Consider the following 72089-nt stretch of genomic DNA (forward strand, 5'->3'; position numbering starts at 1 on the left):
ACTCTCGCTTGTGATTGTGTCACCGAAGCAAGACTGTCCGACCATGAGTGACGGTGCACCGATAGAGACGGTGGCCGGCTAGTCTGGTAGGTACAATTGTTAGGTGACATAGGTGCGGTCTATGATCAGTAACAATTGGTATCAGAGTTAAGAGCTCTATTATAAGATTAACTATATTTTGAGTTAAGATCTTATGGCTAACATTGCAGCTTCATTTGGTGAAGGTCAATCTAGCAGTCGGCTTCCACTCTTTTGTGGAGATAATTACTCATTCTAGAAAGTTAGAATCAGAATATTTCTTCAGACTCAAGGTAGAGAAATCTGGAAATGTATTGTAAATAGACCTTATATTTCAACAAAAGTGGTTGATGGAGTAAAGGTCAAAAAGGAAGAAGAAGAGTTTGATCGTGAAGAAGATAGACTTTATACTTTAAATTTAACTGCTATGAATTTATTATATAATGCTCTTAATGGAAATGAGTTTAATAGAATAATGAATTGCGCTACGGCAAAGGAAATTTGGGATAAATTGGAAGTAACTTATGGAGAAACTTCGCAAGTCAAGGAATCAAAAATTTATATTCTTACTCATGAATATGAAATGTTTAAGATGAATGATGATGAATCTATTTCTAGTATGCACACTCGTTTTACTAACATCATAAACAGCTTGACAGCTCTTGGCAAAGTTTATTCCAAGGTGGAGATAGTAAGAAAAATTTTCAACTTTTTACCAAAACGTTAGGAATCAAAAGTTACAGCGATTCTTGAAGCTAGAGACCTCAAGAAGCTCGAAGTCAATGAACTCATCGGGTCACTTATCACCCATGAGTACACATTAAAAAGAGGAGAAGAAGAAGGAAAGCCAAAGAAGAGCTTAGCACTTAAAGCTGTTCCTCATGAAAGTGAAAGTGATGAAGATGAGGAAAATGACGATAAAGATGAAGAAGTTGCGATGATAACAAGAAGAATTCAGAGGTTCTTGAAGAAAAATAAAACTCCTCCGAGTAAATCCTTCAAAAAGTTTTCCAAGAAAGATTCAGATAAAAATGACACTTTAATTTGTTATAAATGTAATAAACCTGGTCATATCAAGCCAGATTGTCCTCTGCTAAAGAAAGATCAAAACAAGGGCAAGAAAGCAATGAAAGCTACATGGGATGATGATTCAAGTAGCTCAGATAGTGAAGCAAGCAATGAAGAATCAGCAAATCTTTGTCTTATGGCTAAAGATGACATTGAGTTATGCATGAAGTCGTCCACAAGCAAAAACAAGTGGTTTTTAGATAGTGGATGGTCAAGACACATGACGGGAGACAAGACTAAGTTCTTTGATCTTAGATCTAAAGAAGAAGGACACGTGACATTTGGAGAACAACTCGAAAGGGAAGATCGTGAAAATAGATAAAATTGGTAATGAATCTTCTCTCATAATTGAAGATGTTCTACTTGTTGAAGGTTTAAAACATAATCTTTTGAGTATAAGTCAATTATGTGATAAAAGATTTACAGTTACTTTCAAAATGGATAAATGCATTATTTTGAATGATCATGATTGTAATATTTGTTTTATTACTTTTAGAAACAATAATGTTTATACAATCGATTTTGAAGAAATTACCTCACAAGATGCTATTTGCTTTTCAGCTCAAAATGAAACTAGTTGGCTATGGCATAGAAGATTAGGTCATGCCAATATGGAACTTATTTCCAAACTTTCAAAAAATGATTTTGTGAGAGGTTTACCAAAAACAAATTTTCTTAAAGACAAAATTTGTGATGCATGTCAATTTGGTAAACAAACAAAAACTTCTTTTAAAACTAAGAAACATATTTCCACTACTAGACCATTGCAACTAATACACATGGATCTTTTTGGACCAAATAGAGTTGCAAGTCTAGGAGGAAAATATTATGCATTTGTTATTGTTGATGATTTCTCTAGATATACTTGGGTCATCTTTCTTGCTCATAAAGATGAAGCACATAATGCCTTTACCAAGTTATGCAAGAGAATTCAAAATGAAAAGGGTTATACTATTTCAAGTATCCGAAGTGATAGGGGAAAAGAGTTTGTTAATAAAAATATTGAAACATTTTATGATGAAAACGGTTTTGTGCATAATTTTTCTGCTCCTCGAACTCCTCGGTAGTAGAGAGAAAAAATAGATCTCTTCAAGAGATAGCAAGAACAATGCTCAATGAGAACAACTTGCCTAGTTATTTTTGGACCGAAGCGGTAAGTACTGCATGTTATGTTATAAATAGAGTTATGCTAAGGTCTAAGTTAGATAAAACCCCCTATGAGCTTTGGAATGAGAAAAAGCCCAACATTGGTTACTTTCATGTATTTGAATGCAAATGTTTTATTTTGAATGACAGAGATAATTTAGGCAAGTTTGATGCAAAATCTGATGAATGTATCTTTCTCGGGTATTCTACTAATAGTAAAACTGATAGAGTATTCAATAAAAAGACTTTGACTGTACAAGAATCTATGCATGTAGTATTTGATGAATCTAATTCTCCACTCTCCAAGAAATCTATTGATGAAGAAACAGGAGGTATAAATAACACGGAAAGTCTCAATCTCAACAAAGAGAAAACAATAGAGGAAATTCAACATGGAGCCATCAGGAAAGATCATCAAAATTTAATACAAGATGCAACCAAACAGTGGAAATTTGTGAAAGATCATTCAATGAAACAAATTTTGGGAGAACCTTCACAAGGTGTAAGTACTCGATCATCTCTTAGAAATATTTGCAATCATACTGCTTTTCTATCTCAAATTGAACCCAAAAATATTGATGACGCACTTTTTGATGAATCTTGGATTCTAGCTATGCAAGAAGAGTTGAATCAATTTGAAAGAAATGATGTTTGGACACTTGTTCCTAGACCCAAAAATCATACTATTATTGGAACAAAATGGGTTTTTAGAAACAAGAAAGATGAGTCCGGAGTCATTACTAGAAATAAGGCTCGACTTGTAGCCCAAGGTTTTAATCAAGAAGAAGGAATCGATTATGATGAGACATATACACCTGTCGCAAGATTAGAAGCTATTTGAATGCTACTTGCATATGCTTGTTATAAAGATTTCAAACTTTTTCAAATGGATGTTAAAAGTGCTTTCTTAAATGGTTTTATAAATGAAGAGGTATATGTTGAGCAACCTCCAGGTTTTGAAAATCATATTTCCCCAAATCATGTTTTCAAACTCATAAAAGCACTATATGGACTTAAACAAGCTCCTAGAGCTTGGTACGAGAGACTCAGTGGTTTCTTGATTGAAAAAGATTTTTCAAGAGCAAAAATCGACACAACTCTTTTCATTAAATATAAAAATGATGATATTCTTTTGATTCAGATTTATGTTGATGATATAATATTCGGTGCTACTAATGAAAATATGTGTCAAGTTTTTGCTAAGACTATGCAGGAAGAATTTGAGATGAGCATGATGGGAGAACTTACATTCTTTCTCAGATTGCAAATTAAGCAAGCAAAAAGTGAGACATTCATCAATCAATCAAAATATATTAAGGAATTATTGAAAAAGTTTGGGATGGAAAATGCTAAGGAAATTGGAACACCAATGAGCCCATCAACTAAACTTGATAAAGATGAATCTGGTAAGCCAGTTGACTCGAAAATATATCGAGGTATGATTGGTAGATTATTATATTAACAGCCAGTAGACCAGATATTATGTTTAGTGTGTGCTTATGTGCACGCTTTCAATCATCTCCAAAAGAATCACATTTAATTGCAGTTAAGCGCATTATTAGATATCTTAGTAGTACAATTAACCTAGGGTTATGGTACCCTAAGCACACATCTTTCGATTTAATCAGTTACACAGATGCAGATTATGCTGGCTGTAAAATAGATCGAAAAAGCACTAGTGGAGCATGTCATTTCTTAAGTCATGCACTAGTTTTCTGGTTTAGTAAAAAATAAAATTCTGTTGCACTATCTACTGTTAAGGCAGAATATGTTGCTGCGGGTAGTTGTTGTGCTCAAGTTCTCTACATGAAGTAACAAATTGAAGATTTTAAACTCATGTATAATCACATTCCAATCAAATGTGATAATACAAGTGCTATAAATCTTTCAAAGAACCCAATACAACATTCTAGAACTAAGCATATTGAAATAAGATATCATTTTCTTCGAGATCATGTGCAAAAATGCGATATAATATTAGAGTTCACAAACACACACGATCAGTTAGCAGATATTTTCACAAAGCCTTTACCAGAAGATAGATTATGTATGATCAGAAAAGAAATAGGTATGATGCATGCTATGAATATCTCTTAAAAGATAGACCAGAGTCAATAAAAATAGAGATAGATTTTTTAAATACTTTTACATAAACTTGAGATTCTTAGCCTCACGTTTGAAACGCTCATTCTTTTCATACAATATCATGTCATTCTTATCCATGGGAACCGGCAAGCGGAATGAAGAATCTAATAAAGATTTCAACTGTTTATTCTTCTGCCGAATGATTCCTTCCCTTGTGTGAGACTCTTGAACAATTCGTTGAAGTACAACAATTTGTTCTTTGAGCTTTTCAACTTCGTGATTTTTGACTTGTAGCCGCTGAGAAAAAGCAACAATAGAGGAAGAGTAGCGAGTCTCAAGACTCACCAAGTCATAAATAGCATCAGAATCTGACTTATTAGTCAGATTATTATTTTCTTGCTACAACATGGCACCAATGGCAGCTGCAGAAAGGACAGGAGGTTGAGATGCAGAATGCCTCATGGATGGATCTAGAAAAATGTTAGAAGAATGAGCTATTGAGAAAAGAATAGAAGGCTTAAAACGAGAATGTTGAAGGAATGCAGATGAGTTATAGAGGTGAGATGAAAATTTGATGTGGATTGGATGAACTTCAGGATTGATTTTATAGAGATAGCATAAAGAATAAGACAAACTATTGTCTCTTCAAATCTTATTTAGTCAAAAGAAATACAAGATATGCTGGACACACATTGTCAAAAGTTTTCTTACTAAGCCAGTGAGATTAACAGTAGATTGTCCCTATTTTTCTAGTAAACGATGAACCTCTGCTGTTATCTACCGATGTTGACCTTGTATCTGAACCCTTTCTCGTTCCAGCTCCTCTATTCGTGGTTGCAGATCATGAGCATACCAATCTGTAAATTTTTTCAACTCTTGGTTTTCTTGCTTTAGCCTTTTATTCTCACTATCCTTATTAGCAAGCTTATGTCGTAATTCAAATATTTGCATGTTAAGATGATCAATCTCACTCACCCTCGCCATTAACCTCCGAGACATGATCGTAACAGAGGCAGCATATTGACTACTGAGCATTCTTGATTCTGCAATAATCTCATAATCAGTCTTACTAGAAAAACGGTTCTCTGTTCCTATCATGGTATTGACGGCCTCAGGAGAGAAGATTGATGATTGATGCGTCAAGAGTTCCTGATTCAAGTCTGGAACATTAGTGGAAGAGAATTGCTCAGTCATTCTATCGTTGTGGAAAAACAGAACTCAGGTCAAGAAGCGATTATTTTTTTGGCATCCGATAGATGAAAATGATCATTTTTTATAGCAACTCAGAGCCTTTAATCACGTTTGTCAACAACATCAGGCAATTTTTTAAATCTCCAGCCGCACTAAATTCATAGAGTTAGGCCTCGAGACTTTGCAACATTTGTCGGGTCACGGACGGCTCCTTTTTTAACTATCTACAGTGACTATTAAGCGCATCATTTTCTTCAGTCCATTTATTTGCTGCCGATCCTTTTTAATGATACCAAAAGGGGGAGAAGTTTTAGACTAGAACATTAACATTGTTTAAATTGCTAAACTTGTTATATATGCTTGGAATTATATTTATACTTTTGCTTGAAAAACTAACGCATATTTTCAGGGGGAGCTTAAGTATTAATACAGGTTTCAAGTTCTATCAAGTATTTGTCATCATCAAAAAGGGGGAGCTTGTTGAACCCAAGGTTTCAAGTTTCATGTGATTATAAATCTACACATGTATTTTGATGATAACAAATGAATTCAAAGAATAAAGGAGTTTCAAGCTCAAGTTGTCCACACAATGGAATCAAGCATATCAAAGAACCAAGCATGAGCAAAAAGGAAACAAGTTCACATTAAAGTCATAGAGTAATGTTGCAAATCTCTTAAAATTTGAAATTAGGATTAATGCTCAAAATTAATATTTTATCATAAAGTATTAAAATACATTTTCCACATGTGCATGAATATTTTTGAAAATTAAATTTGAAAATTTTGAAAGATGATTGATTGTCATCTTTTACATGTGCATGCCTTGATTAAAGGATTGAACTTTGAAAATATTAAAGATGATTGATTGTCATCTTTCACATGTGCATGTTTTATTTGAATATTTTCAAAAGTAATTGATGCTTTTTTTAGACTTATACAAAAGGTAGATGATTTTGTTTGAAAATTTTGAAAAGTAAAGTGTGCTCATTTTGTCATATACAAAAAGTAAAAGATTAGGTTTGAATTTTTTGAAAAGGAAAGTGTGCTCATTTTGTCATATGCCAAAAGTAAAATATTAGGTTTGATTTTTTTGAAAAAGTGAATGATGTTGTCTTTGACAATTGAAAAAGAAGAACCTTTTATTTGAATTTTTTGAAAAAGTGAATGATGTTGTCTTTGACATGTGAATCTTTTTAAATTTAAATATGAAGTCTCATATGCCTATAAATAGATCATTTAAGAGTTTCACATTCACAACACCAAGAGCATACAACATTCATTCAAAGCTTTCATTCTCTCTTCTCTAAACATTGAGCCTTAATCCTTATTCATTTTGAGAGATATAGTTTGCGTTGTATTGTTCTTATTTCACTCATTGAGGAGTGTTTTCTGATAACCTACCCACTATCAGCTTTTGTATCAGAAAAAGGGTGTGTATAACCCTTGTGCGTGTAGAAAGTATTCTACACGGGAAATAGTTGAATCACCACGTGTAAAGTGATTGCAAGTGTAGAGGATGTTCTACACGGATCCTTTGTAGCGGTGTTGTTCAAAGGTGTAATAGGTTTCTATCTCCACCTGAAGGAGGTTGAATAGTGAATTTGGGAATCCTCAAGGGGTAGCTTGAGGCGAGGACGTAGGCAGTGGGGCCGAACCTCGTTAACATACTGAGTTTGCTTATCTCTTACCCTTACTCTTTATATTTATTGTTATTTCATATTTTGTTTATATTTTATATTATATATTTGATTTATAATTGTTATTTTTTTAATACAACTCAATTCACCCCCCTCTTGTGTTAGTCATCTGGGCAACACATACTACTTGAGATAACCGAGCAAGGTCAGTCCAATCAAAACATTGTTAAGGAAAACTTAGCAACGCAAAAAGATAACCATTGCTCGAGATCACCAGACAAAATCCAATCAAAACGCTGCTCGTGATAATTGATCAAAGCAAGAAAATAACTCTAGAGATAAGAAATTCACACCTGAGGCTAACATAAACACTAAAACCCAAAACAAGCACAGAGTGCTTGCCCCAGGGCAAGTAACCCCAACTCACACCAAGCGATAGAAGAGTGCTTGTAACCCCGGGTGAGATCCGTGAAGAGGAACAAAGGGCGAGCACCTTGAAGATAACAATGCTAGCCCCAAGGTGAGCATTTGTCAAATACATATGTCGACCCAACCATAACAATCAAATGATAGAGATTTCAAGGGCGTTTTCATCTCTAGGGTCTGTTTTTCAATATTACCTTGAGTTTCGTAGTTCGAAGAATAAGCTGCGGCTAAACTTGGTTGTGTTTGTGTTGCAGAGGTGGGTGTTTCATCCATGAGGACCAAGAAACTCACACTTATACCTGAAAAAAAAAAAAAAAAAAAAAAAAGGGTTTTGTTTCAAATAGGAAGAACAATATGGGATCTTATGGAGAGGAAGCCTTTTTTTATTTTGATTTTGATTTTTTTTTGTCATACATTTTTTTATATCTTTATAGATTTGTTTTTAAAAAAATTCACAATATCATTAAAAAATATTTACTTAATTATTAAATAAATAAATAAAATCTCAATAAAAATGCTCGGAACCGAAAATGAAAATGGGGACGCCTATCATTTCTCCTATTCTAATGAGGGAACAACACGAGCTATTATACTATATATTCTAATGCATTACTTTTTTTTGGGAGTTGTCTGTATTTATGCACATATAGGTATCTTATTCCATAGGGCACGTGTCTTGCATGTTCTACTCTCTAGCATTTAATAAAGTTATAGAAATTTGAGTTCTGATATTAAATGAATTTTTAAATGCACCCCGATCCTTTAGATGGGATCCCTTACGATGGCGTTTTCCTAACCTACCTCACGAATTGAATGAGGACATTAAAGTTTCAAGCACTTTTATTATATTCCGTTCGCAGCAACATGTGATCCAGATTTAACTATTTTCATGTTTCTGATCAGTCCTTGGATGCTTTTTTAATTTTATCTTACCCACCCCCTACATTTTCCTCATCTAGACTCGCATTGTTGGATTCAATGCCCAGGACCGTAGATCTATAAGTAGTCGGCACCACTTAAAGTTACGAGTTACGAGTTTCCTCAGTTTCTCTTGATTTAAAAAATAAAAAAAATCTTCACAACCTCCCAACACTCTAACATTCTATTTTTTTTTTAATTTTTATTATTTTATCTTTTATCAAATATTTAATATATAAATAATGAATAAAATAATTAAATTAATTTAAAAAGAATAAATTAAAAAAAAATATTAAAAAAATATTAAAAAATTAAAAAAAAGTGGAGTGTTGAAGTGTTGTGTAGCAATACTATTAGATGATCTCATTTCATCTACCATACCAAATCAGGCTTAGAAATGCTATATATAATTTTAAAGAATTGATTTTTTCTTGTGACTCTTACCATATATATGATATTTCTCTCTCGAATTAAGCTACATTTGGATAGTAAGGTGATTGATCTATAAATAGTAGTAAAAAAGTGATAAAAAATTAATAATAAAATATTAAATAATAATAAAAATTAAAAATAAAATATTAAATAATAGTAAAATGAAACCAGCTAACTGGATCAACATGAACAACTGAAGTGGGACTGTGGGAGTGGTAGGTAGGTTTCAGTCCAGTGCATTAAACTAAAAGCTGTGCTACTATGGCGTTAGAGTAGCGCTGATCTTTGTTATACTTGGGCAAAATTCATCTTTTAAATTTTTTCTTAATTTTTTTATTCATATGTTTTATCATTTTAAAACATTTTTTTTATAAATATAAAAAAAAATCAATACATTAATAATTACTTCAGTCATCATTAAGTAAAAAAAAAAAATTAAAATACATGAGGAAAATGAGTGGGCTTAATGGCATCTCTCTTAATTGACCTAGGAGGAATGAACATAAGATCCTCTTACTACACGTAATCACTTGTTTAAACTTACTAAACACAAACACACACGGACTCTCTGGTAAATGGTGGAGAGTCTGATCAGTGATTCAGTGGGCGTTGAGATGATGGCGAACCCATCCCTAACTCAAGAAGAAAAGCCCACCTCACCACCATTTTCTGGAAAGACGTGACCAGTAACAATCCCACGATAACGAAAGTGATACCAAATTTCAAACCATCAACTACCACCAATGATTAAAACCAAAAAACAATGAGAACTGTTGCTGAAAGAGAGATTTAACAGGGATAAGCTGATCGAGAGAGACCCATCCTAGACTTTTAAGTGACGCCCATATATTTGCTCCAGCTGCACTGCAGATGTTCTAGAAACTCTACCTCCAATGAGTGCACCATCCTTCTTTTTCCTTCTTGATTGATTGAATATAGATGGAAATGGTGATAAAGATGGTGCCCCTTTTTATTTTATTTTATTCGTTTATTTTCTAAATATTTGATATGCGATGGAGTGCTTTGATCTTCAGAGAGGTTTTTGATTCATTGAGATCTCCAGCTCCTGGCCAGTTCGAAACCATTTTTGCAATACTGGTAGTCCTCAATTGTCTTGTTGATTTCAGCTTGTGTGTTCATCACAAAAGGCCCGTACTGAGCCACTGGTTCATCAAGAGGCTGCCCTCCTATCAGCACAAACCTCAATCTCTTCGAAGACCGATTCCAGGCGCTTAGACCGTCTCCGGGACCCAGAACCAAGACATGGTGAGCTGCCACAGCTGCTGAGTTTGAGGAGCCAAACACCCCTTCCCCTTCAATTACGTACACAAAGGAATTCCATGATGCTGGGATACTCTGATGCACTTGAGCTCTGGGTTTTAGAGTGAAATCCAGAAAAATTGTTGGAGTTCGGGTGTGAACTGGAGATCGAACTCCCATGGATTCTCCTGCTATAACTCGGACCTCAACCCCATCTTCCTCTGCCCTTACTATCTCGTCACTTAAAAGTTCTTGATAACTTGGCTCAATCCTGAAATCAGTATTTTAATTCAGTCAAACAATATGTATACAAGAGATAGTCCATTTAAAGACTTTTTAAAGAATAAAAGAAGAATTCAGATTGCTTCGAATAAGAGAACTTAGAAATCAGCATGGAGTGATGAATTGAGTCATGGGTATTAGAATTTTGAGTAAATAATGTCATTGTTGGCGGAAAAGAGAGTTCTTACATTTTGTCTCTGGAAGATAAATTGATCCAAAGCTGTAAACCATTTGAAACTCCTTCACCTGCAGGCATTTCCGAGTGGACAATTCCTCTACCTGCTGTCATCCACTGCACAAAAATCATGTGAAACAAGTAAAAGCAGTGCCACAAGATAAAGCTAGACCATAACTTCTTTTCTAATCTTTCAAAAGATAACTACAGATTGCAACTGCGATGCTTTACCTGCACATCACCAGTTCCAATTGTACCCTTATGCCCTGCAAAATCTTGATGAGTCATGGCTCCCTAGAATCCAAAGAACCAAACATTATTATTATTTTTTCCTCGGAAAAATAGTTACATAAGATTTCAGGGGGTGGTTCGAGTATGGGTTATGGAGAAACTACAGAGGAGAATCCGTAAACCCAAACATTGTGAATGATAGAACTGAGAGAAGGTATACCTGCAACATGTATGTAACTGTCTCGAAACCTTTAAAAAAGAGAATTCGTATGAGATTTTTAGTCAAATTAGCCCACACATATGATAGAGATTACAACACCAGAAACAGTCATGATTCATGAATACGAGTGCTTCCATAAACAACAACGAAATTAATTGGGATGAATGCAGCACCTCGGTGTGGATGATCAGGAAATCCCGCAGGAGGAGTCACTGCAAGATCAAACAGCCCACATTGTTAATAATTAATGCATCAAACAGAGGGAAAGTCACACTTGAAAAACATCGGATTGGAAACAAATGTACCTGAAAAATGATCCAACATCAGAAAGGGATCCAAAAACTTCAATTCATTCCTGAGAACCAAATGCCCCACAAAAGAATCAATACGAGATTCTAGACAAAACCTCAAGAGCAGAATAACCACTAACCAGCAACCATTCTTGAATATTTACTCGAAAGAATGAATAACAAGAGGCCAAAACTCAAGAACCCAATGAATTAAAACTGACTAATACTACTTGGTACTTTTTTTTTTAAAAATGAAAAGGCTAAGAAATGCAAGAATACCGTCCAATACATCTCCTGACAACAGCACCATCACCCTCTTGTTGATGTCTGGCCAAGAACATCTTGACCACCGATCTGGGTCTGTCAAAAGGAGGAGTTTGACTTGATTCAGACATGATAATTTTTCGGATGGTTGGCTCTGGTAGTTGTTGGCTTTGTATTGTACAGCAAGTAGCCTGTGGATTATAGCTCTCCTTCAGCGTCACTGCGCGAGTGTTTGGAGTGTATGTATGCCTTTCAAAAACTAGTTCTTGGTTCCTGTATTTATATCGGATTCGGAAGAGGAGCGATAAAGCTAGCGAGAGAGGGAGGAGGCGGGCTCGGGCTCGGGCTCCGACACGAGGATGTTGGAGGCGTGAGGAAACCTTGGGTGGGGACCACTTTCCGTCCTTGGGGCTGATGGCGCTGATGATCTCAAGCTCGTGTCATGATGACGAATACCTTGTTCTCGTCCCCAAATCTCTCTGGTCAACATTAATACCTACCGGTGCCATGTCCACAAGGGTTGGTCAGATGATGAAAGGTAAATTTTTTTTTTTTTTTTTTTTTTTTTTGATAGGGGGGATTGGGGAGGGGGATCGAACCCAAGACCTATTTTATGGAGGCTGAGTCTCATGCCATCTGAGCCACATGCTCTTGGCGATGAAAGGTAAATTAATCAGACGATGAAAGGTAAATTTTTAATTTGAGGTGAAGGTTAAAATTTGAATTTTTAATAATTTTTAAAATATTATTAAAAATATTAATAATTTTTAAAATATTAATTTTTAATATTATTATTATTTTAAGATTTAAAAAATTAAATTAAAATTTTAAAAAATTAAATTACTTATTATATTTTATATAAAAATTTTAAAAAATTATAATGATGAAATACGATAAGATGCTTTAAAACCTATTTAAGTGATACTAACATTTATACAACTAGACATTAAAAACATTAATCTTCATAAAATTATTTGATTTTTATTTAATTTTAATGAATTTGAATTTAAAAAACAATAACATTTTAATTGATAGTCATATAAAAGTTGTGTTCTAATTGTCTCTTTTTACTCAATATATTAAGATATAATAATTATATGGTGTCAAAATATTATTGGGATATCGTATTCTCATTTCGTTTTGAAATGATGTATTATTAAAATTTAATATTTATTTATAAGAAATTTTAATAACACCACATTATTTTATATTCTGAAAGTGCTTAACAAATGCTTGTACTACATTTGAATCATGAGATTTTCTTGATTTTATACTCAAGAAGAGGTGCACGCAAAGTTAATATAATTCTATACTTCATTTTCTAATAATGGGAGGGGTGGAGACGGAGACGGAAACCGAGTCGGAGTCGGAGTCAGAGTCCCACTGTGTGCCTATGTGTCTAAAAGTCGCTATCATCTTATTATTATCATCATCCTCATCATAATCTTTTACACTCTAATTTAATTTGGTCTATATCTCTTTCATTCCCTAAATTATAATTATATATTTATAGTTACATTGCTAGTCCTTTTTTTTAATCATCACAATTAGGACCTTAATTAAATTTTTAATTTTTATTGTAATTGGAGCTTTAACTGATTTTTTTGTTTCTTTTGTTGGGAGGGGCCTTCTTCTAACTACGACCATTTGGTGGCCTTAGTTAACTGCCTCTCATTGTTCACCACCAAACCCTTCCGGTTGACGAGTAGATCAAGTCTTATAATAATTAGGGTACTCAACACTATTTTTAATAAAAATAAATAAATCGTATAAAATAAAGGAAATCAGATAAATAAGTTTTGTTTATGAATGAGGCAAGGTCTATCTTTTTGTCACCTGATGATGTTGGAATTCAATGAGGGTCATTACATGATGGCCCCTAAAAAGCCATATTGTGGTGGCTTGACGTGAAAGTACCACGAGATGGCTTTTACGGTCATGTATTGTTGACACAAATGATGCGAGGGGAGACCCCTCCTCACCTACTTTTCTGGAGTGGCCTGTTTTGGCAGGGTCGGTTGTGACCATCCTAACCTTTTTTTTTTTTTTTAATTTAAAAAATAATAAATAAATAAAAACTTGGGTTTGCGTTAAGAACCCAATTGAGAAGTAGATAGAGAACACAGAATCCATGGTGAAGAACACAGAAATAGAAAATGTATGAATAAAAAAAAGATAGTAAAATGAAATAAATGATAAAAAATAGACTTAGATAAAATGGCTACGCCTTGAAAAGTTCGAGGCTCCCAATTCCTCTAGATAGTTCCAGCTTCAAGTAAAATGTTCAGATCCCCTAATGAATTTCTCCTTTTCCCTCTTTTCCCTGAAGTCCTCGTAGGGATAACAAACTAGAAAAATATCCAAACGACACATGTAAAGTAAAATAATAGACTCTATGGAAATAGACTACTACAAGGACTCAAATGATAATTATGGCAAGTAAATGAGTACCCAAAACGTTGTTGCTTCAGTTGAACCCCAATGACGCCATACCAACCAGGTTCATGACATATTGGTAAGTATATGTTTCGCATCCTGTCCGCTCTGTCTCCTTGCCCACACTTGGAAGTCAAGAAAGCTTATTCAGCCTCTTTGGATGGGGGATACCTCCAATGCTATATATGATTGGTGGGAGCAGCTAACATACAAGTTATTGAGATAAAAGTTATAATGACCAATAAAGATGTGCCTTTACCCTTGAACTCTTTCCTGTTAGTCTTTTGTATCCCTCACACCGCTGAACCATATTCGGAGGTAGGGGTCATACTACTATATTTAATGCGATAACCTTCTAGACCCCGAAGCCATTCTAATTTGTCCTGGGCTCAGTCTCTCAAACTTTCACATTCATGCATTTAATGCGGCGTTCCCTGCCACGAGTCTAGTGAACACCTCCTTTGATATAGGGGTGTATGTGTTGGGGTCCTCGATTTAGACCCAAAACACCAAGTCTTCCACATCAATGATGGTCTTGTAATGACCGAACTTTGGTTCCTTTCTTACTTGGCTCACGTGCAAAGGTGGTCAATATGACCACTTAGGGATGGTGGGATTAAGTGTTTAGTCTAAAATGGATGTATGGAATGATAGAAGATAAAGGGTTGTGTGGTTCAAGAGTGAGGGGTGCACAGCACAAGTGTGTGCTAGTGTAGGCGCCACTTGGAAGATGGTTTAGGGTTTGGAAGTTATGTTTAGGGTTTGGAAGATGTAAGATGGGTGGTTAGGATGGAAGGTGAGTGATGTGGAGTGGGCAAGCTAGGGTTGGCCGAATTTTTGGTGATGGAGGGATTTTAGGAAGTTTCCTAAAGTCTTGGAAGTCAAACTTCTTTGAATCTTGGAGATGACCTTCCTAAAATCTTGAAAATATGATGGAGATATGAATGACTGATTATGGGAGTGATTTTAGGGATCAATTAGGATTCCTAAATGATAGAAATCTTAATTGGAAGATGTAGGGGGCGGCTAGGGTAAAATGGATGAAGCAATCAACTATGGAAAGTTGACAACACTATGATGGGCGATTTTGAGGGGTTGGACGGATTGAATGAGCCAAATTCAATAAGAATCACCTCAAAAACAAGGATGAACACAATGAAAAACATGTATGAACAATAAAGAACAAAATGAAGAACACTCAAGAACAACAAAGAATACTCAAGAACAATAGGAAAATACTAATGTACTTGAATGAACCAAAAACATAAACAAGGATAAATCACTACTTGATTCACGGATTGCACAAGTAATGAATAAACCTCATATATTGATAAACACAACTTGGATTCATGAATTGCACCAAATTGCAAGAACAAGATAGATGAATCACACTTATTCAAAGAATTGCAAAGTGTGATTCTCTCTTTGGGATTCACGAATTGCACCCAAAAAGTCTAAGTGCAAAGGCACCAGTTTATGATCTCTCAAACAATAGTCTTCCCTCTAGGAGTTTGCCAAAAGATCCTAAAGTAAATGAATGAGGTCCTATTTATAAGAAAAACAAATTGAAAACCCCCAATAGGTCCCTAGAAAATAAATAAATAAAGCAAATTAAATAAATAAAATAAATAACAAGATAATGGTCATGGGCCAAGGCTAACCGTGACATGCATGGCCCATGGTGGGCTAGGTGGTGCACGGTGGTCAGATTGGTCCATGATCAGGTGGTGCGGTCATGGCTTGCTGGGTGGTGAGCCATGGTGGTACGCGGCATGGCTGGCTGATGGTGAGCCAGGGTGGTGCGGCATGGCTAGCTGATGGCGAGCCATGGTGGTGCACGGCATGGTGGGCATGGCTTGCTGAAGGTGAGTCATGGTGGTGCACAGCGTGATGGGCATGGCTTGCTGAAGGTTAGTCATGATGGTGCACGGTATGGCCCAGGTTGGTGGCCTGGGTGCTAAGTCTGCAAAGCATGGGCTAGAGCCATGCGTTGGATAGCATGCCTGATGGGCATGCCACTAACCTGCTCCGCAAGACATGGGCTGGAGCCATGCGCCTGATGGCACGCCGGGAGGCATGCCACTAACCTGCTCTACAAGGCACGGGCTGGAGCCGTGCGCTGGATGGCGTGCCTGTGGGGGCACGCCACTGGCCTCGCTAGGTGGTGTGGGGGCACGCATGCATGCGCGCAGATGCACGCTCAAAGGCACCCGCAAGCCTACACGCATGGTCTGCGCACGGTCAGTAGCCTTCATGCTTGCCCGCTGCGTGTCATGGTTTGAGCCAAGGCATGCAAGCAGACTACCCATGTGATTGTCCTGACCCTTGATGGGTCGTGCCGAGGTATGGTCCCGGGCAAATCTCCTGGTGGCTGTGACAGTATGTCTGCACAGCTCTTATAAGGATTTGAGTGAATCCTCCTCGAGGGGGCAGGTCTGACCTTTGGATTAACCTGGAGGCTCTCCCACGCTACTGAGCTTGGCTAAGGTCTCTGCAGAGTTTGTTCTGATGGGCAAGTTCAATAGTCAAGCCCTCATTTCTTGGGGTGTATTTTGGGTTCAATAGTTATAGGTCAAATCTAATTGCAAGTATAACTATGTACTAATATATGCATCAATCTAATATAATTGGTCAAAAAGTAAATTTTATTGAAAATAATATTAATTTAAATTTTAAATATAAATAAATCACTATTAATATACAGATTAATACGCAACCTTACTTATACGTAGCAAAACTCGTAATTATAACTTAAATCTTAAGATATGTGCAATTTTGAAATTTAAGGAAGCTTCTTGGGTGATCAGTGATGTTGATTGTATTTTCTTTTAGCGTAGAAATAGGATTACAAGCTATTCACAATTTATAGACAAATTTAAATATAATAATACTTTTTATTAAATTTAAATTCATCAAATTAAAAGTAAAAATAAAAATAAAAATAAAAATAAAATAATATTATTTTATTAAATAATTATAACAAGTTATTATAAATAATAATTCTATCATTTTTCTTTCTTTCATTTCCTTCTTTAACTAATTACTTATAAGTTATACGAGGGAAATAGATCAGTAGTACTACCTAAACCCTAGTGAGAGAAGCTCCTCCTTCTCTCTAGAAACAAGGCAGCTCTCTTCCGTCCGAGGGAGGTGGGAGCCTAGGCTTCCCCTCCCTCCATCTCTGTTATCTTTTCCGTATAGCTTAGTTTCCTTTCTATTATCTTTCCTCTGTTTTCTACCGTATAGCTTAGTTTTTCTGTTTTAAATCAAGCGTCGTATGGGTGGTGGTTTCGATGGTCGACAGCTCCACCTCCCGGTCAAGGAGCCCGAAGTCATTCTCCAACATATCTCGCGATTGGCGCAGTGGTGGTTGCACGGTGGAGGAGGAGGGCATCGTCTGCGTCTTTGGCCGTGGCTTGGTGTGGTCTGAAATGTGTTTTCTGAGTCTTTGACCACCTATTCAAACTACGTAGCTGGGCGTGGTGGAAAACAGAGTATCCAGTGTGGACGGAGTCCGGGTGCTTATCGCCAGAGGTGTTTTGGTTTCTTGTAGGCTTGGATGTAATCCTGTGGGGATAAGGTACTCTGTTTCATCCATGGAAAACAGAGCGGTTTTCGGGATTTAGGCTGAGGTGCATGGGAGGAAAAGGTGAGCCTCTGGGGTGAAGTCCGAACTTAACCCAGCATGGAGACTCTGTGGGTGGCGGCCGGAGAGGGGGAGACGCAGTTGTTTGAGGTTTTGGCTTTCGGTTTTTGGTTTGTTTCTGGAATAAATTCCGTGCTGGGCTCCGTTTTTTGTTTCTGATTCTGTTTTCACCTAGCCGAGGTGGTGTACGGGCTGGTGGGCTGGTTATGGTTACGGGGATGAAGCCGGCAGTGGTGAGAAGCCCTTGTGACCTTGAGGGGCTGGCGATGGTGACGGGATGCAGAAAGTGGTTGTTTTGGCTTGCAAGGTGGTTGTTGTGAGAATCTCTTGTGCAGGACTTGCAAGGTGCAGGCTACCGGGGCGTGGCGCAGGCTACCCGTGCGTAGTGCAGGCTGAGAGTTGCGCAGAAAGTGGTGCAAGCAAAAGGCAGTGAGCGTACGGCGCTGAGAGAGTGTTTTTATTTTGTTTTTTTATTAATCTGTTATGGGAGTTTTAATTTGGTTTTAATAAAATTTTGAAATAGGTAAGTACCTCTCCTCTTTGAGGAGGAGGGTTGTGAGTCTTCTCCTCTTATTGAGGGTGAAGGTTGGGTAGTGCCTCTCCTCCTTTGGAGGGTGAGGATGTTTAGTGTTGTTTTCTTGTAGACGAATCGAGATGAACACTTCTGTTTTGACAGAGTCTCTCATCTCAGTATGGCGTCGTCATTGGAGAGCTTAGAAGGTTTAGACACAGTCCGGAGTAATGAAAATTGTGTACGGGGGAGCGTACAACTGATGGATAGTTGGCTTGTAATCGGAACTTGGTATCCGTCATTATTGGTCACATCTGTATTTTTCTTCATTCAGTGATGAATTGAGGTCTATTTCAAAAAAAAAAAAAAAAAATTACTTATAAGTTAAGTAATGTTACGTATAGTTATAAAGTATGTAAATACTATGTAATTATTTTAAAAAATATGATCTATTATTAAAAAATAAATTTTTTTAATATAAGTCTTAGTTTTATTTATTTATTTTTAAATAATTATATAATATTTATATATTCATAACTATAATTATTATCGTTTTATTAAAAAAAAAAAAAACCTGTAACTATTATCTATTTTCTGAATCCGACCTAAATGACACCATCACACGTAGGCATTGCGTTTACCTAATCAACAATGAAGGACGTCATCTTCCCGCTCAATATCGTATTCTTTGCGTCCTTTCTTTTCTTATGTGAGGTAGGGGATGACTTGGACCTACCTGATTATGCATATCGTGAAAAATCTTATGGACATTGACTAATTTTTATAAAAGAGCAATGGTTTGGATAAATTTTAAATATGTAAATTTTATGCAGTCTATTTTAATAAAATTGATTTTTTTACCAAAAAAAAAAAAAAAAAAAAACTATATACATATCATTACTTTTTATAAAAGCTCTTAAGGGATAACAGTAACATAATTTGTCTTATTATCAACTCGTCTTACGTATTTTAATGGCACAAGTAGTCACCTTCAAATATAGAAAAAATAGAATTAAATATAATTCCAGAAAGAAAATATGAAAATTTATCCATTTTTTATTTATTTAAAAAATGTATGTATGTATGTATGTAAGTATATAAATAAAGATAATGATATTTATAATTTTAGAATGGGCATGTATTATTTTTATAAAAAATAAATAAATATAAAATTTGTATAAAATAAAAAATATATTAAATTTTTAATAATATATTTGCATGCAACAGTTACATAACTGTGAAACCATCTATATATCCAGCGCGCTGCCGGTGTAATAATGAGCACACCACGTATGATGACGTGGTTGATGGCCAAGCACTTGTTAGGTTTGAATATTAAAAAATATTGAGATATGTTATAATTAATAATAAAAAATAAGTAAAAAATAATAATAAAATATTAAATTATAATAAAAATTAATGAATATTAATAAAAAAATATGTAAAAAATAACAATAAAATATATTAAAAAATATTAATATATTCTCAATAGCCGAACACATCCTATCTATCTCCCACTATTGTGAAAAGGATTGATTACCAATTAATGTACTTTGTTGAGATGTTCATGATGTATGTTATCATGATAGCCAAAGTGAAAGCAGCGGGAATTAAGCCAATTAGTCACCTCGATCATTATGTCCATTTATAACATCAATTAAATGTTTTTGCAAATACTGTTGTCAACTTCTAGAAGTTTGGGTGGTGATTCCACCTTTGATGATAGTGGGGCTGGAAAAGGAATGCGCCCACATGAAGTTGTTATCCTTTTAATCATGCTATTATTATTATTATTAAAGTGAAACGTACGGATCATCGTACGTAGTTCTTAACCGAGTGGAATAATATTACTAGTGGAGTACTACGTAAAGATATATAGGGAGTTGCATCGATGGTATGATATTGGACAACACTCGATCGAGGCATCACGAAAATTTTTTGTAACACAGAATTCAGTAGGACATAGTAGAATAAAGAGTTTTAAGGCAGGGAAAGCGGACGATGCAACATGTCACGTGGGAGATATGGGCCATGGCATGGGCAGCTCATGATAAAGATTCGCCAATAATACGAGAGGTTCACGTGTTAAGATCGGCAACTTTTGGCTCCATTGGCGCCAGAGTAGTCAGGAATGCATCATTGTCACTATAATAGGAAAGGAAAACCACGGTCCTCCAAAAGAACTAGGAAAACAAAGGTATATTATAAAGAGAAATACAAAGTATTATATATTATATGTAACAGTTTATATATAGATTTACTTTTATATATATATATATATATATATTTGTATTTATAGCACTTCTTATATATTAAAGGGATTTATTTTAGTCTTAAAAGATTTTTTTTTTCCAAATCAAATTATATCATAATATTAAACATGTGGTTTAAATATTTTTAAATAAAATTATTTAATTTGTTATTTAAATAGATTAAACGGGAAAAGCTTACTCAACATCATTTTAGTAATTTTAGTAATTCAAGATGTAGATCAGGTGTAATTGGTTCGATTCGGTCTGGTTTGATTTTGGATATATAATTGAACCAAATCGATCTAAGTTAATTTTGGAATTCTGAGAATTGGAACCGATTGGTTCATTCAGGGAATCAAAACTTTATATTATTTAGTTTAATTTGGTTGTATAGGTGTGATTCAGTTTTAGACTTTTTTGTAAGATTGATTAGTTTTTCTGACCTAAATGAATAATTTTTTAGCCCAAATATAAGATTTAGTCTAAACCATTATTTTTAACTCAAAACATCATGCATATGTAACTTAATATGTACTTATCAATATGTCAATAACTTAATATTAATATTCATCTTTAATAGTAAGTGTATGTCAAAGAGTCATAAATAATAAGATTAAAATTTCATGTTATATTAATTTTTAAATACGAATTTGAAAATTGAAATAATCTGAAATTTAGGTTTTGTTTGAATAATGCAATAATCTTAAATACTCTGTAAAATATAATAAAATGTGAGTAAAACATAATAAAATAATAAATAATATAAACCAGCCCTTACTCGATTTCAGTTCCGAAACCAACCGCACCGGTACGTTCAGTTTAGCAATTTTTTTCTTTTCAGCCCTGACAAGATGTGTCATATAATTTTTATTCATATGCCGAGTCAAACCCAAACTCATCACCATGTCAGATTTTATGTTCTCGAGTAAATATTTTATTTATTGATAAACTCCAATCTTGTTCACTGCAAGCTATTTAATCCTTTAAAAATCAATCAATTTTATCATATTTTATGATTTTATCTATAAATCTTGAGAAACGAACTTAGATTTTTAAAAATATCTTTTCTTATTATAGAAATATTGAGATGAAATTATCTCATGTGTTGAGATAGAGAGAAGGTATATTATTCATATATATAAATATTGTACAAGCTGTCTTACAGGAAAAGCTATACAAGAAAACTATTCTCAAAAAAAGCAATTAAGAAAATACTATAATAAAAGAGAAAAATATACTTGACAACCTTGATAATCTGATTCTAGCCTTCAACTAATCTTGATTTGATTCTAGGCTTGATGGTCTGATTTGTGATGTAATGTTATTCCTTATATTCCCCCTCAAACTTGGCTGTGGTAGAGAGTATAGTCCAAATTTGTGTCGCAGCTGCTTAAATTGTGGCTTAAGAAGAGGCTTGATGAAAATGTTAGCAAGCTGATTGGTGGTGGGAACAAATTTTGTTTCAAGTGACCCGAGAGCTACCCTTTCTCTGACATAATGATAATCAAGGTCTATATATTTGATCAAGCATGTATAACAAGATTAATTGTCATGTGTTGCCCAGATGACTAACACAAGAGGGGGTGAATTGAATTGTATTAAAAAAATAACAATTATAAATCAAATATACAATATAAAATATAAACAAAATATAAAACAACAATAAATATAAAGAGTAAGGGTAAGAGAGAAACAAACTCAGTATGTTAACGAGGTTCGGCTCTACTGCCTACGTCCTCGCCTCAAGCTACTCCTTGAGAATCCCTAAATTCACTATTCAACCTCATTTAGGTAGAGATAGAAACCTATTACACATTTGAACAACACCGGTACAAAGGATCCATATAGAACACCATCTACACTTTCAATTACTTTACACATGGTGATTCAACTATTCTCTGTGTAGAACACTATTCTCTGTGTTCTACACGCACAAGAGTTATACACATCATTTTACTGATACAAGAGTTATCAGAAAACACTCCTCAATGAGTGAAATAAGAACAATACAGTGCAAACTATATCTCTCAAAATGAACATAAGTTAAGACTCAATACTTAGAAAAGAGATAATAAAAGTTTTGAATGAATGTTGTATGCTCTTGATGTTGTGAATGTGAAGCTCTCAAATGATCTATTTATAGGCATATGAGACTTTATATTCAAATTTAAAAAGATTCACATGTCAAAGACAACATCATTCATTTTTCAAAAATTTCAAATCTAATCTTTTTACTTTTTACATATGACAAAAAGAGCATACTTTACTTTCCAAAATTTTCAAACAAAATCATCTACCTTTTGCTTGAGTCAAAAAAAACATCAATCACTTTTGAAAATATTCAAATAAAGCATACACATGAGAAAGATGACAATCAATCATCTTTAATATTTTCAAAATTCAAACATTTCATCATGTCATGCACATGTGAAAGATGACAATCAATCATCTTTCAAAATTTTTAAATTTAATTTTCAAAATATTCATGCACATGTAGAAAATGTATTTTAATGTTTTATGATAAAATATTAATTTTGAGCCTTAATTCTAATTTTAAATTTTTAAGAGATTTACAACATTACTCTATAACTTTAATGTGAACTTGTTCCCTTCTTGCTCATGCTTGGTTCCTTGATGTGCTTGACTCCATTGTGTAGACAATTTGAGTTTGAGATTCCTTTATTCTTTGAATTCATTTGTTATCATCAAAATCCATATGTAGATATATAATTACACAAAATTTAAAACCTCGGATTTAACATCATGTATAGGACACTTAGGTTGTCACAATGCAGTAATGGAACTTTGTTTAAAGGAATACCAAGATCTTTGAGAAGGAGGGACAACCGTGTTAATTATGCTGCAGTAGAGGCCATAGGCCTGTACTCAGCTTCAGCACTAGATTTTGACATTGTAGGTTGTTTCTTTGCACTCCAAAATATACAATTACCTCCAAGAAAGGTGTAAAAACCTGTTGTAGACCTTCGTGTAGTTAAGCAACCAGCCCAATCTGCATCTAAAAAATCATATAAATCAAGGAAGTTGTTGGACAGAATTCTGATACCAAGAGTTGCACCCTCTTGTAGATATCTTAAGATTCTTTTGACAAGCTGAAAATGAGCCATTGTTGGAGCTTGCATAAATTGGCAGACATAGTTCACACTGTAGGAGATATTAGGTCTTGTAAAGGTGAGGTACTATAGGCTTCCCACAAGACTTCGATAGGTTTTGACATCAATAAATAACTCTTGAGAACTAGATTTTTGTTGTCCTTTTGTTGGCATTTGGAGTTGGAAGTGGCTTGCTCTCATGCATGCTGGCTCGGGTGAGGAGGTCCACAATATATCTATACTATGATAAAAAAAAATATTAGAACCGCATTTTTTAACCTCAATGCCCAGAAAATTATGAAGGAACCCAAGGTCTTTAATTGAGTAATGATTACTGAGCTGTGTAATTAACTACTGAATTCTTTGTGGGTTGTCACCTGTCACTACCATATCATATACATAGAGTAGTAGGATTAGTATCCCATCTTCTGAGTGTGAAACAAATAAACTTGGAAATGCTACACTCGAGTGAAAACCAAGTTGAAGGGGGTAATCACTTAACCTGTCAAACCATGCTCTAGGGGCCTGTTTAAGCCCATACAAAGCTTTTTGTAATTTGCAGGCATGCATTGGATTATCCTTAGTGATATATCCTGGAGGTTGGTATATAAAAATAGGTTTGTTAAGATAGCCATGTAAGAAGGCATTTTTAACCTAGTTGATGAAGTGACCAATTTTTAATAGTAGTAATTGTAAGAACAACTCTAATGATAGCCGGCCTTACAGCAGGAGAGAAGGTTTCTGAAAAATTTACACCATCCACTTGACTGAACCCCTTTGCCACTAGCCAAGCTTTGAGCCTTTCCAGTGTGTTGTCTGCTTTGAGTTTGGCCTTGTACACCCACTTACATCCAATGACATTCATCCCAGGTGTTCTTGGTACTAATTCCCAAGTGTTGTTGGCAGCAAGAGCTCTCAATTCCTCTTCCATTGCAGCTGACCATCCAAAGTGATTCATTGCTGACTTGATGGTTTTTGGCTCTATTGGTAATTGGACCAGATTATGCAAATTAGCATATCTTGGATTGGGTTTATGAATACCACTTTTGGCCCTAGTTTGCATCTGATGTTGCAATGGTGGGACGTGTAATATTGGTTCAGCACCAACATTCTGTAATGAGGAACCTGGTTGAGAAATACTATGAGATAAAATTGGTGAGCTATTAAAGACTTGCTGACTTGAGGGAGAATGTTCATCAGGTTGAGGAGAACTTAAAGTTGGTGAGTTATTGGAGACTTGCTGGCTTGAGGGTGAGTGTTCAACATCAGTTTGAAGAGAACTTGCAGCAGGGGGTGCAAATGCAGAATGTGGTGACTGACTGCGATTGTGACATTCCTCAAAACTTGAAAAATCTCCTTCAATAGGAGAAGATGTATATAGCTGAGTAGGTTGGGTGTATAGCAAGACATACTCATCGAATACAACATGTCTTGAAATATAAATCCTACTAGTAGAGGGATAGAGTCACTTGTAGCCCTTATGCTTGCTGCTATATCCAATAAAAACACATGGCAAGGACTTAGGTTCTAATTTATTAGATCTATAGTCTCCAAGATAGGGAAAATATCTAGAGCCAAGTACCCTTAGAGCTGTATAATCTGGATGCTTGTTATAGAGTCTAAAGAAATGAGAATCCATGTTAAGCACAGAAGAGGGTAGCCTATTTTGAAGAAATATAGCAGTGGAGAAACAATCTAGCCAAAATCTGTTTGGAAGGTTAGCATGAAACATCAGTGTTAGGCCCAGATTTGTGATGCTTCTATGTTTCCTCTCAGCTTTGCCATTTTGCTTTGGTGTTTTGGGACAGGCAGATTGGTGGAGAATGCTATGATTGTGAAAATAAGTGATAAGGTTTTTGTCATTAAACTCGCCACCTTCATCGCTTTGAAACACTTGTATTTTGGCATTAAATTGACAAGTAACAAATTTGTGACACTGAATAAAAGTTTGACACAAGTTAGATTTATGCTTTAAGGGAACTAACCATGAAAAATTGGTTGCCTCATCAATGAAGATAACATAAAATCTGAATTTTTTCCTAGAAAGAGTCGGAGCTGGTCCCATAAACCACAGTGTATCTTTGAGAATGGAGCAGTGACAGTTTGTGCTCTAGGAAGAAAAGGTAATTTTGTAGATTTTCCCATTTGACAACTTGTACAAATTCTCATGGTATTTTGCTTAGAATCAAAGGAAATAAGCTTATTATTACAAAGATAATCAAGAACTGTGGAGTTTGAGTGTCCCAGCCTCAAGTGCCAACTCTCTTTATTTGTTGTTCGAAATCTAGAGGAAAAGTAGTTCTATTTTTCTGTAGAAGTCCATGCTGCAGCATTAAAAACATATAGGCCCTTCTGGTTCCTCCATGTTGCCACTGTCCTCTGTGTCATCCTGTCCTTTATCACAAAACCATTGCCATCAAACTCAATGTGTCGCCACCAAATCCCCACGCACGAACACGGAAAAATTGAAACGTTTGGATGGTGACATCGCGGTTCACCACCCTAACGACGAGTGCCAAGTGTGTGTATAAGTAATAAATGTGCACGAAGAAACATGCAGCGAATAGCAAAGTCATAAACTAAGTACCAAAATTTTTCTCATTTAATACAAAGCTGTTCAAATCATACATAATAAAATATTAGAAACTACAAATATAGTTTCAAACCAAATACAAGGCATAAACTTCAACTCAGAACTCCGGCGGAGCCGCATCCTCGGGCTTAGCCTCCTCCTCCTTCTCGATCTCTGCATCAAAATTTACGGTACCAAAAATGGTGCTACAGGTAAGTAAGACCCAAACACCACAAGATAAAAACATATAAACTCAACAATATGCAAGGATGAATGCAAATGCACATGTCCCACAAAAACCACATATTTCCACGCACGCCAAAAATCTCATTTGGCCCAAAAACATAACCTCGCCATTATCTCCGATAATGGCTCAAAACCAAACCATTAGAGCACTGTAGGCGGGAATCGCAAGCAGGACTTTACCACCATCCCTGCTCACCACCGTCCCTACACGTGCACCGTAGGCGGGAATCACAGGCCGGATTCTACCACCGTCCATGTTTACCACCATCCCTACACGTGCCTCTGACTCAAACCAGTCAATCCAACCTTTCACATATACTATAAATCATTTCTCACTTACAAGCCCAGCTTTCATTTTTCAAATACATGTACATGCATGCCACTACACGAAAAAACCCGGCTTTCCCTTTTTAAACATGAACATGCGTGTACTATACAATGCAAACATCAAGGTACAAAATCTCCAACAAATATCAGCATCACCCAAACAACTCCGTTCTCAATCCATCCAACCCCCGAACTTCTCGGACTCAGTCCGGAATCAACCAACCAATCTAACAAATAATTATTGTAAGATCAAAATATATTTAAATCTAAAAGTAGAGTTTGGAAAATACTTACAGCGCTATAGGGTATTTTTCGAAAGCTCGCGGCGTTACAAACGGCGGAGGAAAAGCAACGTAACAGTATATTTTACACTGTGGCTGTGGTAATAAATTATCCACTTTCAAACGGGGACAAACCAAGACACGAAATGGATAGGGAATGGCCTTGAGATATTTATGAAGTTAAAGGAAGTGAATTTTGGCCGTGGGTGACGGTGGAAAGCCAAAAAGAGGCTGAACGGAGTTGAGCTCCTGGGAGCTGCTCCGGCAATGGATTGGGGCCGAAATTGGGTGGTTTAGGACAGCAAGAGGTAGAGGAAGAAGTTGTGAAGAGATGGTGGCCGGAGGTGGAGCGAAGACACCGGAAAAGTTCAAAAACCATGTGGCTTAGAGGAGCTTGTGGCGACTAACAGTGACTCGGATGGAGGTGAAACTTGGTGGGGATGTTCACCGGTGGAAGGGGAAGAAAACTGGGTGGGTGGTGTAGGCCACGCTCCCGGAGAGAGCGGTTCTGGGCTGAGAAAGCAACCGGCAACAGAGAGAAAAAGGAGGGCTGGTGCCGTGACTTCCAGCTGTGCGTGGCGGCTAACGGCTGGTCGGATAGCCCTGAAAATTGGTGGGGGTGATCACTGGTGGGAGGGGAAGATTTTTGTGGGGGTGGTGTACTACACGGCGGCCGAACGGCGACGGTCTGGGTTGGTCAACAGGCGGTAACGGGAAGGGGAGAAAAGGAAGCAGCGCGCACGGGAGAACATAAAAAGAAGAAGAAAAAGAAAGAAAGAAGAAGGAAGGAAAAGGGAAAAGAAAAAAGAAAAAAAAAAAGAGAAAAGAAAAGAAATGAGGTCCAATCCTCACTCCGGAAACCAAAAACTGATCCGCCGAAAACGATTTTAAAAACCGTAAAATGACTAAAATAAATTAAACACTACGTCAAATAAAATAAAATAAATTAAAATAAAAGAGCTAATATATAATTAAATTAAAAACAACTCATTCAGTGAAAATACACGTAAAAACAGGTCATCACATCCTCCCCCCTTGAAATAAATTTCGTCATCGAAATTTGCAAGATCAACTATCAGTGCCAAAAGGATACAAGATACAACTCCGAACATATTTGAGAAATACATATCATCAACAACTCCCAACAAATTCCAACAGTTATTATCTTCATACCATAACTTATTAATATCAACGACGTTTCTGCTTTACTTTCCAAACTTCCATCCTATTCCAACTTTGGTAACCTAATAGCTATTTCCAAAGTTAACCATCAATAAACAAAATTTGCACGACCAAAAGATTAATCTCTCATTAAAACCCCGAATCACTACTAATTCCTCAAAATCAATACAAAATTTGAATATCTAGGTATCTCCAAAAATCATGCTTTCGCGCGCACTCTGATAGCTTACCAAAATATATAAAGGCTATATCCTCAAAAAAAATTAACATCATGAAGTACAAGCTCAATCCACACCTAATCACAAGAAAACCTTTACCACATTTCTATAGAAAATAATATACCTCCAAAACTACAATTCTCCACTCATTCCTCAGTGGGCCATCGTTGCCCTAATCAACCTCCAGGCCTTAAATTGAAAACACATAACATCATCCCAAAATACACCTGCCTCTTCTAAAGATAAAGAACATATCCAAAAGGCCCAAGTCCTTCCCGGCCAACCAACGAGAGCGCCTATAACTTCTATCCGATATCCCACACTTCAAGCTCATTACTTATATTTTGAATAACATCTACTCTTGCAATATCTAACTCACTATAAACTACCATTGATTTCAAGTCGCAATTAATTCTCAAGATAAATATAGCAGTTGTTACAAACCATCATCCCAATGGGTAAACTGCTTCGACTGTACATTTCGTTCAACTTACCAAACAACTCAAAGCCAAAATCTCTTGAATTTAATATTATCACACAGATTCCTCTTCAACTCCTACCAAGCCAAAAATAGATGAGACCAGGACCAGCACTGTCCGAAATCCATACACACGTACCATTACTACTCGTTGATCTCATGCACTCCTAGCCAACACCAAAAATCATTCAAACATACAAATGATCCATTCCCAAAAGTCTACGGATCATATAGCCTCAAATTCAATCGTATTCAATACCAACACAAAGTCTATTATTTCTAACACCCTGATGGACCTACATCTTTCGAATCGATAGAATCATTTCCTAAGATCTGCTACTACAACCTCGAGTTAACAATAATTATTTTCTAAACTAGCTCAATATCTTCAATGCTCAAAGAAATCTACTCTAGAAAAATTTTCATATCAATAATTCAACTCTAATCAACCCCATTTTAATGGTTACTAACTAATCACTCACTAGAGTAGATCAAGCTATAGCACTAAGTCTGTAAAACTAAGAACTTAATTCTTATTATAAATCAATCCTTCAACTCTGCAATTCTAAAACCTTAAATCAAATAAGAATCATCTTCCAGAACTTCTAAGATCAAAGAACTTACATCCCACAATAGAAAAATCAACTCCCAAATCTTTCAAATTCTAAAACATTAGTAGGTAATAAATCATTTTCTGAAATTTCCAAGATTGGTGGCTTTAATCCAAAACATTCACCTTAAAAGCTTGTAAAATCTAAAGCCCCAATTTCCACCAAATTACTCATCCGAATCATGAAAGCTAAAACTCGAAATTTAATTATTTCCCCCCCCCCTAAAGCTTGTCGAACCTAAAACCTTAATTACTATAAACTTATTTTCCTAAAATCTATAAGGCCCCAAAACTTTAAAACTTTAATGAAACTTCATAAAATCTATCATTGAAATTTGTTGAACTTACAACCTACTACGTTATAGACCATTTCATAAACTCCACGAAACTAAAGAACTCAATTATTCTACTTCCCTAAAAGATCACCCAGATCATGCCATTCTCTCCAAGCCTCGATAATATATATATATATATATATAAAAGAAACAAACCACACAAGGCGTTCATCACGAAAGATTAGATTAGACCCATACCTGCCATGACTCCAGCATTCTGAGTTTCCGTAACCTCGCATCCAACTGTACCAGGAGTCACTGCGTACATTCGAGCCCGAGCTAATTGCCTCTGGTTAGCTCTACCACTACGACGAGCTCCACGGCTTTCTTGAACTCGACTAGGGCGTTCACGAGCAAGATGCCCCGTCTGACCGTATTCAAAACATTGGTTACTACCTAGACGACACTCGCCTCTGTGAGCTCTATTACATCTTCCACAAACTGGCACTCGTCCTCCCATACGCACTCCCGAGGCTGCTGAACAAATTTCTGAGGCAAACCCGAACTACTTCCTTCACCAGAAAAACTCTTCCTCTTATGTCCTAGAGGGGAGCCCATACTCAAATTATTCTCTCGGTCCACAAGAGTGGCCACATCCACTAAATCCTGAAAAGTGAATATCCGGTGGCTGACCACCATTTGGCGTATATCAGGACGTAGACCCTCCTGGAAACGCTCGGCCTGCATCTCCTCCGTGGCGATGAGGTGGGGAGCAAATCGCCCAAGTTCTATAAATCTCCGGGCGTACTGTTCCACGGTCATGCTCCCTTGGACCAAGCTTGAGAAATCTCTTGCTTTTTGCCGCCTTACAGAAGCGGGAAAGAAGCGATCATTAAACTCTTTCTTAAATCACTGCCAAGTCACAGCTGCAAAAGATCCCAACTCTGACTCCAGCATTACTCTCTTGGTATCCCACCACTTAGGAGCGGTGCCTTGCAACAGATAGTTGGCGTAGAGTACTTGTTGCGTCTCAGTGCAACCACATATTTCAAAGGTTTTCTCTAGATCTCTGATCCACTTTCCAACCCGTAGTGGATCCTCTTCTCCCGTGAAGGGTGGAGTTCTATGCGCTAGAAAGCGCTCATATGTGCATCTAGTTTGCACCATTCCACTAGGCCCTCCTTGTAGCCAAGGTCCTCCTTGTTGCCAAGGCCCTTCTTGTTGTAGCCAAGGGCCTCCTTGTTGTGGCCAAAGCCCTTCTTGTTGTGGCCAAGGCCCTCCTTATTGGGGCCTAAAATTCTGCTGCATGAATTCAGTCATCTGCCGTATTACTTGAGCTATAGAATCATCTCTCGGTGTATCGTCCCGAGGCCCTTGAGTAGATTTTCTTGTCCTCACCATTTTTCCTGTCACAACACAACCTTTAACCCCCTTTTTAGAAAAACAAATAAAACTAACAACGTAAAACCAAAAACCAAAAACCAAAGCCACATAACAAGAAACAACAAGAAACCAGCATGCAAAAACATGTCAAATAGCAACTTTACTTAAAATAAATTTTAAAACACAACTAAAAAAAAACATTCTGGTACTACACCTACGGGACATGTGATTTTACCCAGAGCCAAACCCCTCTGATACCACCTGTGACGTCTGGATGGTGACATCGTGGGTCACCACCCTAACGACGAGTGCCAAGTGTGTGTATAAGCAACAAATGTGTAAGAAGAAACACGCAGCGAATAGCAAAGTCATAAACTAAGTACCATAATTTTTCTTATTTAATACAAAGCTATTCAAATCATATATAATAAAATATTAGAAACTACAAATATAGTTTCAAACCAAATACAAAGCATAAACTTCAACTCAGAACTGCGGCTCCGCGGAGCCGCATCCTCGGGCTCAGCCTCCTTCTCCTCCTCGATCTCTTCATCAAAATCTGCGGTACTAAAAATGGTGCCGCAGGTAAGTAAGACCCAAATGCCATAAGATAAAAACATATAAACTCAACAATACACATGGATGAATGCAAATGCACATGTCCCACAAAAACCACATATTTCCACGCACGCCAAAAATATAACCTCGCAATTATCACCGATAATGGGCCAAAACCAAACCATCAGAGTACTGTAGGCGGGAATCGCAGGTGAGACTCTACCACCATCCCTGCTCACCACCGTCCCTACGCATGTACCGTAGGCGGGAATCACAAGCGGGATTCTACCACTGTCCCTGCTTACCACCATCCCTACGCGAGCACCGTAGGCGGGAATCACAGGCGGGATTCTACCACCGTCCCTGTTTACCACCATCCCTACACGTGCCTCTGACTCAAACCAGTCAATCCAACCTTTTACATATACCATAAATGATTTCTCGCTTACAAGCTCAGCTTTCATTTTTCAAACACATGTACATGCATGCCACTACACAAAAAAACCCGGTTTTCCCTTTTTAAACATGAACATGCGTGCACTATACAATGCAAACATCAAGGCACAAAATCGCCAACAAATATCAACATCGCCCAAAGACTCCGTTCTCAATCCATCCGACCCCGAAACTCCTCGGACTCAATCCGGAATCAACCAACTAATCCAACAAATAATTATTGTAAGAGCAAAATATATTTAAATCTAAAAGTAGAGTTTGGAAAATACTTACAGTGCTATATGGTATTTTTTGAAAGCTTGCGGCGTTGCAAACGACGGAGGAAAAGCAACGTAACAATGTATTTTACACTGTGACCGTGGGTAATAAATTACCCACTTTCGAACGGGGACAAACCAAAACACGAAATTGATAGGGAATGGCCTTGAGATGTTTATGAAGTTAAAGGAAGTGAGTTTTGGCCGTTGGTGGAGGTGGAAAGTCAAAAAGGGGCTGAACGGAGTTGAGCTCGTGGGAGCTGCTCGGGCAACGGATTGAGGCCGAAATTGGGTGGGTTAGGACGACAAGAGGTAGAGGAAGAAGTTGTGAAGAGATGGTGGCCGGAGGTGGAGCGACGGCGCCGGAAAAGCTCAAAAACTATGTGGCTTGGAGGAGCTCGTGGCGGCTAATGGTGGCTCGGATGGAGGTGAAACTTGGTGGGGATGTTCACCAGTGGAAGGGAAAGAAAACTGAGTGGGTGGTGTAGGCCACGCCGCCGGCGAGCGAAGGTACTGGGCTGAGAAAGCAACTAGCAACAAAGAGAAAAGGGAGGGCTGGTGCCGTGACTTCCAGCCGTGCGTGGCGACTAATGGCTGGTCGGATGACCCTAAAAATTGGTGGGGGTGATCACCGGTGGGAGGGGAAGATTTTGGTGGGGGTGGTGTACTACACGGCGGCGGTCTGGGCTGGTCAACAGGCGGCGACGGGAAGGGGAGAAAAGGAAGCAGCGCGCACACGGGAGAAGAGAAAAAAAGAAGAAAAGGAAAGAAAGAAGAAGGAAAGAAAGGGGAAAAGGAAAAAGAAAAAAAAGAAGAAAAAAAAAAGAGAAAAGAAAAGAAATTAGGTCCAATCCTCACTCTGGAAACCAAAAACTGATCCGCCGAAAACGATTTTAAAAACCGTAAAACGACTAAAATAAATTAAACACTACGTCAAATAAAATAAAACCAATTAAAATACAATAAATCAAAATAAAAGAGCTAATATATAACTAAATTAAAAACAACTCCTTCAGTGAAAATACACGTAAAAACGGATCATCACACTCAAACTTTAAAGGATAGTCTGAAGTTAGCCTACTAATCGAGAGCAAATCTTTCTTAATGTCAGATACCCCAAGAACTTTGTTTAAGTGAATTTTAGATTGAATAGAACCAAGCATAACCTGACCAGTATGAGCAATAGGCAAGATGTTTCCATTTCCAACCATTATTCCATCATTACCAGTATAGGGAGTGACAGATTGGAAAGTACCTTGATTTGCTATCATGTGATCAATGGCTCCAGTGTCTGGATGCCAAGAAGCTTCTGCTAGTTCTTCCAGCTTTTCACTTATGCAAAACTTTTAGGAAGATTGTCATGTGTAAAAGAATGATTAAACCTATCAAAGCACTTTAAGGCTGTGTGATTTCTTTTATGACAGATTTGACAGACAATTTCTTCTCTTTGTGCAGGTTTGCTATTGTTGGAACCACGAGAGTTATTATTTGAAGTTTGGCCCTGATTTGGTGCTTTAGACCCAGTTGAATTTCCTTGAACAAAACCTCGTCCCTTGGAAGTGAAAGTACCATTCTGTTTCTTATTCTTGTAAGACTTTTGTCCATAAAACATCATGGATGCAGGTGAGGCATCAAGTTTGTACCTGTCAGAGTAGCTTTCAAGTTATGTTACTACCTCAGAGTAGGAAGGGACAGGAGGCCTCATCATTGTGGCTGTGAAGACCTCACATTCCTTGCCAAGACCATTGAAGAGCCACCAAGACTTTTTGTGATCAGAAACTGGCTTGCCAATAGCTGCAAGCTCATCACAAATAGTCTTGAATTTTCTCAAATAATCACTTAAGAAATCAGATCCTTTTGTGATTGAAGTGAGTCTTTGCTTAAGAGCAAGACCTCGATCTGAAGATACTCTTGCAAAGGCATGAACGAGAGCATTCCATACTTCAAAGGCAATTTTTAAACCTACAACAATTCCTAGAACCTCTTTTTAAAGAGTTGGTGTTAGCCAACCATTGACCAACCTATCAGACCTTTTCCATTTTTGATAGAGTGGATCAGGTTGAGAGATGGAGGATTCGGCAAGAATTATTTCTAGTGGTGCATAAATTTCACCCGTGATTAAGCCTTAGAGATCTTTACTCTCAAGGATATTATTAAATGAGTTTGTGGTGAATATAAGATTATAACTGAATATTAACTGAGCCAATTTCAAGCATTCTGTCGATTATTCTTGTTTATTTACAGCCTAATCAAGATTTTCTTAAAAAAATGGTGTGAAGAACTCCAAACAATTAGTCCCAAACAATTATTGATTCATTATAATTTATATAAGAATAAAAAGAAACAAAATTGCAAAAATAGAGCCAATAAATTTATCTTGGGTTCCTTGATAAGAAGCCCAAGAAATGAATTGTACTGATTACAAGAGCAAAAGCCCAACTACAATTGTTAACCCAAAGATAGAACCATTCCCACACTTATTGAAAGATAGTCACCCAAAAGGGAGAAGGTAGATTGTGATGACAATGGAGGTAAGAGGAGGAAGAGGAGAAAAAGAAAGTGAAAAGAGGAAGAAAGAGAGGTGGGGGAAGATGGAACCATTCCCACACGAGAAAAGCTTGAGTAGGTGGAAGGAAGGGGGTAGGTACTTGGTGGGAAACATGAAAGACAGAAGGGAAAACCCTTATTTTTTATTTATTCAATTATTATCTATCTTTTAATCTTATTGAGATCTCCAGCTCCTGGCCAGTTCAAACCCATTTTTGAAATATTGGTAGTCTTCAATAGCCCTGCTGATTTCAGCTTGTGTGTTCATCACAAAAGGACCGTACTGGGCCACAGGTTCATTAAGCGGCTGCCCTCCAATCAGCACAAACCTCAGTTTCTTTGAGGACCTGTTCCACACACTTACACCATCTCCAGGACCCAGAACCAGGAGATTGTGAGCTGCCACAGGTGATGAGTTTGAGGAGCCAAAGACCCCTTCCCCTTCAATTATGTACACAAATGAATTCCATGATTCTGGGATTTTCTGATGCACTTGAGCTCCGGGGTTTAATGTGAAATCCAGATACATTGTTGGAGTTCGGGTGTAAACCGAAGATTGGACTCCCATTGATTCTCCTGCTATAACTCGGACCTCGACCCCATCTTCCTCTACCCTTTTTATCTGATCGGCTAAAAGTTCTTGATAACTTGGTTCAGTCCTGAAAATTAAGCAGTCAGATTTGTTTAGGAAACTCCCAAGTTAGTGAAGTATTCAGTAGTCAACTGTTATTCAAGGCAGATCACATTTATCAATTGCAGTTATGCCTGGGATATATGTTAAACTGGGGTAATTTCCAATTTAAGACTCAAGAGAAATTAGCAGAATTCATACACTCTCTGGCACAGAAATCAGATATCATGGAGTGATTAAAATCCTTTACACATGGGTATAAGTATTTTGAATGACTTTAGAGTACAATTTTATACACACATTTGTGTATAAGATGGCAATTGTGGGTAATGAGCCTGCAGAAGATTTATTCATAACTGACTGTTAATGGAAAGAGAGTTCTTACATTTTGTCTTTGGAAGCTAAATTGATCCAAAGCTGGAAGCCCTTTGAAGGTCCTTCACCTGCAGGCATTTCAGAGTGAATAATTCCTCTACCAGCCGTCATCCACTGCAAACAAAGGCAAGTGTCATAAGATAAAAGTTTGGCCAAAATTTGTTCTAGTTTTACAAAAGATAATTGATTGCAAATAATATCCCTTACCTGAACATCGCCGGTTCGAATTGTTCCCTTATTTCCTGCAAAGTCTTGATGAATAAGGCCTCCCTATAATCACAAAAAACCAAACTTTATTTTCTCAACTGTTCAGCCACAATTTTGTGCAAGTTATTGAATAGCTTTGAGAGAAGTATACCTGCAACATGTATGTGACAGTCTCAAAACCTGCAAAATAGATAGATATGAAAGATGAAAATATACGTGTTCATTTGGATGATCAACGATGATCAGATTCGTTGGTTTGAATGCAGAACCTCTGTGTGGATGATCAGGAAATCCAGATGGAGGAGTCACTGCAACATCAAACAGTTAAAAGTAGTTACCAGCACACAACGCTAATACCAACTGCACTGATCAAAGACAAGTTTAGAACTGAATAGAATAAGATTGGAATCGTGCGTACGCGAAAAATCAACGAACATCAGAAAAGGGTCCAAAAACTTCAATTCGCTTCTGAGAATCAAATGCCCCCAACAAAAAGAACCCACAAAGTAATCAATACCAGATGACAAAAGCTCAGCCAACATTGAATAGTTACTCCAAAGAATTAATGCCCGCATGAAGACTCCATGAAAAAGGAAAGAGAAGCCAAAAAAATGCAAGAATACCTTCCAATGCATCTCCTAAAAATACCACCAGCACTCTCTTGTTGAGCTCTGGCCAAAACCTTGTTGACCACAAATCTGGGTTTGTCGAAAGAACAATCTTGACCTGATTCAGCCATGATATTCCAGATGTACTCAGCTTTCGGCGTTGACGGCTTTCTATTGAACACAGTGGCAGCTCGTGGACTCAGATGCTGTACATTTTTAGTAGCAACGTCGTCGGTCTCGTTAATGGTGAAAAATAAGCAAACACACAGAAAATAGAGAGGAGCAAGCACAAAACAAAACAACCTTAACAGATTTTGAAACATGGATGGCCACAATTCGACGTTGGATATATAGAAGAAAACACAAAAGCAGCCGAAGACTCCACTTCCGGTTTCAGTATGGTGGGTTCGCGGGAGACTGGTTTTTTATAGTAGAATGGTAGAGAGACCAGGTACCGCTATGGGTCCTTCTACGGCCGTGTTAGCTAGAGAACTGGGGATTGGGGAGTGGATTTTTTTTTTTTTAATTATTATTTTTTTATTTTTAGTAAATCAAGATATTTTCCAAGTAGTAGAAAAGTAAATATGTGAAGGAGTTTTACGATATTTATAATTACTTTAGTCGATTTAAAAAATATATATATTTAAGTATATATTTTCTATTTTAAAATTTGAGATTTAAGAAAAACTTTAGAAGATTTGAATCCCGGCCTCTCTCCATCCTAGGTTAGTACTTGTATAAATGTATTAGTTATGACTAATACTGCTAGAGCATATGGTGAACAACTCGAGCTCAGTTTGTATATATTCGGTTCATTTAAGAAATGAGATATTTGTAAATATTAATATAATTTTAAATATTAAACAAGCAAAATTCGTATAAACTTAGTTCAATTCGATTTAAATTCATAAACAAAACTTGTATAATTTCGACTTGACTCGTTTGATCTCGTTTTGAAACTCATAATATGTATAAATATATATGTATGTGTTATATTTATTACATGTTAGTTATATTTTATATACTTAATTATATATTATTAATTTATTTATAATTTACTTTTAATATCTTTGTTATGTTCCCAAAGTGTGTATAGAATAATGTTTCTAATAATATATCATACAACTCGAAATTTTGATCTATTATATTATCTATATATATTTAATAGTTTAGTTTATTACATTTACATTGTGCATTATTTTTTAAATTTATAGCTACAAGTTAATTTATTTCATAAAAACTAATACTATAAGAATTTTTTGATTAAAACTATTTGGTTGAATAGTTAACTGGTTACATTTTTTTTTTATAAAATTAAAAAGTTTTTTATTAATCAAAATATAAGATTCAAAATTTTAAAAAAAAAAAAAAATTGAGTTCGGGTTGAGTTGTTTGTTTATTTTTAGTCAAACTCAAGCCGAATTCAAACAACATTAATGAATCTAAATGCTTATCTCATTAACAACATGGTTTTGTCAAGAATGTTTTAAATAATTAAAAAGTATTCTCATTATAAAATTTTATCTTTTACTACAACAACAATCTGAGTTATATAGGTTTGTTCAAACACATATGAGTCCAAAATTGAGTCTTCTACGAATTACATCATTTAATGTTCAATTATAATTTTATATTCACCATCAACTCATTTAACAAATAAACTGAGCTACTTTCCTCTCTATTGTCTCACTAAGAGAAAGAAGAGGTGGAGCCTTTAGTCACTCACGTCTTACTGTTGCAATGAGATTGGAAGACTGATCCCTTAGTCAATCTTTTGATATGAGGAGGAGAATGATTAAAGACTTAGCAGATATATGAGATCAACTAAGGCTAGCAGATGAGTAGACTTTATCAACTGACCTTGATTTAGGGAACTTGGGTGACTGGAAAGCGAGATTGTGGTTTGGTGGGAGAACTTTGCTTAGAACGTCCCATTAGAAAGGAGATAGTCAGCTCAACTATGGAGAAAACTTGGAAAGTGGGGAAACCTTTCTTTTTCCGGGAAATCTACCCAAACATGTTAGTCATAACGTTTGCAAACCAAGCAGATAAACAAAGAGTGTTGGAAGGAAAGCCATGGTTGTTCGACAATAATTTGTTCGTTCTACAACCATTTGATGGGTTTACTCAACCACATCCGATGAGCTACGATTTTGAGACTTTCTAGATTCAATGGCATCATCTTCCACTAGCTTGCAAGATTCTAGACGCTGGAAAACAAATTGGGGAGACAATTGGTTTATTAAAAGAAGTGGATGTCCAGGAGGATGGGGTAGTTACGTACATGTTAAGATTGCGATTGATTAGAGGAAAATGATCATGCGAGGTAGAACGTTTAACTTGCAGAGACAAAGGATTTGGATGCCTTTGCAATATGAAAAACTGCCATGGATGTGCTTCAAGTCTGGCCAGATAGTCCATGGGAGGTGGGGTTGTAGCAGTATTGAGAATCAAAGGAAGTAGAATAACATGACTAAAAGCCAATTTGGTTCATGGCTCTGAGCAAACCTCAATTCACACAGGAGGAACTCATAACTACAAAGGGATCCTGAGCAAGAATCATCAGGAGGAAACGAGCAAATTTATCAAACGAAAAGGCATGAAAGGTTTTTTCTTCAAAAGACAATTATTTCTTCGGTGGCTGGTGAGGCGACAATTAAAACGACTTTAGGAGAGAGCTTAAGAAGGGGCGAGAATAATGACGATTTGAAGGTTGAGAAGGAAGAAACACATGTAGAGTGCAATTTGTGGTAACGTGTGATATCAAAATTGAAGAATTTACTCCTAATGGAATCATGGAGAAGATGTCAGCCGCCAAGATAAGAGCAGAATCTCAAATAAATGAAAGAGAAGTTATAATGTTACTGCGTGGAGAAGAGCAGCAAGCACAATATATTAGTAAAGTGACGAACCAAGATAGTGGGTGTGATAAAGATGGATATGGGCCCATTGACCAAATTACTAAAAGGCCCTATTCTTTGTGTAATCTGAATAAGGCAAAAATCTTAGTTCAAGGTAGTCATGGAAAAACAGGTAACAACAATGGAAGAAAGATATCGGCCAAAGGAAGTTGGGAAAGGAGGGATAAAGAACACGGTAGTAATGATGTTTAAATACTTAGTCTTGTTTAAAATAAATGTAACTTGATTGATAATATGAGTGTTCTTTGGAGGGGTTTTGAAAAATGAAAGAACCGATTAGGGATAAGCAGACCTTTGCCTTCTGGTGAGGGATAAGCAACCAAAATTAGTTTTTCTCATCGAGACAAAACTAAAGTCAAATAAGTTTGAAAGTTTAAGGAAAAGACTGGGTTTTGCAAGTTGTTTCATGGTAGAACTGATGGGTAGAAGAAGGGGATTGACAATGTTATAGGGATTGGAAGTTGAAGTTGAAATAATGAATTTCTCTTAGAGACACATTAATACTCTAATCACTAATGATGAAAATAATACTAAGAGGACTCTCCTGGGTATTTATAGAGATCCTAAAACCAGTAAGAGAAAAGAGAGGAGAGGTGGCACTGTTGTCTTTCTCTAAACTTTGGTGTGTAATAGGGGATTACAATGAGATTTTGTTGCAAACTGAGAAGAGTGGGGGTAGACAAAGGGCATAAAGCCAAATTGAAGATTTTAGGAAGGCTTTGGAAATTAATAACCTATAAGACTTGGGGTGGATGAGTGATAAATTTACGTGGAGCAATAAGCATGAATATGACTATTTCACAAAAGAAAGAGTAGTTAGGGTTGTTGTAAACCCTCAATGGTCAGAACTTAATAAAGATGCTAATATTGAAGTACTGGTTGCAAGAAGTTCATATCACACTCCTTTATTGTTGGCTACTAATGAGAATAAACTAAGATAAAGATAGAAAATAGGTGTTCTGATATGAAGCTAGTTGGGAAAAAGATGAAGAATGTAAGCTGATCATAATAATAGAATGGTCGAAGAATGAAATTAATCCAATACCTTTAAGGAGAGAACAAGAAAATTTAAAGTTCTATAGCAGCGCTTTGGTTCGATGGAGTTGCCAAAATTTTTGAGATAGTGAAAAGAATATAGTGATCGAAACATAAAGGCTAAAAAATATTCAAGAGAAAGAAGGAAACCACAATGTTGTAGCAATCAAAAGTTTACAAGAAGAGTTGGGTATATTACTGGAACAAGAAGACATCAAATGGAGACAAAGAGCTAAAAGAAATTGGTACCAAATTGATGATAAAAATACAAAATATTTTCATGTATGTGCAAACCAGAGAAGAAAAAAGAACTAGATACAAAAAATCACTGACTGCCAAGGTAGGATGTTGAAGGAGAAAATGAGATTGAAGGGCCTTCCTCAAGCATTATAAAGACATTCTCAAATCTTCTTATTCATCAAATGAGGCAATAAAAGGCTGCTTGACACCAGTTGAGCCTCGAGTGACAAAAGAAACAAATACAAAACTCCAAAAGGAATTCATAAGAGCTGACGTAGAGAAGGATCTTCATCAAAAGGCACCATTAAAGTCCCCAAGCCCAAATGGTTATGGAGTGTGAGGAAGGTGCCAGCGCAACTAGATAGACTACGAATCGAGTGTGAGTGGAAGGAAAAGATGATAAACATTTCATTGGTTTAGTGAAAAATAGCCATGAGTGCTGTAGAGTAAAATGAATCCAACATATGGGTGAGCGAAAACTATGTCGAAAGCCTGATTGATCAAGGTGATAAAAGACTCTTCACTTTATGGTAGGAGAGCTAGAAAAGCCACCTAACACATGAAGGCAAGAATAAGGAGCTAAAGCGGTTGGTAGCTTGGGCGAGAAAGAGAGTTACACATCCAAGGTGCTAAATGGTCGAGGAAGGAGTGGGACAAAAATAGGAGCTTTTCGAAACAACACGAAAATGCTCAAAAGTTGGCAATGTTGTACACAGAAGCCCACACTTCAGTTGAAAGGTCACAGCTAGAGTAAGTCTATAGGGAAAAGGCTAAGGTATTGTAGACCAAACCGTTTGGACCAAAGTTTTGAAATCCGTTCCGGAGACCATTCCGGTTGAGCCACTGGAACGGAATATTTCGGTACCGGTACGTTTCGGTGTACCGTTTCGGGATTAATTATATATTATATATAAATATTTATATGTATATATAAACTAACAATTAATAAAATAAATACATATATGTAAGTGTGATATATATATGTGTATATATATAGAAGAATTAAAGATTTATAAAATGAATATATATTGAAAAAATTCACAAACTTGAGTTAAGACACAAAAATAAAGGAAAAAAATTAAAGAATAGAAAAATTATTAAAAGTAACAATACTTCTAATGCACGGAAAGGGGTATTTGAATTCTTAATGTACAATTTTATTCATTATTTTTTAACTTATTTAAAAGTTTTTTTTTTTTTTTTTTTTTTTTTTTTTTTTCCGGACCGGAATTACTATTCCGGCCGGAATACCGAAATTCCGTCCGGAATTGACCGGAACGGCCGGAATTTGACCGGAATGGCCGGAATTTGACCCGGAACGGAACAGATACCTATCCCATTCCGGTCACTGTTCCGGCACGAAAAATTCCGGCCATTCCGGCCGGAATGGAACGAATTTTAAAACTTTGGTTTGGACCCAAAAATATGGTCTAATGCCATGTGGGAGACTTTTCTCTAAGAGTGACTGAATGGGACGATCGAGACTAAAGGACTCTCATCCAAGTACATCTAGATTCAAAAGAATATTAGAAGGACAAATGATGAACCCATGTTATAAAAGGCTTAAGGTAAAAGCCAAGATCTCACTTTTGAGATTGTAACACCTGAGTGCCCTTAGAGTCAGATTCTTTGGAGGAAGTAAGGGACTTCAAATAAGACAAAGAGAGGAGTAGAATAGTGCCACCTCCATATTTCTAAGGCAGTGTGTTAAGTTAGCTTCTAAGACAGGGTTAGGAAATGTAGGGAGTGTCATATGCATACTCTGTAATCTCCCACATTCTAATCATTAATAAAGAAATGTTTTCACCATTATGTTTATGAGTTTGTTTACTTCGTATTTTCCATGATCTTGAATATGACTGTTTTCGGGTTAATTGAGTGATATCCGAGTATCCGGGTGTGTGTAACCTTATTGTATGTCAATCATCATGGACAGGTTGAGAGAGTCTCAAAAGCATTCATGCGCTGCGTTTCCATGAGCTTCATATGGGTAAAGAAAGTCCCTGTGTTGATTGCAGTGGAACTGAATCATGCTAGCCTTACCTAATTGACAAGAATGAGAATACCCCAAGTGTATCACATGTGGTGTCTTCGAGTTTGTTGGCTAATGCAACATGTATATCTCTATGTGAAACTCTATATGAATATCAACCTATATAGGACTAGTGAGTCGGCTTGCATGTTAGTTGGGTGGGAGTGATTCTCGGATTTCGAATGGTGAAGTAACTTCTCCTATCAACATTTTAGGTGACAAATGTCTGTGAAAAATATCTATGTAAGAACGTGCCTGAAAAGAGGATGATTCCATGCCTCAACGACATATACATACATACATATATATATATATATATGTATTGAGTTTTGCACAAAGAGTAATTCCTTAAGGGGTGATTCATCGCCATGCTTAAATATTTGCATTTTATTGAGAGGATGATTCCTTACCTTTTTTACGAATACATGTATTCTTGCCTGAGGGGATGATTCCTTGCCATGCACTAATATATGTATTCATTTATTTATTTTACATGAAATTGTACATTACACAAGCATTGTCTCTCATTAGAGGTTTTATCATAGTTGCCTAACCTATCTATGATTTCAATGTCGGAATTATAAACTTTGATGTAGAAATAGATCCAGGAGTGATACCTGAAGAGGAAGAGCCAACCTTGCCCGAGTTATAGGCTCGGGAGCCTGCGTCCGTTGTAGAATTTGTTCAAGTTTTTTTTTTTTTGGAGTTTTACATATCTACCAATCTGGCGACAATATGTGTTCGGTGTGCCCCATTTTGGGTGTATGAACCTAGTATTTGAACATGTGTATTTATTTGCAAAAATATAGTAACTCATGATTATTGAGGGAAAATTCTATTGGATTAGACTTCCGGTACAATGTGCCTTCAAATTTAACCTCTATTTCTTTGCCGCTGCGATTTAATATCTACTTCCTTACACATGCATTTTTATGTGAAAGTTGCATGCATGACCCGATTGAACCTCATGTGTTGCCAACTAGCTGGCACCCTTGGCACCATGAATTCTGGCCAGGTCTTTTACCGAGGAATGGGGCATCACATGGAGCATGCTTCTTCCAATCCTATTAGAATATAGTAGGAGATGAGGAATGTAATGCAACTCTAAGTTTCTTAAAATGGGAGAGTAAGGACCATTCTTTAAACTTTACTTACATTTCCTTAATTTCCAAAGTAAAAAATCTCAATCTTATAAGTGAATTTAGACCCATCAGCTTGTGTAATGTAATGTATAAAATCATTTCCAAAGAGTGAGCTAACATATTAAAGAAAGTGCTCACAGTTCTCATCTCCAGCAACCAGAGTGCTTTTATCCCTAGTACATTTATCATTGATATTGATAATGTTATAGTGACCTATGAAGTTCTACACTCTATGAAAACCAAACAGAAGAGAAAAACAAGAAACATGGCTCTCAAGTTAGATATGTCAAAAGCCTACAATAGAATAGAATGGTCTTATTTGAAAGTTGTGATGAAAAATTACGATTTGGAGACAAATGGGTAGCACTGATAATGGATTGTGTTACTATAGGCTCATATTCTATTCTTTTAAATTAATAGCCAGGGAAAACATACTACCACCAAGAGGCATCAGACAAGAAGATCCTCTATCTTTTTGTCTATTCTTATTGTGTGCTGAAGGTTTCAAGTCTCTGTTAGATCTATCTGATAGAAGAGGTGATATAAAGGGGGTGGCAGTAGTAAAGGGAGGTACAAGGATAAATCATCTACTTTTTGTAGATGACTGTGTAATATTATGCATGGCTAGCTTGACTTAATAGAAAAAAAAAATCCAACAATTATTGGATAAGTATCGAGAAGCTTCTGGTCAATGTTTAAACAAGTAGAAAACGTCCGTCTTTTTTGGCTCCAACTTGGCTCAACAATCAAGAATTAGATTACTCAAGCTGCTGGTGTCTCACCTAGTGGTAGTTATGAAAAGTATTTGGGATTGCCTACAATGGTGGGTAGATCAAAATACAATACTTTTAGGAGCATAAAAAGGGAGTTTCACAAAAGATCAATTACTAGAAGAATAATTTTCTGTTCCAAGCAGGCAAGGAGATACTTCTCAAGGTAGTGATCCAAGCAATTTCAATTTTTCCTATGAGTGTTTTCAAACTACCAAGGAAGCTATGCAAAGAGATGTCCTTGATGATGTCTACATTCTTGCATGGCCAAAGGCGAAATGAAAAAAAGATTCAGTGGAAAAGTTGGTCAAAGATGGAGAATAAAAAAAGAGAAGGGAGGTTAGGTTTTCAAGATATAAAATGTTTCAATAAAACAATGTTGGCAAAGCAATATTCGAAGATGTTGATAACTAGGGGTGTAACTGGTCCAGTTTGTTCCGATTTTGGACAAAATCTAGGATCGAACCGGTAGGTACCGGTTTTGTATTTTTCAAAACTGATTACGTACCTATTTTCCTTATAAACTAGTATTCCGATTTTCGATCCGGTTTGGTTCGGTTTTCCAGTTTTAATAAAATATAAATTTGTCATTAAAACATTCTGTTTTTTTTTAAATTGATTTAAAAATTCCGTTTTAAAAATCTGCTATGTAAAAAAGATCTGCTTTATAAAAAAATCTGCTATGTAAAAAAGATCTGTTACAAAAAGTCTGCCTTATAAATTGTTAATATGCAATCTAAACAAAATTCTACTATATAAAAAACTATTACAACACAAAAACTGAAATAAGAAATCTAGTGTAAAAAAAATATGTTCTAAGCTTACAAGCCTTTAAATAAAACTGCTACAAAAAAATAAAATCTACAATAAAAAAAAAAAAATTCTGCTATGAAATAAAATAAGTCCAAAAGTCCAATAAATTACAAGTTCAAATTCCAAATGTCTAAATTACAAGTCCAAAAGTCTAACAAATTACAAATCCAAATACCAAAAGTCTAAAATACAAATCAAAAAGTCTAACAAATTACAAGTCCAAAAGTCCAACAAACTACAAGTCCAAATTACAAATCTAAATTAGAAGTTCGAATTACAAGAACATCCAATAAAAAACCTTACAACTAGAACAAATAACTAATAATAATAGCTATGCACGTAGCCACCAAATCCAATAGTCCATTCAAAAAACCTTACAATTGTATTAAAATAAATCAAGCAGCTAATTTCAATAAAAATTTAGTAATTACATTGAATAAATAAATAAAAAAAACTTTAAGAAAAATGTTATACAAGTTGTCCTACCTTAAATTTAATTATCTCTAACCAAAGAAGTAGGTCTTGAAGAACTCCCTAAGTCTTCCATAAGCTCTACACAAAAAGCAAAAAAATAAAGCATAATAATTAAAACAAATTACTAATATGATATACATTTTAAAAACACTTAAAGAAAAGGTAAATGATGCTACATACCTGTATCAAATTTCTCAAACTCCTCAACATCATCCATTAAAGTGCGAATGTTTAACGGGGCAGAAGATGAGCGAAATCAATTTTGTGTACAGATAAGGGCTTTAACCATAAGTGGAGATAGGCTACTGCAGAAAGGATCAAGTACTCGACCTGATATACTAAAAGCCGACTCAAAAGCCACTGTAGATATCAGAACTGTAAGAACATCCCGCGCAACTTTTGAAAGCACGGGGTATCTAATATTGTTAACCTTCCACCAATTCAACAAGTCAAATTTTGGATTACTCTTTTCACATTTTTCAATTAAATACCTCTCCAATTCAGATTTACTCTTCAAAGAGTTCTTCAACTCCAACCACATGTGAACTTTTAAACGGATATATGATCCCATTGATCCAAAATCACCTTCACCTACCTCAGGATTTGAACTTGTAGTAGTAGCACATCCCTCACTTGATTGGCTCATAGTTTGATCTTGTGCCCTAACATTACTTTCCTCATTTGCACAATAACTATCATATAAACGAGTCAAAGCATCTTTAACCAAATCTAACAACATAAGAACTTTTGAAGTGTTATCCTCATATAATCATTCAAAAAGAATATCTAGACATTGCATTTTATATCGAGGATCAAGAATCAATGCAATATACAACAAAAAATTCATTTTTTCAATATTTCTCCAATACTTCTCAAATTTAGATTTCATATTAAATGTCATTGTCCTCAATTTATGTGGCCCTTCCGTACACTTCAAATTAATTGCAGTATGAATTGTCGCAAGCTCAAATGCAAAACAGTTGCAAGGGACATAATTGGCCCTAGAGAAACGCAAGGTTGCATCGTAAAAAAGTTTTAGAAATTTTACAAACAACCTACTCTTATCCCAATCATCCATGGTTGGAGGCCCTAACTTGGATGCCCCTCCTTTACCCAACTCACTAACACCATCATCATCATCACTGTCATCCTCCCCAAGGCTCTTAACATATCCTGAATCTTCATCCTCTAGCCGTTGAAATGCTTTTTGAAACTTTTCAGCCCTATCCAACATCATAAAAGTGGAGTTCCAACGAGTTGGTACATCTAAGCATACACTACTTTTACAAGTAATATCCTCACTATCACAACATTGCTTAAATGTGTTCCACCTTTGTGGAGATGATTTCACATACTTCACAGCCGCTCGAATTCGTGCAATTGATTGATCATATTCTTTCAACCCTTCCTAAATAATTAAGTTCAAGATATAAGTATAACATCTCATATGCAAGAACTCATGTTCCAAAATCGTATCTTTTTTATTCCATGTCTTTCTTTTGATATACGAAACTATTCCATTATTTGAACTTGCATTATCAAGTGTAATTGTAAATATTTTGGGCCTCCCCCATTCAAGCAAATACATTTCAATTTTTTTTCCCAGTGTCTCACCCTTATGGTTTTCCACTTTACAAAAGCTGATAATTCTTTTGTTCATTTTCCAATATTCATCAATAAAATGTGCGATGAGACACATGTAGTTAAAATTTTACACAGATGTCCATGTATCCGTGGTTAGACAAATGCGCTGCCCCTTAAGAGCACTTTTCAGCTTGTCTTTCTCTCTCAAATAAAATTTAAAAATATCTTTTGCAACCGTTACACATGATGAAATCCCATTCCATCTAGGTTGCACAACAAGCATAAATTTCTTAAACCCTTCCCCTTCCACAAATTTAAAAGGAAGCTCATCTAACCAACATTTCAGCTAAGGCTGCTCTACAAGTCTCAACACTAAAAGCAATAGATACAAGCCCCCCACTGCTTTCTCTAGATTGGAAACCTAATACAGATTGGTTTCTATCCACTTTCCTAAGTGGAGACTTATTACAGGTTTTTTTCAAGTGCTGTAACATTGATTTTGTGCCATTTATATTAGGATCACAAGCATAAGTAGTCCCGCAAAAATTACATGCAGCTCTAGGTCTTGAATTATCTTCAGTTTTAATCTTTTTAAAATAGTCCCAAACTACAGATCTTTTCCTACCACTCCCAGGACCACTAGATGGCTTACTTACATTGGAGGGTGGAGAAAGTGGATCATTAGTCGCCGTTGATTCCATGGTCTTTTGACTCATTTCCTTTAAAGGTCTTACATCGCAGGTATTTCATTTGATTGATTCATCTATAGTAACAACAATAAATAATATTAATATTATATTACAATCACACATTTTATAAAATAATAGACCAAGCAATTTAGCAATCAAACACTTTATAAATTAATAGACCAAGTAATTTAAAAAACATATTAATATTATTTAAGCCACACGCACGTACAAGTAGTAATTTAGCAAATTACCAAAATAATGTTCATTAAATAAATAAACTAACAAAGAAAAAATATATTACATTGCCGGATCGTGTTAAACTCCAATAGATTTCTTTTTTCACTAACCAAGAATATACTACGGTTACTACCAAAATAATATTCATCAAATAAATAAACTAAAAAAAAATGTACAAGCAAACTAGCAGTTAACATACACGGCCATAAATGATAAATATACAAAACTACAAATAATAGATTAAATAAATGTACAAAACTACATGATTTCTGATTAGTCTAACTACAAGCCCCTCAACGTAATTATGTACAAAAGTTGATTAGTCTAATACCAGTATTCTGAGCTAATGAAGTGCTCTAACTAGCTATTTTGGTTAAACAGAAAATTTGGAAATCAGTTGAGGGGCTTCTTAGGCGACCCTGTGTAACCATTTCCCAAGGCCTCGATTTGCATCAAAGTAACAAAACTACAAATAATTGATTAAATAAATGTTAAACGTACCAACGGCAACTATCAATATGTAGTCTTGTAGCACCAGCACGTCCAGGGTCCAGCCACCAGCGTCAAAGCAAAAAAGAAGAAGAAGAAGACGAGGAGGAGGAGTCGGCGCAGAAGAAAACTGGAAGTAAGGCACGCCGCATGGATTGCAATTTGCAGAAGCAGAAAAAAAAAGTCTACTTTAGTCTTTACTCTTTAGTTTAACCTAATTTGAACTGGGCTGCTGGCCGGGCCGGGTCGCTAGGCTGTGGTGGCAATACAATCACTACAATGGGATAGGCTTAAAATAAAGAAAAAATACACTTAAATGGTTAAAATAAATGTCTAATAAAATAAAAATAGTACAATAAAATAAATATAAGACAATTAAAAACACTACAACAATTATATTATTAAATACAAAACAATGACTAAAACTATTATAGTATTAGTGTTACTACTACATATAATGATATTAATACTGTAAGTCTATATATAGGCTATATAGTTATACATTAAATAATATAATTATTAATGACTATTAATATTAGTATATATATAATAAACTATTAGTATTAATACTATAAGTCTATATTAAACTATTAGTATTAGTATTAGTATATATATATTGGTATTAGTTATAGTTATATAATATATTAGACAATATAATAGTATTATTGGTAAACTATTAGTATAGTTATATCTTAGTATTAGTTATGGACCTTATGATGAATTGGTGATTTAGTATAACTATATCAATATGAGTATAACTATAGTCTATATTAAACTATTAGTATCATTATAAATATTAGTATTCATTATAGTGATTATAATTACCATATAATAATATTAATATTTGTTAATTGTTATAGTGAGTTTGTTTTATTATAACTATATTACTGATAGACTATATTGATAATATTAGTATATTAATTTAGTATTAGTGTTACTATATCATTATTTTGTGTATGATTATTTAGTATAATGATTTATATACTAATTTATAGTATTATACATAGACTTAAAGTATAATAGTAATAGTAATATAGTTTTAGATTATTAGTATTTAGTATTAGGTCATACAATTTAAATTGTATTAATATAATAGACTATATATATATATAATAGACTACATAGTTATACATGATAAATTAAAGAATATAACAATGCAATATAATATTAATACTATAAGTCTATAAGTCTATATTAGACTATTAGTATTAGTATATATATTAGTATTAGTTATAGCTATATAACTAATATTAGACTATATTAGATTATATAATAGTAATAGACTATATAATAGTAAGAGTATTAATATTAGACTATTAGTATAGCTATATATTAGTATTAGTTTTGTTGATTTAGTATAACTATATTAGTATGAGTATAACTATAGCCTATATTAGAATATTAGTATTAGACTATTAGTATATATGTGATTATTTTTTATGTAATTAATAATTATATAGACTTAAAGTATATTACGAGTAGTACTATAGTATTAGACTATTAGTAATTTAGTATTATTATAAATATTAGTATTAATTATAGTGATTATAAATATTAGTGATTATTATAACTATATTATTAATAGACTATAGTGATTATTTTATATGTGATTATTTAGTGTAGTGATTTAGTTACTAAAATTAGTATAGTAGTTTAAACTTTATTATTAGTTTATTATAGTTTATACATAGACTGAAAGTATAATATTAATAGTAAATTAGTAATATAATATTAGACTATTAGAATTTAGTATGAGGTCATAATATTTGACTATTTAGTATTAGTGATTATTTCAAAATTTAGTAATAATATTTGACTATTTGAGTATTTTTTTTTGTCTTAGTTCTTACTTCTTATTATAAAATGTTATTAATAATATATATTTATAATATTATATATTAAAAGCATATGATGAATTAAATTTTTATGTTCAAGATTAAACATTTATTTTATAAATTATAATAACATTATCTTCTATATAATTATAATTTATATTATTTTATATAAAAAGTATATATAATATAAAACATATTATATATAATATTAATATATATATATATATAAACAGTACCAGTCCGGTCCAATATTAACTGGACCGGTCCCGAATGGTTTCCTATTTATAAAAACTGGTTCCGGACTGGACCGGTACAAAACCGGCACAACCGGTCCGGTCCGGTTTTCTGGGTTTTGTTTACATCCCTATGAATAACCAATCTTTTATGGTTACACAGATTATGAAGTACAAATATTTCAAACATGACCATATTTTTATGTTAAACTAGGACATGGGTCATCTTTGATATGGAAAAGTTTATGGTCCTTAATAGATTTGCTTAAAGAATGACCGATATGGAGGATGGTGAATGGCAAAAAGATTAAGATATGGAGGGATAAACGGATACCAATTCCTTCTATAGATAGAGTTCAGTCACCTATTAAGATCCTAGATCGAGATTCCAGAGCTGAGGAACTTACTCATAATGCAACAAGAAGATGGGATGAAATTGTCGTTGAAGAGATTTTCAGTAGAGAAGAAGCTGATGTGATTTACTGCATACCAATTAGCAAAATGGGAGTGGAAGATAAATTCATTTAGGATTATACAAAAATGAGATTTATTCTGTTAAAAGTGCATACCACTTGGAACATACCAAAAAGATAGTTATGAGAAGAGAAACTTCAAAACAGGCTGCACTAGAAACAAGTTAGCAACAAATTTGTGGTTTAAAAGTCCCAGTAATCTAAAACATTTTGTTTGAAAAGTAGGTCATGATATATTGCCAACTAGAAAAAGCCTTATAAGGAGGAAGATAATAGATACTCCCCTTTGTCTAATCTGTGAACTAGATGAGGAATCAATTCCATTCTCTATGGAGTTTTCCAGCATGTAATGATGTGTTGGCAAATTCAGTCGTCCTGTACACAAACAATCGAGATCAAAGGAAGACTTTCTGGAGTTGTGGAAAAAATTGATAGTGAAGCTTTAATACGAAGAGTTAGAGTTGGTGGCGACAATAATGAGAAGGATGTGGATCCGAAGAAATGCTTTTATCTTTAAAAATCAGTTTGAATGTCCAAAAAATTTAATTCAAGATACTAAAGGGCTAGAGGAATTCAAACAAGCTCAGATCAACCAAAAGGAATAGCAAAACTCATTAGGGAAATACGAAGGAATTGATTAGATTGGAAAAAACATGAGAAAATGGAGTGAAGAACATTGGGATGCTTCTATTAATGCTCGTTCAAGGAGAGTTGGGCTTGGAGTTATTGTGAGAGATTCGGAGGGATAGATATTAGCTTCTTTATGTGGAAGTATGAAGTTTATGCTGCAACCCATTATACTTGAAGCTCTTGCACTGAGAAGGGTTATGGAATTTTGTTTAGAGCTAAGTTTTACAAGGGTAGTATTTGAAAGAGATGCTCAAGCTGTTATAGAAGCAAACAACAATGGAGAAGAGAACTGGACTTGGCATGGAAAGTTAATTGATGATAATAGAAGATTACCAATTGGAAGACCACAATTGAGAGTCCAATTTACATATAAAGAAGCCAATGAGGTAGCTCATTAGCAAGCCAAACTAGCTCTTTTTTATGATACTGACCATTTACAGATGAAAGAGGGGCTAATCTTTATCTTTAATCCCGTAATGAATGATTACAAAGATTACAAAGATTGTGCTCAGTCAGGATAGAACTGATCTATTATGTTAGACTTAAGAAGCAAATGGTCATTATACTGTCAAAAGTGCCTATAGGATGTTAAAAACCATAAGTCCTAATAGGCAGTGTGCGGAATCTTTGAATGCTACATTGATGAGAAAACTATGGAAAGCTATTTGGAATATGAAACTTCAATCTAAAGTGAGAATATTTGCTTGGAAAGCTTCCGAATGGATTTTGCCAACAAAGTATAATCTCAGGAAGAAAAATGTGGTAGAAGAGGAATGATGTGTTTTTTGTGATGCTGCAAGGGAAGATATCCTCCATGCGCTTTGTTCCTGCCCTTCTATTAAAGAGGTCTGGTCTCATTACTTCCCATCAATGATCAATATAAGAGAAGATGAACTTTTTCTTGATGTGGCTCTAAGGCTGCAACAGAATAGGAGGTCTGAAATGTTTGAATTGTTTTTCCTCATATGTTGGAGCTGCTGGTATAGAAGAAACATAAAGATTTTCGAGGAGAGGAAAGTGAGTACAGAGACTATAGTGGGTAATGCTTTAGCAATGAAGAAGTCATTTAAGGAAGTCAAGTGCAAACCTATTTATGTTATAAGACATTATTGTAGATGGGAATTCCCACCTCTTGGAGCCTTTAAACTCAATGTAGATGGAGCCTTTTCTTCTAATGGTTCTGTGGTAGGTATATGAGCAATTTTAAAAGATTCTAAGGGAAAAGTGATTATGTCTGCTAAAAAAAAGAACATGTTGATATGACTACTGTGGAGGTTGAGGCATTAGCTATTCTCCAAGGCCTTCATCTTGGGATTAATCATCTTGTGATTGAAAGTGATTCGTTGTTGGTTTTCAAAGAATTCAATAAACAAGAGTATTCAAAGGCTACATTTGGAAATGTTGTTAGAGAGGCTAGGGACTTGATGACACGATTCCTTACCTATGCTGTGCAACATGTCAACAAAAGCTGCAATGAAGCATCACATTTACTTGCCAAGTTTGGTCTAAGTGTGCAGGATATTAGTTTATGGTGGGGTGCATACTCATGTAATCTCTAATATCCTTTGGATTGGTTCAAGTACTTTGTAAGTTTTATTGATTAATGAAGCATGTTTCCTATTAAAAAAACAAAAATTTTTCTGTAATGAATGATAAGCCTTGTAATGACTGTTTTATAAATGAAATATTTAGGTGGGATTCCCAAAAAAAAAACCAAGCTAGAAAAAATCGATTTCGGGAATTTTATCAATTATTTTTGTTTATTTACAGCCTAATCAAGATTAAAAAAAAAAAAAAAAAGGTGTGAAGAAGTCCAAACAATTAGCCCCAAACAATCGTTATAACAGAATAAAAAGAAATAAAATTGCGAAAATAGAGCCAACAAATTTATCGTGTTCCTTGATCAGATGACCAAGAAATGAATTGTACTGATTACAAGAGCAAAAGCCCAACTACAACTGAAAATCAAAAGATAGAACCATTCCCACACTTCTTGAAAGATAGTCACCAAATGGAGAAGGTAGAGAAGATCTACCCAAAGCTTTATTGTGATGACAATGGAGGTAAGAGCGGGGATCCTAATAGGAATATAAGAAGAAAAGAAAGTGAAAAGAGCAAGAAAGAGGAGGGGGAAGATGGAACCATTGCCACACTATAGAGGAAGCTTGAGTAGGTGGAAGGAAGGTGGTAGGTGGGAAACAAGAAAGACGGAAGGGAAAACCCTTCTTTTCATTTATTCAATTATTATCTATCTTTTAAACTTATTGAGATCTCCAGCTCCTGGCCAGTTCAAACCCATTTTTGAAATATTGGTAGTCTTCAATGGCCCTACTGATTTCAGCTTGTGAGTTCATCACAAAAGGACCGTACTGGGCCACTGGTTCATTAAGCGGCTGCCCTCCAATCAGCACAAACCTCAGTTTCTTAGAAGACCTGTTCCACACACTTACACCATCTCCAGGACCCAGAACCAGGAGACTGTGAATTGCCACAGGCGATGAGTTTGAGGAGCCAAAGACCCCTTCCCCTTCAATTATGTACGCAAAGGAATTCCATGATTCTGGGATTTTCTGATGCACTTGAGCTCCGGGGTTTAATGTGAAATCCAGATACATTGTTGGAGTTCGGGTGTAAACCGAAGATCGGACTCCCATTGATTCTCCTGCTATAACTCGGACCTCGACCCCATCTTCCTGTGCCCTTTTTATCTCCTCGGTTAAAAGTTCTTGATAACTTGGTTCAGTCCTGAAAATTAAGCCCTCAAATTTGTTCAGGAAACTCCCAAGTTAGTGAAGTACTCGGTAGTCAACTGTTATACAGGGCAGGCATATTTATCAATTGCAGTTACAAAATGCGTTGGATATTTGCAAAACTTGGGTAATTTCCAATTTAAGACTCATGAGAAATTTGCAGAATTCATACACTCTCTGACACAGAGAAATCAGATATCATGGAGTGATTAAAATCCTTTACACATGGGTATTAGTATTTTGAATGACTTTAGAGTACGATTTTATACACACTTCTGTGGATAAGATGGAAATTGTGGGGAATGAGCGTGCATAAGATTTATTTATAACTGACTGTTAATGGAAAGAGAGTTCTTACATTTTGTCTTTGGAAGCTAAGTTGATCCAAAGCTGGAAGCCCTTTGAAGGTCCTTCTCCTGCAGGCATTTCAGAGTGAATAATTCCTCTACCAGCCGTCATCCACTGCAAACAAAGGCAAGTGTCATAAGATTAAGTTTGGCCAAAATTTGTTCTGCTTTTTCAAAAGATAATTGATTGCAAATGATATCCCTTACCTGAACATCGCCGGTTCGAATTGTTCCCTTATTTCCTGCAAAGTCTTGATGAATAAGGCCTCCCTATAATCACAAAAAACCAAACTTTAGTTTCTCAACTGTTCAGCCACAATTTTGTGCAAGTTATTGAACAGCTTTGAGAGAAGTATACCTGCAACATGTATGTGACAGTCTCAAAACCTGCAAAATAGATAGATATGGAAGATGAAAACATATTTATTCATTTGGATGATCAACGATGAGATTCAGTGGTTTGAATGCAGAACCTCTGTGTGGATGATCAGGAAATCCAGATGGAGGAGTCACTGCAACATCAAACAGTTAAAAGTAGTTACCAGCACACAACGTTAATACCAACTGCATTAATAAAAAACAAGTTTAGCACTGAATAGAATAAGATTGGAATCGTGCGTACGCGAAAAATCAACGAACATCAGAAAAGGGTCCAAAAACTTCAATTCGCTTCTGAGAATCAAATGCCCCCAACAAAAAGAACCCACAAAGTAATCAATACCAGATGACAAAAGCTCTGCCAACATTGACTATTTACTCCAAAGAATTAATGCCCAGAGGACGAAGACTCCAGGAAAAAGGAAAGAGAAGCCAAAGAAATGCAAGAATACCTTCCAATGCATCTCCTAAAAATACCACCAGCACTCTCTTGTTGAGCTCTGGCCAAAACCTTGTTGACCACCAATCTGGGTTTGTCGAAAGAGGGAGCTTGATCTGATTCAGCCATGATATTCTGGATGTACTCAGCTTTCGGCGTTGACTGCTTTCTATTGAACACAGTGGCAGCTCTTGGACTCAAATACTGTACACAAACATACAGAAAATAGAGAGGCGCAAGCACAAAACAAAACAAGCTTAACAGGTTTTGAAACATAGATGGGTACAACGCGGCTATGGATATGTAGAGGAAAACACGAAAGCAGCCGAGGACGCCAGTTCTACTTCCAGTTCCAGTATGGTTGGTTGGCGGCAGGCTGGTTTTTTTATAGCAAGTAGAGAGACCGGGTACCGCTATGGTCCTTCTGGCTTCTACACGTCCCTGTTAAGTACTGGGAGTGGTTTATTTTCTTTTCTAGTTTATTTATTTATTATTTTTCTGTAAATCAATATTTTTTTTTCTAAGTAGTAGAAAAGTAAATACTGAAGCGAGTTTTACCATATTTATAATTATTTTAGTCAGATTTTTGACAAATATTAAATTTTTATTTTAAATTTTGAGATTTAATAGAAACAGTTCTTTCACATATCCCGGGGTTGCATCCCTGGCCGACGTGGCATATGCTGACTTATTTTATTAAAAAAAAAAACAGAAAGAGGAGGGAAACGATTTTGAGCAACATTTCTGAGCATTTTGGACCGGAGGAGAAAAATCACGTAAAGAGGAGATTTGAGCATTTTGTGGGTTCGGTTGCCGTCATTCATTCCTTACACGCCATCCCAGCTTCCAGATCTCTCTGAGTCGCGTAAGTAGCTTCGTCGTTCATTTCGTACTCTCGGTCTTCTCTCTTTTGGGTTGTCGGCTGCATCTGTGCTTGCCATTGGTTTGTTCTGGTGATTTTGTTTTGTTTTCGTGTCACTTTTGTTATAGTGCTTAGTTGATTAGCTACTATGATGACTAGTAGGGTGCTGCAGACTCACTTCATGTCGTCTGTAAAGTGATAGGTTTATTATGAACAGATTGAAAGAATTTGAATTTTGATTTTGGATCTTTTGAGGATGGTGGGTCTGTTTGTGATTTTGGAGGCTGCTTGTGTTCAAAATGCTTGTGGAATCATGTGAGACACAAATTTATCAGTGCTATTTACTGGGTTGGATTATTGTGTTTACTAGGTTGGATTATTGTGTTTGAGTTAAGTGTAAATATTTCAAAATAAGAGTTTGAGTTCAGGCTCATACAAGAGTTGGGGACTCGAAAACTCAACTTGAGCTTTAATTGATTTGTTGAAAATTTAGCCCTGAACTAAGCTCAAAGCTCGATTCAACTTAACTCAAGTTTTTTTTTTTCATCTTTTTTTTTCTCATTTTAGAAAATAAGTAAAAATCTTTATATCATATGTAAATGAGATAATAAATATAAATTAAATAAATTATGCTAATACAATATACAAATTGTATTTATTTTATATTTATTACTTTTATAAATTACCCATATGTTAATGTCCAAGTTTTTCACATGTATTGATATTTCATATCTAATATCTTGTATGTATATAATATTTACATGTATATAACATATTTTTTATTAATATATGTGTACTACAATTTTTATCTTATATCACAAATTATACAAATTGTATTTTTTATTGTATCGGATGGTGTATAATGGTAGCACCCCTACTATTGTAAATAGACTAGGTTTTTATTAACAAGTTTAACCGAGATATTATTTTTTTGTCTGAAACCATGGTGTCTAATGGTAGCACCCCTACTATTGTAAATAGACTAGGTTTTTACCATTTTGTAAACATCCCCGCCTTGGGAAAAAAAAAAAGGGAGAAGAAGAAGAAGAAATAGGTCTTTTGTTATTATGGTGTTCAGGTGTATATATTGAACCATTTCATGCTAATACTAATGCTATTTCTATTTTGGTCTACTCTAATCCCCCCAATCACCCTTGGTTAGCAACTTTTGTTTATGCTCCAGCTCAATGGCAACACAATGCAAATTTCTGGACTTGACTCACAGTTCTTTTCCAGGCCCATGATTTTGTATAGGTGATTTCAATGACTTGTTAAGCCAACAAGATAAATCTGGAGGCAGGCTAATAATGTCCTCATCCATGGGCAGCTTACAATGCCTAATGAATTCTCATGGCCTCAATGATATTGGTTTCTTGGGACCTATTTTCACTTGGACAAACAATCGGAATGGAAGAAAGATGATTAGAGAACGTTTGGACTGTGGTATCGCAAATGCACAATGGCCCCTACTTTTCCCGAATGTCTTTATTCAGCACATAATATCCTCGGCCTCATACCATAATCATCCTTTACTTAACACTATGAAGATAAGGAAGATTGATTCTCCCTTTAAATTTGAGAAATTCTAGACTTGAGAACCACTCGACAATGTTATAATTCAAGAAGCATGGTGCCAAAAATTCAATGGGAATCCAACCTTCATCCTTTGTAATAAGATCAAGGAAACAAAAAAGGCACTCAAGCTTTGGAACAAAATCCATTTTGGAAAAATTTAGACCAACATTCAATATCTCGAGATGGAGCTAAGCCAACTTCAAAGTAATCCACCAAACCCATAGAGCTTACATAGAGAGAAATCCCTTTATCTCAAACTTCAAGAACAACTAAAGCATGAGGAAACTCTTTGGAGACAAAAGTCAAGAATAAATTGGCTCATCACAACAAATTTGAATACAAAGTTTTACCATTTATCAACAACAATCCATTAAAGAAGTAACGAGATCGATTCCATCAAGCTGAGCCCAAGTACCTAGATAATAGATTAGGATATTATTGAATCTACTTTCATAAACTATTTTAGATCCATTTATACCTCCACGACTCCTAATTTCCCAGAGACTCTTGAGGATCTTTTTGAGAGTCATATCTCAGAGGAGAAAAATGAATTCCTAACAACTCTGCCTTCGGAAACTGAGATTTATAAAGCTCTCAAGCAAATCCCAAACCATAAAATTCCAGGACCAAATGGGATGACAGTCTTTTTTTACAAACATTACCAACACATTATTAAAAGAGATGTGGTTGTGGCTGTTCAAAATTTTTTTAGAAGTGGAAAACTTCTTAAACAAATAAACCATACCCACATAGCTCTCATTCCAAAATAGCAAGCCCAAGCTCCCCTCAACACTTCCGACCAATAAGCCTAACCAATGTTATTTACAAAATCATTACAAAGATCCTTACAAACTATTTAAGGAAAACCCTCCCAAGCATAATTTCCCCTTTCCAAATAGCCTTTGTACTTGGCCTAAATATTAAGGAAAATTCCATAATCACCCATGAGATGGATCATCATCTAAAGCATTACAAGGGAAAACATGTCAGGTGGCTTTAAAACTTGACATGGAAAAAGCTTTCGAATTTATCGAATGGAACTTCCTTTTTGTTGTTATGAAAGTCTTGGGTTTTAACTCGACATGGATAAATCTTATCAAGGAATTCATTTCAATGGCTTCTTTCTCTATCCTCATCAATGGATCCCCAAGAGGTTTTTTCAAAGCTCAAATGAGTCTTTGGCAAGGTGATCCTATCTCACCATTCCTATTCATCCTGTGCACAGAGATACTCTCAAGACTACTTGCTAGATCAGAAGCATTACGACAACTGGAAGATATTAAAATCAGTAGAGATTGTCCTCCAATTTCTCATCTTCTTTTTGCAGATGATTTAATTATCTTTGAAAAATCAAAAGAAAAGTCGATTCAGGCCATCAACAATGTTATGGAGAAATATCAAATTTAATCAGGTCAACGCATTAATCAAAGCAAATCTTCAATCTTCATTACTCAAAATACTAGGCAGGCAAAAAGAAGGGTAATCTTGGCGAATCTTCCAAACAAAGAATTGACTTCGAAAATGAAATATCTAGGGATGCTGACAACTTTTAGTCAATCCAAAAAAGAGGACAACAAAGAAATGCTGCGAAAAATAAACAAAAGACTAGAAGGTTGGAAATAAAAAATGCTCTCCCAAGCTGATAGAACTATGCTCATCAGATCTGTAGCAAGCGCCATCATCATATACCAAATGTCAACACATATGCTTCCAAAAACTATCTGTAAGGCACTGAACACCAGTTTCAAAAATTTATAGTGGGCAACCTCAAAAGACCAAAAGCACAAGCTTTGCTTGAAATCATGGAAAACTATTTGAAAAAGATGGTGGATTGAGATTGTGACTGATGGAAAACATGAACGTAGCATTGTTAGCTAAGATGGGATGGGAATTGAACCAGCCAATTTTTAGTATTTGGCATAAGCTTTTATCTAAGAAATATCTGAAAACAAGCGGCTTTGCAAATGCAGTCCCAAAGGTCACTGATTTGAATCTCTAGAAATGAATTCTACAGACCTGGCCATTGCTAGAAAAATGTATGTATTTCAAAATTGCTAATGGGTTATCTATGAGAGCTTGGCTCGGTCCCTAGATACCTACTTTGGGGAATTTCAAGTCTCCTACTCTAAACCATACGGGTGATCTCTCGCCTACTCTGAAGGTCTCAGATTTAATTAATCAAGCTAATACTCTTGGAATCTTTCAATATTAACATCTATTTTCTTACAAGATAGCATCAATGAAATCCTAAAAATTCCTTTACCCCATTCCACTCAAAGTTCAGATTGCCCCATTTGGACCAAAACTCAAAATGGGAGATTTTTAGTCAAAACCGCTCACCACCTTGCATCCAATCTGCAAACTCTATCCAGGAAGCCACTCCAAATATCCCGTGGAGGAAGATTTGGAATCTTAGAATCCATGACCGCCATAAGGTCCTTTTATGAAAAATCATTTGGGATATTCTATCGACAATAGAGCATCTAAAAAGATTTATCTCAAGCATTCCCTCCATTAATTGCCCACTTTGTGATGAAAAAGAAGAAACCCTGCTACACCTCTTCATTGAATGCTCTATAATTAGAATTCTGTGGAGTCTAAGTAAATGGTCATTAAATCTCTCTTCCTTGGCTATAAATTCAATGAATGACTGGTTTCATTTCATTTTAAACCCCAAGCTCAAACTCGACCTTAGTTTCCAGGAAGAATATCCTTTCAAAATTTTTGCAACTCTAATTTTAGATTTTATATGGCCGCTTCGGAATGATCTAGTCCATAATCAAATGGAGCTCTCTCTCCATAAAGCATCGCAACAGCTAAACCTCTTATTTCAAGAAAATTTCCAGACATGGCAAAAAAAGACCAACACTAAAGTGGAAAAAGAATGGAAAAAACCATTCACAACTCACATTTGTATATCCTTTGATGCTACTGTAAGTAATTCTTTCTCAATAGCCTCGGCAGTAAGTAGAAACTCAAATGGGGAGGTCATAGCAATATGGACTAAGGAAAATTCTACTATAATCACAGTAATTGCAGAAGCTTTAGCGGTAAAGTTGGCTTTCAAAATGGTGGAACATCTCAACTCTCTTTCCATTTCATTGGTTGGAAACTCTCAGTTGGTTATTTCTTCTATCTATGACAATAAAACTGTTTGGAAAATACCCTCAATCACTGAACATTTTGCAAACTCGTTGAAATCTCACAAAGACTGGAGCTTTAACAAAATTGATCAATCTCAAAATCGATTTGCACACTCAGTAGCGCAATGGGCAGCTACAAACTCTTTGTTTGGTAGCATTCCTTTAGATATTATTCCTGCTAGTATTCCATATATTAACAATGGAAAAGACCCTCCTTAGAAGTTTGTAATACTTCTTTATATATAATTTGCAAACTTGCTTTAAAAAAAAAAAAGAAAAAAAAAGAAGAAGGTGTGGTAACTTGGGAGGTATTACTAACAACTCATTTTAGTTTTAAATTGGACTTAACAGTACTTTCTAGAAAATCATTGAGATCTCGATCTCTTCTTACTAGATTTTCTGAAGCAATAGATCCAATGAAAAAAATTCTTCTTTCATTGATCAATAGCGGTTTATTAACCTTATTATCAGAACTTACTTTAATAGTTCCATCAAGATATTGCAAATATAATAAAGATTAATCTCATCAAAAATAAATTTAGCAAGCTGAGATTCATGTTCCAATAACTATTTATTAGGAAGAGTGATATCTCTCCAATGAATCATTTTTGGAATTTAGATCTTAGCATCAGGATTAGAACTTTGGATTAGCAAAGTTTTATCACCTCAAATTTTTAAAACAACTTTAGGACTTAAATTAGTTTTCAATACTTTTTAATAAATATGAGAAACAATAGCAAGCAGTTTGCTCCCATCATCCATATCATAACCATATGTCAAAATATTTAAAGTCAAAGTTTTAAGGATATTAAGATCATACAAAGCAAGGATTAGATCAAGAAAACAATCAAAATGTATTTGGCCATTAAATAAAGATGATTGAATCATAACAAGTGGCAAGTATACTAGTTTCAAATTTCTTGAATCTAGTATCTTGCAAACATGAAAGCACATAAGCATTAATTCCCTTATAGGTAAGAGGCTTAAGAGTCAATTGTACAAAACCAATATGCAAGAATTTGTAACCTTTAATGAGAAAATCATGGATGGATTTTTGATTAAATAAGCAATATTTTTCAAGATTTTTAGAAATAGCATAAATCTATTCAACAGTCTTAACATTAAACTCATTTTTAAAAGCAGACTGAATCCAACTAGTTTTGTAACTAGTTTTAGCATCAATCTTTGGAATACTCCATTTATTGAAATCAGGACAATCAAACGCTTTAACAAAACAGTCTTCCTTATTCATAATATCATGCGGTAAACTAGATCTGGAGCTAACCCAAGAATTGGATCTAAACATTCTATTTATCTTAAATTTGGCTAAAACCCTAAGGTTAGCACTCACTTACCATGTTTTCTCTCAAATCACCATTGCATTTCATAACCAACCCTCTACCTCTCATGCCCTAACACTCTCTTTGGCTTAGCAAGCCTTACTGTTGGTTATGGGAATTCAATTTACGACTAAGGTGGCACCAACGAAGATGAGAATTAGACACAAAATAGTAAGTGATAAGAGTAGAAGAATTAAAGATTGATCAATGGGCATAAAGAATAGAAAAAACACAACTATTACCAACCAAATATGGTTTGGCTCATATACCAAAGAGGTTTGGAAATAATATATATATACGAGCATATAAATAATATGTGGTTCATATAATATTTTTATCTCTCTTGTTCAGATTATAAAATTATAAAATATAAAAACTTATTTGGTATTTTTCTTTTATCTCTCATCTTTTAGGACTATAAATGAACTAGTCTGTATTATTGTTTGCCTGATACTCGCTTGGTTAAACTCGAACCATGCTCAACTTATTAAAAGAAACCATGAAAGCATAAACCCGCTTGATTAATAAATAACATATACTCCATTAAACTTGGCTCATTAGCTTAGCTCGATTTGAGCTCATCTATTCATCAATGAATATATAGTTATATATATATATGTATATGTATATTTGTGTGTGTGTGTGTATGTTTGTGTATAATTTATTTATATATATTGATATTCTTATATATGTGTGTGTGTGTATATATATAATTAGGGATAGCAAATCGTGCTAATGGGTCGTGTTCGTGTCGTGTTAAGGTATGTATATTATACTTAATAGTTCAACATGAACACGACCCGTTAATGATTTTGTGTCAAAATCTCAAACTCTAACACGACCTATTAAGATAAGGGATTGACATCACACAAACCGTTATGACTCGCTAGTGAATACAAAAAGAATTGACACAATACGACACGACACGATAAGACTCGTTTCAACTTGTTTACGTTAATGAGTTGAAAAAACCCGTTAGTGACCCTGTTAACCTGATTAATTTTATATAAATATTAAAATATAAATAATATCTATAAAAAAAACCAACTACAAGTCTAAAATTATAATTCAAACAATAAAATACCAACATTAAAATCCTACAAGTACCGAATATGATAAACACACAAATATGATCCACACACATTGTAAAAATATTAAAATTACATCCTAAATATAATAAACAAAATACACATTATAAACATATTAATGTTACAATCCTAAATATGATAAAAACACACATCTAAACAAATTTATAACTTGAAAAAGGAAGTGGGTCATAAGTGTTAAGGGTGTTTTGAGCTTTAGGTCTAAGGGCATAAAGGGAAATCTTATTTTCTTAACGAGTCATAACAGGTTGACCCGTTAAGCAATTGTGTCTTAACGAGTCAGCCCGTTTTAACCCGAACCAATTAAAACTAAACCCTGACACGTTTTTATAGTGTCATGTTCGTTTTGGTTAACGGGTTGTATCATATATTACAACCCCTATATATAATGCGCTTCTATACTAATGGTGACAATTCATGTTCATGTTATGTTTAAGTCATGGGTATTCAATTATATGATTCAACCCAAATACGACCTATTAAGCTAAACGGGTCAGATCCTCAAACCCTAATATGACCTATTTAAATAATAGGTCTTGACATGTTACTTGTTTTGACATGTTTAATGATTAATTAGAAATTAGTCAATACGACATGACTCATTTCAACACATTTCATGTAAATAAGTTAAATTAACCCGCATAAGAAATTTAAATTGATTAACATAATTTCATATAAAAGTTAAAATCAATATTTATTAGTAGCACAATATTTAAAAAAAGCAATAAGACTATCTACTAACAAAAAATATCAATATTTCTCATATTTTAACCTATAATAATATCAATATTACAAACCCATCAATAACACATATAAGCATAGGTCCAGAATTACCATCACAACAATAAAAATATATGCATATTAAGAAATATCAATATTACAATCCAACAATAATAAAATTGTAATTTTGAAATAAATTTAAATGTGATGATTTCTAGTTAAGCAGTTTAACTCGTTTATTAATCGTGTTTTAATAGGTCAACACGTTGTGACCTAAACTCAGTTATATCGAATTGAAACCTACTAATTTTGTATTTGTGTTAAGTTCACGAGTCGTGTTACATATTGCAACCATTATTCTATACATAATATAATTATAGTAACATTTATTATTAAATATGTAACATGTAAGCTAGTTACTTATGCCTTGTCATTTATGTCTATACATTAAACATAGTCCATAATTATATATTAATTAATGAAGTACTTAAGTGATTAAATTAGAATAGTTATTTTATAATATGTATAATAGTTAGTACACAGGACTTAGTAGTTTCATATACTACATTGTAGGAATCATATCAGAAATGTATTGATAAGATTTTACTAAATTTCAATAAATTTAATAATTTATTTGTAGTTTTGTATTTGTAATTATCCAAATCATTCAATAATAAAAAAATAAATATTTAAAAGAGCACGAGTAAGGCTTGAGTAATAATTTAGCTTGATTTAAGTTTGTCAAAGAACACAATTAAATGTTGAAAAATAACTGGACTCAATTCAAACTTATATTTAATCAAATCGAGTTCTACTTAACTCGACTAGCTCCTAGCCCGAGTTCAAATCTAAGACTATATTTAAATGTTGAATGAGTTGAGTTAAGTTATAAATGGTAATATTTTATGAGTCTTATTAATATGGGTTTAACTTTTTTATATTGAAATGAATTTAATATTTTAAATTAAAATATATTAATTAAGTTAAGATAAATTTAATCTTTTATAAATAGTTAAAAAAAAGAAATATTTTATTAAGAATTAATTTAAAATAAATTTAATTTAATTCAACAACTAAAACACAATCTACCTAAAAAAGGAAGATAGTGACAGACTTATTACATTATTACTGTTTATTTACTACTTATAAGATAGTAGAAATTTTTTTTTTATCATTTTTTTAAGTATTTTTTTAATATCAAAAAAATTAAAAATATATATAATTTTATTAATAGTTATTTTTTAATTATTAAAAAAAAATAGTACATAGGTAGTACCGTAGCAGAAGGTTAACCCTATCATTTTCCAAATAAAAAAAAATCGGCTACTTGTAATGGATTTCAGGCCTACCCACTCCCCTTCAGCTTTCACAAGCACATCGTCAAAGACAAATATTCCACTTCCCGATTTGTCAGAGACTGACACCATGTTATGTTTCCCAAAAATAAAAAGACAACAGGGTCGAGTGAGGCGGTTAGGTCATAGGTGGGTTGAGTTCTGACACGCGGACTCGCGGAGATTGGGATCTAACACCCACAGAAGGTTAGTTGAGTTAGGTGGGTTGGTCCCAATCTACCAAGCCATTGCTTCTGTTAATTATTATTTTTTTCATATATATATATATATATATATGTAGGTATAAGCGTAAAGTAATTGCATTTATATTTCAAAATTTCTTGAAGAATTAACTCAAATATGCTTAAAAAGATACAATTTTATAGTATATACTAACTAGTTTTAAAAAATATCACGAAATGTGCACTAATTTATATCTATTATTACTCAATTAAAATTTTTCAATAACAAACCATTATTGAGATCTTTTTTATTTTTAATTTTGCTATGTTTAGCCTAATATCTGATATAAAAGTTGCATATATAGTAATATATGCATATAATTATAATTACACTTTTGATTCATCACCTACCACTTATTTTCTTTAATTTTAATATAAAAGATTTTGACCCCTCCATTTTTTATTTTACGCAATATCATACGCATAAGATTGAGTTCACGTGCTATGGGTGTCTTGCAATACATATTTATATATATATTTATATATTCAAGCAACAGTCCAATTCTCTCTCTCATTTGGTAGGCAAGCATCGTTATAATTGGAAATTTCGGTAATAAAGTAATGTTGAGAGATATTCAATACATAGTAATTTCGGTAATAAAGTAAAAATTCATTTGAAGAACTCTTTCACAATTTAAAAATACATACAAATACTTTAAATTATTTAAATATGACTAGCAAACAACATGAGAGGCCACTCGATCTCTCCATTCTGACAGTTGTTGGATCTCCAATCTTTTTATTGTTCTTCTACAAGCACCAACTAATCTTTACACTTTGGCTGCTCAACACTTATCAAACAATTCGGGACCACAAAAGTCTACCTTTGGTTTTTTTTTTTTTTTTTCCTTAGTGATAAAGTAAATTTTTTTAAATGATGTTGTGAATTTTTTTAAAAATACACATTTAAGAATATAAAAAAAATAATGAAAAAATAAATCACATTGGGTGACAATTCGGGAGAATTGTTCGGTAATTCTAGTAGAACTCATCAAACAATAAACTTGAAGTGATGCAGTTAGAGGTGTAATCAGTCCAGCTTATTTCGATATTAGATAAAATTTGGGACCGAACTGGTATAAACCGATTCTGCATTTTCAAAATCCGATTCCGCATCGGTTACCCTTCAAAATCGTTCTTTTGATTTTACCAGTTTCGATCCGGTTTGATCTGATTTTTTGGTTTTAATATACTATATTATTATATAATATAGTGATATATTATAATATATATTGATATAGTATTAGTATAACTATTAATACAATAAATTATAGTGATATAAGATTTTAAAACTTAATATCATATTAATTAGTAATATATCATATAAAACAAAACTATTTTATATATAATTATATATTATATATAAAAATTATATACAATATAAAAAAATTAAAATATCTATATGAACTGGTCTAGTTTTAAAAAAAGAAAAATCAGAATCAATCTATTTTTGACCGGTTTTAAAAAAAATAAAACCAATACTTGACCGAACTAGACTCGGTACCGGACCATACCCAACTGTTCAGTCCTATTTATCGATTCACCAATTATTTTTTACACCCCTAAATGCAGCTCGGTTTAACAGGAGAGAAATTTCAAGAATACGATGAAAACAAAAATTGTATCCTCTGATTTAACCCTAAAATTCATACATGTTGATCAAAATATACTTATGATGTGATCAAGGCACTTAAAAAGAGTCCAGATCAAAGTTAAATTGCTAAACCTCCTAATGTTCGCCCAAGCCAACATTGTTCATGCATCAAGAAAATTCAGTGTGTAATAATCGTTCGAACAAGTGTTGCATGATATGTTGTTCAAACTCTCTTCTTAATTTTACTCGAGTGCCTGTCAATCATACTCTCTAAATTCCACTCGAGTTGATGATTATTTAATAGTGGAGCGAAGTTGTTGGATTTTTAACCCTCCAGCCCATCCCATTTTATGAAATAAAATTTATATGGGTTTAGAGGTTTGGGCTCCTTTATATAAAGTTTGGCCCATTCAAGTTAAAAGGTCCACGTCAATAGTTTCTGACCACTTAAGTCTATTAATAATTACCAAACTGGTCCAATGATCCAATTGATAACTGGGCTCATGACAAAAACCAACCCAGAAGTACTCAGGTGACACAAGTAAGCGTGCGGATGACCCACCCAGATCGAAATTTCGGCCGGTCCAGTTCATCCAAAATATTAAAATATTATTATTTTAACAATATTTTTTTTTATAATTATTAAAATAAGATTATATCTTAAAACAACAATTTTCACAATTATTTTATTACTTCATGAGATGTGAGGATTAATTTAAATATTAAAATAATATCAGTCAAAGTTCTGAGCATCCAAATTTATATGTACTATTATTTATAATGATAGAAGCTCTTCAACCTTAATCGATAATTTAACGAGATACGTTAAAGTCATGCATGTTTCTAAAGAGAAATGTTTAGACTTGTAACAATTCGCTCATTTTTTTTCTTATAGTTACGAGTTTCATTCTACGTGTCAAGCTTTAATGACGTATTTTAAAATATACTGAAAAGATTTTTGAAACAAGCCCATTATTATAAAGCTTACGAATATTTTTAAATATTTCAGAAATATTTATATAGGATATTTTTCGCGTTATTAGACTAAATTTAATTTTAAAATAACACAATTAGTATAATTGTGTAAAATTATTTATAATTTTAGTCATTTAAAAATATTACGAGATTTAAATTATGTTGAAAACTCTAAATTAATTTAAATAATTTTATTCTCTTCAAGTTATTAACAAGCCTTCATTATTATTTTAATTAATGTTGAAGGAATATTATTTTATGAACTTTAGTTTTATTCTATCTTAATTTTCTCTCAATGTTTTAAATTAAATAAATGCTTACGCATTTTCAAATCAGTTTTTAAACTCACCATTAGATAGTTTTGAAAATCCCAAGACGAATAGCCTACCACTACCTTTCTTCCCTCACATTTTCTTTTCTCTTCTCTCTCCTCTCCCTCTCTCCCAGCTCGTCAATAGCCTCTCTATCCTCTCCACCGTGGCCTTTCTTCTCTCCAGCCCAAGCCACCGTCGACTGTTCACCCTCACTGCCGTCACCGGCAGCTCCCCCTCATGCTGACGAGTCCAACCCTACCGGTGGTAAGTCCTTTATAGCGATCCGAAATGGGTTTCAAAACCCATTTCTCCTCCCTTGCGCCGCCATGTGTGGCCAACTGGGCCACCAAACACCTCCACTGGCACCACCACCTCACGGGCTTCACCTCCATGGCCTCTCTTTCCCCTAATTCACTCTCTCTCCATTGGGCCATCTCACGCATGCACACAGCCCATACGTAATGCACGAGTTCATCCCTTTAGCCACGGATTTGTCGCCGTATGCCGCCTCCCATGCCACCGAGGACCTCCCTAGGACCACCCCCTTCCTCCTCCCCTTGACCCAAAGCCCCATAGCATCCCTCTCCCTCCCCATCGCAAAAGGCCTCCATGCACAGGTTTCTCCACCGTGCGCCGCTATACACAGCCACCCACGACCTCCAGCTGCCATGGATAGCTTCACCTAGCCACCCTCTTCCTCCCTCAACTACCCATGTCCCCGATCTAGCCTCCCCTCACACAGCTCCCTTCAACTCTCTTAGATGCACTGTACACAGCTTAGACCATCGTGCTTCGCCTTACACCGTCACCATGAGCCTCCCCATGGCCACCCCTTCCAAGTCCACCAACTCACATGCCCAAACAGCCACCATGCACTGTGGACACCCAATGTACGTGGCCAATCACCATCATACGCAGTGTTAACCGTCACATACGACCCTTCCGATACCTTTGACCGTGACGGGCAGCGAGTAACTCATGGGTTATTCCATCGATGGTATAATCCTCTATCCCTCATTATTTATGATAAATGTTAGTTGGTAGGTTGTGGACTGTGCTGTTAGTAGGATGGTGTTCACTGCATAGTTGTAAAGTGAAATGTGGTTGTGTAGTGAAATGTTGGACTTGACTGTTTAGTGTGCAACGTAGTGTTGTGTGCTATGCTATGAAGTATGGGTGTGAGGTGTGTGCCATAATTGTGATGCAGCGTAGTGTGTGAAGGGAGTACATGTGGCATGTGGTCCATGTTGTGTAGCGACGCACCGTGTAGCGTGTGCTGTGGTAATACGTGATGTAGCAAAAAGAGTGCACATGGTGCGTACTCCATGTTGTGTAGCGATGTACCATATGACGTGTCACAAAGAAAAGGATGGTTGCGTAGTAGAGGAGCGTAGAGTGTGTTGTGTAGCGTCGGGAGCTGCGGATCAATGTCCCAAAGTAGTTGTGATGTGACCTTGTCATAGTGACAGGTGTCACGATGTAACTTGGGCGTAGTCTCAAGCTACATGATACAACGTGGATGTTATGAATGGAGCCCTGTCGTGTCAAATGTTGGAATGAACATGTAAAGGGCCTAGAAGTAGGAAAGATCCTGCTAACCAAGTTTGAATAGAAGTTGGTATCGAAAGACGGAGCTTATTTATACAAGCGAACGTTCATTGGACTATAAGTTGATCTTAGGTGATAAAAGGTAAGGTACACGTGTATCTGGTGAGGCACGTGTACCAGACGGATTTACCATATATAATAGGTAATCTGTCCTAAGCATGGTTACACGATATTTAAGCCTCAAAGTTGGCTTAAGTCATAAGGCATGTATGGATGGGAATGAGGATTGAGTATGGGTTAGGAAGCATGAAGGTAGCAATGGGTATGTTGTCTAGGATTGGGATGCATGACTTAGTTAGTTTGAGTCATGCATCGGAATGTGGTTAATAGGAGAGTAAGATGAAGGTCTTAATGTCTTAATCCTAAGATGAATCGCAGAGGTTCACTTGAAATAGAACGTTGGATTTGGAAAAGGTGATCCAAGTGAGTCCCAGAAAGAGGAAAAGTGGTAAGAAAGATATAGAAGACGGAGGTAGTGACTGTCAATGGACCCCGAAGGTTTTATTATAGTAAATGGCACGTAAGACCACAAGGACGGATGAAGAATGTTCCAAATGAAGTGTAATTTTATTTCTAGTATAGTTGCTTATGCATTAAATAGAGAATGATGTGAGATTATTTGTATGCATGTAGGTTTCCATCTGACACGCACACGAATGGACTGCATGAAATGAGTATGACATGGAATCTAGGTAAGTATTATGTTCATACCCTTCTAGAGTTTTATAAATAAACAAAAATGAAAATGAAATGTTTTTCCTATACAATGCTTTACTAAACGACACGAAGCACGCTTTATGAAAGAATGCTAAGTCTAAGTTTTCAAGCATAAGTATGTAATGGCCCTCATTGACAACCTCTTTTTACTCACCCAAAGTATGTACGTGTATGCATGTGAATGGATGATATCCATGGTAAGTACTGTATGTATTTTCAAGAAATGAAATGCGAGGCAA

General features: G+C 35.1%; 3 protein-coding genes across 4 annotated transcripts; all 3 read right to left on the reverse strand.

The window, feature by feature from the left end:
* Positions 1–9379: 9379 nt before the first annotated feature.
* LOC122314884 (pirin-like protein) lies at positions 9380–11963 on the reverse strand. Its single transcript, XM_043130522.1, has 7 exons — positions 11659–11963; positions 11395–11444; positions 11263–11301; positions 11090–11118; positions 10870–10932; positions 10652–10755; positions 9380–10452 (listed from the first exon to the last, which is right to left on the reverse strand). The coding sequence occupies exons 1-7, from the start codon at positions 11772–11774 to the stop codon at positions 9969–9971; spliced, it is 885 nt and encodes a 294-aa protein (XP_042986456.1). The 5' UTR covers positions 11775–11963; the 3' UTR covers positions 9380–9968.
* Positions 11964–34790: 22827 nt separating this feature from the next.
* Positions 34791–37274, reverse strand: LOC122314892 (pirin-like protein). Of its 2 annotated transcripts, XM_043130543.1 has the most exons (8): positions 37113–37271; positions 36825–37015; positions 36620–36669; positions 36471–36509; positions 36353–36381; positions 36202–36264; positions 36005–36108; positions 34791–35647 (listed from the first exon to the last, which is right to left on the reverse strand). In XM_043130543.1, the coding sequence occupies exons 2-8, from the start codon at positions 36938–36940 to the stop codon at positions 35164–35166; spliced, it is 885 nt and encodes a 294-aa protein (XP_042986477.1). In that variant the 5' UTR covers positions 36941–37015; positions 37113–37271; the 3' UTR covers positions 34791–35163. The 2 variants fall into 2 exon arrangements, with proteins under 2 accessions (XP_042986477.1, XP_042986468.1); XM_043130534.1 differs by having other exon boundaries at positions 36825–37274.
* A 16996-nt stretch (positions 37275–54270) lies between these two features.
* On the reverse strand, positions 54271–56737 carry LOC122314904 (pirin-like protein). The gene is made up of 7 exons (XM_043130554.1): positions 56334–56737; positions 56126–56175; positions 55977–56015; positions 55862–55890; positions 55711–55773; positions 55515–55618; positions 54271–55151 (listed from the first exon to the last, which is right to left on the reverse strand). The coding sequence occupies exons 1-7, from the start codon at positions 56594–56596 to the stop codon at positions 54668–54670; spliced, it is 1032 nt and encodes a 343-aa protein (XP_042986488.1). The 5' UTR covers positions 56597–56737; the 3' UTR covers positions 54271–54667.
* Positions 56738–72089: the final 15352 nt, after the last annotated feature.

Source organism: Carya illinoinensis, chromosome 1, assembly GCF_018687715.1.
Source record: "Carya illinoinensis cultivar Pawnee chromosome 1, C.illinoinensisPawnee_v1, whole genome shotgun sequence".
In the NCBI taxonomy this organism is placed as follows: Eukaryota; Viridiplantae; Streptophyta; class Magnoliopsida; order Fagales; family Juglandaceae; genus Carya; species Carya illinoinensis.

Excerpts from the sequence above, each read along its gene's own strand:
- LOC122314904 (XM_043130554.1), bottom strand. The coding sequence starts at position 56,596 with ATGTTTCAAAACCTGTTAAGCTTGTTTTGTTTTGTGCTTGCGCCTCTC. Across the intron at positions 56,016-56,125 it reads GATGTTCGTTGATTTTTCGC|TGACTCCTCCATCTGGATTT; the intron begins GTACGCACGATT and ends TTGATGTTGCAG. Across the intron at positions 55,891-55,976 it reads TCCTGATCATCCACACAGAG|GTTTTGAGACTGTCACATAC; the intron begins GTTCTGCATTCA and ends TCTATTTTGCAG.
- LOC122314884 (XM_043130522.1), bottom strand. The coding sequence starts at position 11,774 with ATGTCTGAATCAAGTCAAACTCCTCCTTTTGACAGACCCAGATCGGTG. Across the intron at positions 11,445-11,658 it reads GTCAGGAGATGTATTGGACG|GAATGAATTGAAGTTTTTGG; the intron begins GTATTCTTGCAT and ends TTTGGTTCTCAG. Across the intron at positions 10,756-10,869 it reads TTGGAACTGGTGATGTGCAG|TGGATGACAGCAGGTAGAGG; the intron begins GTAAAGCATCGC and ends ATTTTTGTGCAG.
- LOC122314892 (XM_043130534.1), bottom strand. The coding sequence starts at position 37,132 with ATGTTTCAAAATCTGTTAAGGTTGTTTTGTTTTGTGCTTGCTCCTCTC. Across the intron at positions 36,670-36,824 it reads TTTAGGAGATGCATTGGAAG|AAGCGAATTGAAGTTTTTGG; the intron begins GTATTCTTGCAT and ends TTTGATTCTCAG. Across the intron at positions 36,382-36,470 it reads TCCTGATCATCCACACAGAG|GTTTTGAGACTGTCACATAC; the intron begins GTTCTGCATTCA and ends TCTATTTTGCAG.